Source organism: Erigeron canadensis, chromosome 8, assembly GCF_010389155.1.
Source record: "Erigeron canadensis isolate Cc75 chromosome 8, C_canadensis_v1, whole genome shotgun sequence".
Lineage (NCBI taxonomy): Eukaryota > Viridiplantae > Streptophyta > Magnoliopsida > Asterales > Asteraceae > Erigeron > Erigeron canadensis.
The window spans coordinates 39,255,216-39,327,304 of NC_057768.1; the positions used below are offsets into that span (position 1 = coordinate 39,255,216).

Genomic DNA, 72,089 nt, shown 5'->3' on the forward strand with positions numbered 1-72,089 from the left:
GATATATTCTGCAACACAAATCAAATTTCAGTTTACATGGCAATGGTGCCTACAATTTGAAGAAGGGGGAGATAGGGGTATCTTTTCTTTGCTATTTCAAGACAAAAAATAAAAAGAAAGATGACAGACTGGTAGCAGTAGTGAAGGGACGTATTGCTGGAATTAAAGTTTAGTGAAGAAAAAGTAGACTTGACAATGCTCCTGTTGCTGTTCCCACTCTGATCCTGAAGTCTACATAGCATATATATGCACACTGACCTAAATTGATTTACTCTCTCTCTCTCTCGGTTTTATGTGTGCAAATTTATCCTTGTGGCGACCGAATTGGACCCGCGACAACCATGGACTACCCGAAAAGCAAGTGGTCATCTTGGATTGTTAGCACGTAAAAGGGATGAGATACCTATGTTAACGAAGATAATAAAAACATTGCAACTTAATATATCTTCGGGTTTAAATTATGGTAATGACTAGTTATGTTCTCATATTTAACCAAGTAACGTGTTAGTAATTGTAAGAACCAAGTTAGCCGTTGCTGAATAATTTTTACATAATCAATGCATACGATAATAAACCCATTATAACTTGTAACATTCAACCTACATATTTTTTTTTCAACTTCGTTCGTCACTATGTTCTTTCAAAAGGCAGCAAGCAAGCGAGAAGGAATCTTTCAAAGGCAAAGCATGCTTCAATGAGCACTAAGACAACCGCTCATGTTTACTTCTAATGTGTACGGTACCCAATTCTGTTGCTCTCGGGAGTCTATTTGGGATTTTTAGCTGTATAGCATAAATTAAGGAGGTGTTTGGTTCACATAATGTTTTTGAACGAATTGGAATCTGTCAAAGGAATTATAATTTGCATTTGTTTGGTTGGCCGGAATCAAATGAAATGGAATTCATAGTATAAATAATAATAATATAATTAATAAATATATTTTATAATAATTTTTTTAAAAAGTTATAAATGTGTATAAAATATTATTAATTTTTATATAATAATAAAAAATATTATAATATAATAATTAAAATATAAAATTTTTAGAATCTAACATTATTATTTTATAAAATAAATAACTATTTATTAATTAATTATTTTATATAAAATAAAAATAAACTTTTATAAAATAGATGTAAATTTATAAAAAATATTGACTTATTGCTGAATAATAATAAATATTAATTTTATAATATTAATAAATAATAATAATACTATTGTATATTAATTATTTTAATAACATTATACTAATTAATACTATTAAAAATAATAATAAGTATTATCATTGTTATTAAATTATTGTATTATTTAAATCAATAATTATTATTGTTATAACAATACTTATGATAATTATAACTAATAACTAATTATTATTATTTTTATTATATTATTATATTAATTGTATTAATAATTGTTATTTATATTAATAGTAATTATTTTTTTGTGATAATATTAATTATTATAAATATTAGTAGTAACTGCTATTTAATTATTTAAATTAATATAATAATAATAATAGTAATAATAACTAATAATAATTATTTAAATTAATATAACAATAATAGTAATAATAATTAGTATTATTTAATTATTTAAAAGAATAATAATATTAATTGATATTTTTATATTATTATATAATATAAATAATAATAATAACTATTACTATAATTTAATACTTCGTACAATAATAATAATAACTAATTATTACTATTATTATTTATTATTATTATAAATAATAGTAATAGAAATATATAATATCTATTAAATAAAACATAATAATAATTTTAGAAGTGTTAAATTGTGAATTCTATTGGAATTTAAAACTTTCCGCCCAATTTGCCAAATGAATCTTGAATTCCTTAATTTGATGGAATTTAAAGGATTCCAATTCCAATTACTTACGAACCAAACAAGTCATGGAATGAAATTCGAATTCTATTCTGTCAACCAAACAGGATATGGAATGGAATTCAGATTCCAATTCCTTCGAATTCTTACGAATTCTACGAACCAAACACCCCCTAAGTATTCAACCTTTACAACGATATAAAAACGGCAATATTCTTTCGGGGAAAAAAAACCACAATACATAAGAACATGATAATCTGGTTACGTTATGGTTCACTGAATGAACTCCATTGGGTTCTTTATTAAAATACAATAAATATAGTTCAAAAAATTAAATTATAATGCTCTTAAACTAAATATCTTTTTCAGAAGTCGTAATTTACAAAGATCCTAAGACAACAAGCATAAATACTTCAAATGTCTAAACCATCCACATAGCCTTAAGGCACTATGATACAACCCAAAACACACGAGCTTCCATAACATATATGAAATCGACACAACACTCATTGCTACCTATAAATAACAGATTCATCATGTCACATAAATGGAAAGAAAATAAATGTAGCCAGGTTATAACAAACAACTTTTCATCACCATAACGCATGATCAGAAATAACTTAAAGGTCAAAACTGAGGTCATGCTTAGGATTCGACTACCATGACTTGGTCTTCATAAAGGATCTACATGTACACTGATCTACGAGCACAGCATAAGCAAAGTGATTCCTCATCCAATCAAGAAGCAGCTTCTCCTTGACTGCCGAATAGCTCCTGCAAAATGGCAACAAAAATATTTTGACCATTTTCTTCTTATTAGATATATATATATTTTAAAGCGGGATTTTGGAAACATGAAAAAACAGCAGTACCCCTCTCTTTGCAAGTACAACCTGCTGAAGCCGTTCTCTCTTCACCCGTTGGCATTCCCCACACCAGCTTGTAAATTCCTTTTGGTGTTTTTTCAACTCTCTAAACACAGAACTGCAAGAAAAAACAAAATATGCAGCGATAATAAGTGGGTTGACAAAATAACAGCCCATATAAAGCATCTTGTTTTATAAAGTAGTTGACTCCATATAACCATAGAGATCCAGTTTAACCACCACTACTGTTTTGTCGTACTCTCCGTATAAAAAGACCTTTATTTGGCTAAGAATACAGAAACTTACAAACTCATTCAGATCAAAATAATAAAAAGTTACGTAAATATAAGTATCAGAAACTGAGAAACGTCTGCCTCCCGCCTTTTGATGGCCAGAGTTATATACTTGTATAATTCTATTGCTGGAAAATATCCAGTGTGAAAATTGAAAGACTGGAAGTTGAAAAGAGGACAACCACTATAAAAGTTCAGAATGGAGTCAGAAATATCATAAAAATAGCTAATGTCCAAGGGAAATTTCATTATAATATTTAAACTTATGGGAACGTAAATAATAGACACGTCACACATGAGCATTTTATTGTTCAGCTCTATTGACATACATTAATTTAATCAATCTAACCATAGCAAAACTGCAAAGTAGAAAGAATAATATACCTTCTGCACCAAAGCAGTAAATTGATTCTCTGGCCAGTTGTAGTAGCTCTCGCACCATGTCGATGGCGACCGCGATGAATAACTGCATGTCCAGGGACATGGGAGTACTCGAAGATTTCCTGTGAATATATGTAGTTTCTGGTAAGGTTGCACCCAAACAACAACTGGTTCAAAAACAATGTTAATCTAGAGTTATAAGCAGGTGTTATTCGCCATGTTTTAGTTGTCTCAAATAGAGTATCTAAGCTTTGATTCACTCAACCCTCAAATTTGGACCCATTTACTTATGACTATAATTTGGGATTATACTCCATAGTAAATAGATTAAATGAGACAAACCAAAGAATAGCGTAAAAGAAACGTGTTGAACAGCTTAGTACTTAGCATTCACCTAAGTGTATTTTTTTTTATGCATAAAAGCTCTCAAATTACATTATCTAATTGAATTAGATATTGAAATAAAACAACCCCAGCAAGCATTTAACACGCTAGCTATTTATATACTATTAGAGTTGTAACCCACACAATGCAAGGAGGAGGATAGTTTCTCAAAATTTTGAGATAAAAAAAAATCAATATTTTCAATGAAGAGATGTGGCTATGGGTGACAGCGCTTGGCTAAGCCAACCGCCGGATTTGGATGGTGGTCGCGGTGGTGTTGTAAGAGAGGTTACCAACTATATGTTTGACTACTTAATAAATTATTGTTATTTTAATGTTGTTTTTGTTGAATATTAATGAAGTTACCATATAAACAATTGTTATGTGAAGGCTATGGAGTTTACTAATAATGTGTTTCACCACCTGCAGTTTGTAGCATTGATTTAAATCCCCTATTTGTTTATTAGCTTAAACTTCAAGGCTACCGAGTTGACTAATATAGCTAGTGCTTATGGCATAATTATCACACACACACAAAAAAAACTATTAATGTTCAACAGGCGCTACAATCATTATCAAAAAAGTTATGCAAAATTTTTTGCCTGAAATTGTAGAAGATAGTCATATAAACACATATCCCATACCTCAGGATGTGATTCCGTATTCATGTGTTTATCACATCGCACGCCTCTAAAATACAACTCCCCACCAGAAAAATGCTTGCCCAAACAAACATTCAAGGTCACCTCTGAATCATCTACATGGAACCCTATAAATGCAGAGGTATCAGATTTATAAACCAGCTACAATGTTTTTATACAAAGCTGAGAGTAACTGTACAGCTACTACTTAATATATACATAATATAATTAGTTGCAACTTGCAAGCATATGAAAGAAATTGTAAGGCACCCTAATTATACATTATTTGAACAAAGAATGACAAATAAACAAAAGTAAAACAAAATAGTTAGGATGACACTCCTTAAATGACCAGGCAGAAGCAGTGTTGTTAAAGGCGAGCGCCTCTTGCGCCTAGGCGCAAAAGGCGGGCGAGGCGCACCTCCAGCGCCTGAAACCCTAGGCCCAAGTCGACCATGAAAAAGGCGGTCAACAACGGTCAACTGTGGTGGTCAACGACGGTCAAAATGGTTTAATGGGTCAAGATTCATTCAAGATCCGGCCGAATCGTGGCTAGATCTAATGAGTGACCATAGTCGTTTAAGAAGATAAAAGAGGATAGTGAAAATATAAAATGGGGGGAAGAAAAAATTATGGTTTTTTTTATATATGTTTATAATAGTCTAATAATTTGAAGTTTTTGGTGGAAAAGTTATTTTTTGAATGATATTTGGTTTTATAACTGATATCTGATTTTTTTTTACTATTATTTTTCACTATATATAAATATTTACTTAGTGCGCTTTTTTTTTCCCGGGCGTGCGCTTTTTTTGCGCCTCTCGCCTTCACCCTATTTGGGGTCTTTGCGCTTTGAGGTCGCCTTCGCTTTTGACAACTATGGGCAGAAGTAGAGTATTAATTTAAAATGATAAAGAGGAAAATAGGCATTACATATGGATAGCACAACTAATTTTCATGAACACTGCTGGGGGAAGTAAGATAGCTAGACATTCTCACCGCACAAAAAAGAATTAACAGCTTTTGTGAATGTTGTGAATAGAATCAAGCAAGAATCCTACTTAGAATAATTCTACCGCAGTAAAGAACTCTGATGAGGCCATGTATACAAGAACTCTGAGAAATATTATAAAATAAGACGAAACTAGAAAAATAAAACATATAACAACCCCTACAAATCAGTCAAATTTGTTTATTATTGTTCCATGACCTGCTCTTTTATATATAAAAAAAAGTGTAGGTTCACGACAGAGAGTAAGTAAAATAAGCAACATGATGACATCATTACATGAATCATTGTCGTTTTCTATACTGTGAAATGCTTGCATTACATGTCCAAGTTACCATTGATTCCAACACAACTCGGGAAATAAACTAGCATGATAGCATTGGCATCAATAAAAGGGGGCATCTACACACCAAGGGCACCAAGCATACTAATGATTTGTTTCATACAGCTACTGAAATAAATTTTGTACCCCCATGTTACTTTTGCCTCTAAGCATATAATAGCTACAACCTTTATAATACCTCCATCTCAATATTATTGTCCAGCATACTATTTTTCGTCTCAAAATAAATTTCTACTACTGAAAATAGAAAGAAACATTAACAAAGATTCCAGTATTAAATTTAAATAAATTAGTATTACAAAAATCAAAGAAACATTATATAAATGACAAAAGGGTTAAACTGGCATTTTAGTATAACAATAAGCTACATTAGTTACATTTTTCTTAGTCTGTGTATTTATGTTTAGTGGACAATAACTTTGAAACAAAGTACTATTTAGTCATACAAAAAAGACCATAGATGGATCACATACAAGATTACAATACACAAATAGCCAGCTACATGTACAAACAATGCCAAAGAGTATGTGGCAGGAAAAAGGCATAAATATAAATAACTGGCATACCCAATTCAATGTCTCTATTAAATGCATACTCAACAACAAATCCATGATGTGAATCAAGTGCATACCCTCCAACATCAGCAAAGAAAACTGCACAATCAAAATGTAGCGACTGATAATAATTTGATAGCATCATTCAGTCTTCAGAACAAACTTTTATCAGCATTTCGTAGATAATGCTTTGTAAAACTTACTTTTTGAGATGTGCCGTATAAATTCATCCATTAACTTTTCCAGCATGGTTTCCATTCCAAAGTCATCAAGAACAGCACCGTACTTGTTCATTGTATTTGGCCGCATAACTCTGAATTTTGTTTCTTGAATCCACTTCTCAAAATTGTCTACCTAAGCAATCAGAACCTGATAAGAAAATATAAAAGCTAAACTACAAGAAAACTAGATTTAGCATGCCAGATACCATGTAACAATAACAGAGTTGAATGATACCTCAGCAAGCAACATTTCACAAAAACGAGGCTGCAGCATATTGAATGTATAAATTCCTGGAGCAGGTTCAGACATGATACTTCTGATACTTGCTTCTCTGGTGTTATCGGAGGCCATGAACGCTTTTAAGAAGGATGGCACAAAGAAGGTTGTGGCATTCAATTGATATAAATCTCTATATAGGGGCTGAAAGCAAGAAATTGTATAGGCGCAAAGAAAATGAGTGACCAGTAATGTATAAAAACACAATAGTAAGAAAAGGTATACAGATAAAAGTAACTAACTAACTGATCTCTTATGATAAAATACATCTCCTGATAGAATGCTAAAAAAAAGAGCATACTCTTCTCTAATGCATCATAAGCATTCAACATTATACACAAGCCTTTATCTCTAAGAGAGAGCGGTAGACATTTATAAAGACTCAGAAACCACGGGGATCCCTTTTTAGATTTTAATGAATATAATTGCCTATAGAGTATAGACTGACATGTCTAACAATCATATCTTCAGATTAAGAAGCACATTTGGCCTTTTTTTAGTTTCGTCTATGAGACACGCATCAATCATACAAGATGTTATGAAAATCTGAAGGAAAATAGATCCTTCATCCTTTGCAAATTAAGCCTATCGATCTCATCAAACTAATATATCTTCTCTTAACGCAGAATACTTATCCAACAAAACTACCAGTCACAAGAATCAAGCGGACCAGGGACGAGATATATACTCGTACAAAAGGACACCTCAAATTTACCTGATAATTAGATACAATTCTCTGCCTGTATTCTCTGTGCTTTTGGATCTGTTAAAATGAAGTGATGAATAGACAATTAGCTATCACAACAGATTTAATTGTGAAGTCTTTAAGAGACAAACTTAATATTTAAAAGAAAAAAGGTATTGTGCAAGCATACAGTATGTTTGAGAGCAGACACACAATGATATGAACCTAAAATCATATATTTTGTAAATAATTGTACTGGAATAATTTATATATATTTTCAGAAATTAAACACACATATTAACTACATAATAGGAAATGTGGAAAATACAGAGTAAGGTAAGTAGATAGCTGAAGTTGTACCTTCAAAAAATCACTTCAATAACAAAAAAGAATTCCTTGATTAGATTATAGTAGTTTTTGCAATGAAGACAATTACATCAAGTTTCTAAATTTTCGTGAACACTAGAAAACTGGCCAAAACACACTGTGATCTGAATTTAAGACAATGTGTTTCTAATTTTTAAGAGAAGGCCAACATCGCTCGGACCAGAAGAGAGTAGTCGAGCCATTCCTCCACTCTCTCTTGGCAATAGTTTACCTTTCTAATGTTCAGCCTTGATGAATGGGAGAGGTAGCCGAATTAGGATATCACTACAGGCACGAACTGCGCAGGAAGTTATGATCCTAAAATGAACTAGAAAAATGAACCGCCCATTACCAAATTAGACCCTTAGTTTAATTAACGTCGGCTTATCTGTCGGTCATGTTGGGTTTACCGCTCAGTTGAAAACTATGAAACAAGTCTGCAGTAGTTTAAAACTGGAATTGGCACAATATCGTTTATTAGAATTGGACAATTGAGTGGTTGTACCAGCCAAAAGTCATCGTTTATTAGGCAATCCCCTTTTGTAATCGACTCAAGGAGGGATTTTCTTTATCTCTAAGCAAAAATGCAAATCATAAAAAATGAACTTCTTAATGTCATGGAACCCGGATGGCAAGAGGACTTCAGCAAGAATGGAGAGTAGAGTGTAGTGCAATGAAGGGAAGTGTACCGTCACCAGAAATTGAATAAGAGAAGAAAGATTGTAGCGTAGCTGTATAGTAGAAAAGTAGCGAAGCATCAATTCTCGTAGAAAAGATAAGAGAAAAGTTTGCTCTCTAAGGGGGTCGCAGAAAGAATTGGGTTCAAGTCCGATAGCCCCTGATGTGAACCAAGGCGAAGCCTGCCTTGGTAAAATTAAGAAAAACAAAAAAATATGAAATGAATATCGTTACTATTGCTAAAAGTTTTGCAGCGGATAGTTCACTAGATTATCTAGACCGCCTCTTCCTAATGATTGTTCCCACCGAATTGCCCGAATTACATCATGATCAAAAATGTGTCATTCTTTCTTTGATCTTTTCCGCGACTCTGGCTTTCTTGAGAAGGCGATCTTTATTTTGGGTTTACTCCGGCTATAGCTTCGTGCTTTTTGTCTCTATATTGATAATAGCCGGAGGCGTTTGACGCGCGGGACCCCTCCCCCCCCCCCACTTAGTCCACCAGGGTGGCCTCTTCCTCTTCACGAGGCACCGCCTCCCCCGGGACCCGAGCCCATGGGAGTCCCCGAATTAGCACACCCTCTACTCCCGGATGCGGAGAGAGATAGAATCCTTACCCAGGGGGACTTCTCTCTAATCTCTAATGAAAAAAGAAGGGATCCTTCGGACCTTGTCAACAATTTCGGCGGGGACGACAACCTCCGGCGTATGGTCTTCCACTATCAACGCTCAATTGACAGTGGAGTGCCTCTGTAAAGGCTGCCTTGGTGCAGGATCAAATACAGCCCGGCATTATCCACGAGTACCAGGAAATCCGGGACACCCTGCATTATCCGCGGGGACGTCTTATGGGTGTGCGGACATATCAATCATACGTCACGCAAATTATGGAACGTGGTACCCGGGAGAGTGTGCCGTATCGGCGTGTTCTAAGGGCAATCCGTAGCCTATAGCTATACTTAGTTAGACATCACGATTGATGCTCGGAGTGAAGGTACGGTTTGGGGAAGGGCAACGAGCTTTGGTAATCTTGAGGGTAGTCTTTTTTCTTTTGGTTTCATACGTACGGGAGTTCTAACATTTGAATTTCTCTTACATTCTACGTTCCCGAAACGGATCTTATCAAATATTTCACATTTTCTATGATCATCTCTATTTCAGGTATTCGGGGAATCCTCCTTAATAGACGAAATATTCCTATTATATCGATGCCAATTGAATCAATGTTATTAGCTGTGGATTCGAACTTTTTGGTAATTTCCGTTTCTTCGGATGATATGATGGGTCAATCATTTGCTTCATTAGTTCCAACGGTGGCAGCTGTGAAATCTACTATTGGGTTAGCCATTTTCGTTATTACTTTCCAAGTCCGAGGGACTATTGCTGTAGAATCTATTAATGGCATTCAAGGTTAAACATGACTCCTTGAGAGTTACCAAAATACGAAGTTCTCTTTTCGTTCTCTTCATTCTTTTTTATTTTTGACTTGGTTGGCAGGGTCAGGGCCTTTCTCGCTGGGCGAGCGCATCCTATTCTAAAGTCCTTTCCTAAACCATCTCCCATTCGGTTGCTGAAAGATAGAGAGAAGGATTTCTAAATGAGATTGAGTTCCACGAATATGCAAGCTAGAAGGATGCTATTTTCTGTTATTCTATTTATTTGTGCATTAAGTTCGAAGATCTTTATCTATAATGAATAAATGATAGTAGCTTGTTTTATAGGCTTTATTATATTCAGTCGGAAGAGTTTAGGTAAGAGTTTCAAAGTGACTCTCGACGGGAGAATCCTGGCTATTCAGGAAGAATTACAGCAATTCCTCAATTCTAACGAAGTAGTTCTTTTGGAATCCAATGAACAACGATTACTTAGGATCAACTTGCGAATTTGTGGCACCGTAGTAGAATCATTACCAATGACACACAGTGCGCCTAAGTGCGAAAAGACTATTCAAGCTTTGTTATGCCGAAACCTAAATGTTAAGTTAGCAACACTTCCAAATGCCACTTCTTCCTGTCGCATCCGTCTTCAGGACGATCTAGTCACAGATTTTCACTTCTCAATGAGTAAAAGATTTGTCCCTGGGTCTACATTGAAAGCTTCTATAGTCGAACTCATTCGGGAGGGCTTGGTGGTCTTAAGAATGGTTCGGGTGGGGGCCGAATAAAGAAGACGAATAGAATAGAATTCATGTTCATGCTAAAAGAAGAGCGGATCCAATACCAAGACGACTTCTTTCCCAAGAAGTGCAGCAAGTACTTTAGTAATTTGGGGATTTGGCAATTATTGATGGAATTCCTTCCTTCTTTCGTGAAGTGACAGAATTCTTTATTTATTCAGGAAATTTTTTCATATATGACGGAATTGATATCGCCGTGAAATCTTTCTTTTTTTTATTGCTTGCTTTCTTCTGACTCCTTACGTATACTTCACTCCTTAGGTTCGGCTGTGAGTTTCAAATCTTGAACCATAATTGATCGATAGAAGTGCTTAAGCTGGGGGGTGGAAGCATGAGTTCAGAATTAGCATCGAAGGATGAAAAAAGACCCCCGGTTGAAGTGCCATCAAATCCAAAGGGCACATGTAACCATGCCATGAAATACAAAGGGCTAGCCAAAAAATGATAAGAAGGGCACGCACGTGAAGCAAGGGGATGGAGGGCAGCCGGCCGGCGATTGAGGACCGCACATATCAAAGATAAAGAATATGAAAACCGAGACTATTTATAAAAAAACACAATTAAAACACATTGTGTTATATTTAGACCACAATGTATTTTGTTCAGTTTATAAGTTTTCACATAAATTTTAGTTTTCAAATCAACATTTCACATATACAGATATATATTATTACAGTATATACACAAACACACACACAATATATATATATATCAATTACAAAATGGAAAATAATTACTCAATTACGTACACTGTCACTTAAGACAAAAACGCTAACAAGCAAAATTATACAAATCTAGATATACATTTATATATATATAAATATATACACAGAGAGAAAATATATAAAAATACTCACTCGATTACGTTCACCTTCGGAAGTATAGCGACGCAGAATCTCACTCATATACCTAAGCTTAATTTCACGATGGACATTCAACATATTAGGAGGCAAATAGCGTTCAAGTGAGCTATAAAGCAAAGGAGTAAACTCAATTTGATTAAGATCTTCATAACTGTCAGGTCTATGACTATTATTAGGGTTTAATCGAAGCCGGTATAGCGAGTTCGTCGGAACAGTTCGAAATCCGTTAGTTGGCGCCGGAAGAGGCGATGAAGATGATGTGTCGATTCTCCGATCGGCGGTTCCGTCAGCTGGCATGATGATTGTTTGGTGAAATGAGTGGATATTTCTGTTTAGGGTTTGGATGTTGAGGAAGGAGACATAGTGTGTGTGAGTGCGCGCGCGTGTGTGTGTTAACGGATGTATGTGTTTGTTTGTTGATGGATTGATGAATCGGACCGGTTTTGGATTTCCCAAGTGTTCAAGTATTGCCCTCCATGTCTTTCCGTTTATCAACTTTCGGTCCTTGTTCAATTGCCAATTGGTTGAGAACAAAAACTCAAATCTCTTCTCTTATTCTCTTATTCTCTTACATCTATACTTCTATACTACTTATTAAAGAAAATACTCTCATGTTGAAAGTTACATGGGGGAAAATATCTAAAATGCCCTTCCATATAATATTTTAATATATTACTCTTAAAACAGTTATACTATCTCTTAACATTAATGATTACGTTACATTATCAATCCTTTATCTTTTAAAATATTTCCATTAACCCTTTATACCAATAATCTACACCAATCGACGCCTCATTTGTCACCAACCGTCGCACCTGCCACCACATCATCGCCGCCACGATTACCGCCGTATTGCGCGGGTAACGTGCCGGTATAAATAAAAGAGAATTGTATTTAGAAGATTTTTGTAAAAAATTTCATATATAGCAAACTCACAATCTTTCCTACAATTGATTTTAGAAATTATGACATTATATTTAAAATTATAATTTTAGCAACATTTTTGTTTTTTAAAAAAATTAATCCATCTTAACACTATCTTAGTTACTTTATTAATTTTCCATATAATTTTATAATTTACATTTAAGTCTTGATGAAACTTTAATAAATTTAGACATTTTTCTATTTATTTCCAAGTAAAAAGAATATTTTGAAGTTTAAAATATATAACTACATATTGCTTTTTTACATGTTAGGTATCTTATATAAAAAGAAAGAAAAAAAAATATCATCAAATATATTAATGGTTGTTGTTTAAGTACATCAAATATATTTGATACACAAAAGCTTAAAGGTAGCTATATGCATTTTGTTTATCAAAACTAAAAATTATTGTAGTAAATAATCACATTTCAGAATAGATTCAATCCGTTTCGTCGCAATTTTAACAGTAATGATCATACGTTTTTAAGAAACTTTCATTAATACGCCCGGCTTGAACCCGGGTTAATTAGCTAGTAAATAAGTAAACAAATATTACACATACACTCACTTCGTTAAAAAACTATCGCATGACACGGATATTAGCCACATACACTAACTAAATATGTATAAATACTTGTTATATTAAGAGTTAAAATAGATTATGTAAATTATATTCATTAAATATATTATAGCCGTAATACTTTTAATTATTCGTGGTCTACTTGGACGGCTAGTCCAAGTCTCTTGATGTAATCTTTCGGTGCCTTGCCGAAAGTTTCATTTTCATTAATAAAACTATTGTTCAAAAAATAATAATAAAAAAAAATACATAAAATTATTATTGTCGTAATGTTGTAGAACTCATGGATCGGGATCGGATCGGCAAGGTGGAGAGACAGGAGATTTTAAATAGTCGGGGAGATATGAGGGAAACATCGGATTGACTAATTTATATATAAAAATAATAATTTATAAAATTATATGTAATATAAAAATATATAAGAAACTTCTTACTTAACTACTTAAGCATAGTTATAATTGTCATTTCATACTTAAACAGAAATCATAAATGTCACTTCATACTTAAACATAATTGTCTAAAACAATAACATAATTCTTCAAAAGCTTGAAAATTAAACATAATATTAGATTATTAGTTGATACTTAATAGAATCATTATTCATCATCATTTTGGCCATCATCTTTTTGTCCATATTGTTCAAGGATTTGAACACTATCATCTTCATATTCAACTTCATATTCATCTTCATCTTTATCTTCATCTTCCACTCCTTCATCCTCACTTCATACAAAATCATCCTCAAAAAATTATCTCGATACTCTTTCACTTCTTCAAAGTCTTAGAATTTCATTTGTACCCATGGATTGATTAACCACATTCCAAGGTTGTCCCGGTTCAACCTCATCAACGTGCTCATCAACAATCCCATCAACAATCCACTCTTGAGCCGTACTTGCATTTGCATCAGGTGCTAGAAGTACTTCATGACCTTTAGCCTTTATCTTAATGTTTCTCTCCATCAAATTGGCATTGAATTGAACAAAAACAAGATTGTTTAATATAGCTAGCATATTTCTCTTTTTTGTATGGACCTAAAAATTAGAATTATGCAACAAAAATTTTAAGTGCATTGTACATGTTATATACTTATATAATTATATTACATATCGTACATCTTACTCAAGATTTAAAGTCACTTACCCCTTCTTTTTTGTATGGATCTAAAAATTAGAATTATGCAACAAGAATTTTAAGTGCATTGTACATGTTATATACTTATATAATTATATTACATATCGTACATCTTACTCAAGATTCAAAGTCACTTACCCCTTCAAACGTGCTCCAATTTCTTTCACATCCCAACGAACTAGTGGTTAAAGATAGTATCCTTGTAGCAATCTCTCTCAAACAAGGAGCCGAACCACCAAAAGTTGACCACCAATTTGCTAAAAATATAAAACATGCAATTATCGAGAAGAGAAACGAACCATAAGAGAATAAAAAAGAAACAAAACAGAATGGGAAAGAACAAGAGACAAATGCATTACTATAATAGGAAAAATTGTTGACTTTGACCCGATCCAACCGATATTTGACCGATATTCTGATATTTGACACGACTCAGCGAGTTTTCCAACGTCGATCATCGTTGACCCGAGATATGACCCGATCCTAGCCATCCCGTCTCCTGGACTGCCCGATCCCGATACGCGATCCGATATCTCGGCCGATATGACCGAGATTTACAGCATTGATTATAGGTATTTCAAGTAGATATAATAAGTATTCCAAGTGAAAATTTTTAAAATTAATAAATAATAAAAATATAATTTTGAGTTATCGAAAACTTAGTTGGAAAATATTGGGATAACCAAATGCTTTATAATATACAAACATATATTTCGTATTTGCCTACGGGTTACAATTTTGATAATGAAATATAAATAACAAAATTATAATGTATAAATTGTTAAACGATGAAACAAGCAAGATAAGAAAAATAAATACGAAGAAACCACGCAAGATGATCATGAATCATCACGTATATATTCCAGTAACTTTGTAAAGGAATTGACTAGTTATGATATATGTGTATAAAGTAAAACATGGTCATCAAAATATATCAAGATTTGAAACAGTTACACGTGACATTAGTTGCGATGTCATGTATCCCGTTCATGAAAGATGTCATCAACAAGATCTGCAAATTATGTGTATATACAAATTTTTACTTTAATTTTGTCATAACTTCACACAAACGATAATATAGTGTATATATTTTTAACTTATCTATAATCACAAAAACATACCAACAACTTTTATTTAAGGGTTTTCGAATCATGCCCGTAATATCGTAACGGTTTTAAAATCATGCCCACAAAACATATTACTTCGTAAACAACATGGACCAATTTTGATTTTACTTTTTTAACGGCGACCATTTTTGCAATTAACATTTTACAATATCTTAATCTTAATCTTAATATATACTATAAGACAGTTGAAATAATAACTTATTGACCAATCAAATCGCTTAATTTCATCAAATTGATTATCGCTTATGTCATCATTTAGTGTAACATCCTATAACTTTAGAACCAATGAAAATATATCTTTATTATAGTTTCGACATTAAATAGTTTCCTAGTATTTTATTTTTGAATACGGGATTAATTTAGTTGGAACTTTAGTGGATAACGGTTATTATACCCACTTAATTTAGTTAAAAACATGGCATGTAGAAAGGATTTCCAGCCATCCCTTTTCTTATGACTCATCCTTCACACTCATTCCTTCATCTCAATCCATAATCTCATTTTCTTCTTCTATCTAAAAGATTCATTCAAGAATTTATATCATTTAGGTAAATTAATCAAATCTTCTAAGTGAATAATAATAATAACTTTAGCTTTCAATTGAAGAATTCATTTGGAAATATTGTGAGTGTTTATGTCTGTGGGTCGAGACATTCAAGAAGGAGGAGAAGAAACTTGTGACTCTTTCATCTTAATTGTTATCCTTCGACGTAAGATTTCCTTAAACCTAGTTTTGATTTCCTTTTGAAGAATTAGGGTTCTTAAGTGGTTCAAATTGGGGGTTTTGTGTAAATGAGTATTTTTGCTTTGAAACCCTATGTTGTTGGCTAAATTAGAACCAAGGAAGACTGTTTGTAATTTCCCATTTTAAATTTAATGATTTTGATTAGTGTTTGCAGGACATAATTTTGGACAAATTATGTCCCTGATTTTGTGACAAGTAAAACACCGTTGTGACAGATGATTCACTTGTTGAGTCCTAACAAGAAAATATAGGTGTACGTGTTAGCTCAAAGTGGCTACTGGAATGAGTCTAAAAGGTGGAGTAGGATTTGAGTTATGAAATTTTGAAGTCAGTGTGGTCATTCTGAATTTTCAGCAAAAAAATGATTATGTATTAGTTTTTAAAACGAGTGTAATACACTTATACGGGTCAAATCTTGTGTTGGTTTCTGAAGATAAAATGTAGTTATATGTGTTAGATTGAAGTGTCCATTGGAATGAGGTCAAAATACGGTGTAGAACTCAAGTTATGGTCATTTGAAGTCAGTAAAGTCAAATTTTTTTTTTTTTTGACAACAACAACAGTGTTGGTTTTTAAAACGACCAGAAGTCACCTTTGAATGATAATTCACATATTGGTCATTAAATGTAAAATGTAGGTATACGTGTCATCTAAATTTGGCCACTAGAATCAAGTAAAAAGAGTGAGTAAAACTTGAGTTATGCTTGTTTGAAGTCTGCTTGGTCAAATATGAAAATGATGATTTTGGTACGAAAGTAAGTTTTGGTTAAATGAAATTGATATAAGAGATACATGTTTGATAAGTCAACCCAAGAATAATATAAGATTGTAAATGATGGGTTGAGTGTTGAAATGCAAGTGATTATGGACAGTGGCGGAACTTGACCAATTGTTTCGAGGGGGTCAATTTGTACTGGCAAAAGATCAGGAGGGGTCAACTTGTAACATTATTATTTTTTTAAAACCTCTTGTATAAAATTTACAGTTACAACTCAAACTTTTGGAGGGGCACAAACCCCCCCTGCCCTATGGAAGTTCCGCCTTTGATTATGGATAGATGGTCTAGTATGTGATTGATGATCCTATATGCGTTTGTGATTTGTTGCTAGGTTATAGCATTCATATTTTGTGTTCTTGCGGTCATCTTGAATTATGATTTTGGTTGTCGCGGAAGAGGTGAGTATTCTTGCATACATTTATATACGCGTCGTGTCGATTACCATATGATGATGAATTTCATGTGTGGTACTTGATTTGGCGTTCTATCCTCGTTCCTTGCAAGGCCGGAGGTCATTTTCTATCTTTAGATAGAACCTGGAAGCAACATCTCTACACTGTCGTGGTAGGGGTAAGTCTGTCTACATCTTAACCTTCCTCATACACCGTCGAGGTATTGGGACCCAAAATCCGTGGAAGACGACATTGGACGTTACTTTTTTGTACTCGATTTGGCGTTAAAGCCCAATTTGGGGTTGTGTGATTATGAGGCCTAAGAACCTCCGAGGCCTAAGAACCTCTTGAGATATGATGTATGAGGCCTAAGAACCTCTTGTGAATGGGGCCTAAGAATCCTGAGATTATTGATATTGATTGTGTTGATATAGCTTATATGGATCCATGTAATGCGTTAAAGTACAAAGGTGAGCATGTAGATATGGTATGACGGTGCCATATGCTACATGTAATAGTCATTTGTGCGTTGCCCTCCTTCGTGTGTATAAACGTATGCAAGATTATTCACTAAGTTTTGCTTACCTTTTAGTTGTTTAGCCTTTTTATAAGTTCAACTGCAAAGTTAATTAATATAAAGATTGAAGTTTGAAGTTGCTTTATGGATATTGATTGCTTTAGCTAAATGCGGTAAATGGTAATGTTGATAGCACCCGAAGAAAACCCTTTGAACTATTGGCTCATGATACATTGATTGTTTTGGTATGATTATTGTTATGTCAAGTATTCAAGGAGTTTTTGGTTATATGTAATAGGTCATTTTGTAAAAGTAATGTATAGATCATGATCAATTGTATTTTAAAAACTCATTATCCGTAACAGTTTTTGGATATAGATTTTACAAAAAGGTCATGCAAAAATTTCTAATTTTTGTACGTTGTCTTTTGTAATGAGTTCTGATAAATGTATTTGATTGAATTCATAAATGTTGTGGTCTAAAGCTTATAATTGAATTTGAAAAGATTGTAAGTTGAGTCAATTGTCAAAACTTGGTTTTGGATCTGTCAGGTGAACATATGTGGCACATATATTATGTATGCGGCGCATATTTGATAAACATGGGTTTGTGCGGCGTATTTTCAAACGCATTAAAAGATTATGATCTTTTTGGCATTGCGATATGCGGCGCATATTTAAGGTATGCGGCGCATATCTTTAGAAAAAAAATCCTTATTTTTCTATTAAATGGAGTTGTGTCGTTTCATTTAAATTAACTACAAATTAAAAATCCTAATAATCATTATCCTAATATATTATTATATCAATATTTATATTAATTTGTAAAAAAATTCTCATTAATTTACACTTTTCAATCAATAATTTACACGTTTAGCCCTGAATATGTAATTTATATTTATTTTTACACATCAACTTGAGAGGATTTTTCTCAAGTTTTTAAAAAAAGTTACAAAAAGTATTTATATTTAATTTTTTTAAAGTTATAATTGTCACCCAAATCAAGAGTCCTAAATGTTATCAAAGAATACGAAAACAATCATAATTGTTATCTACTTATCATAATAAAAATGATTAAAAATAAACCTATTCGTGTTATAGACTCAATCACTCAAATTATGATCTAGTATATATACTTGAATGTTAAGTACAAGATCACAAGTATGTTTATATTGTAATTCTTAATTATCTTTTATAATAGTATCACATTACGAGTACAATTGGTTTCAAAAAAATTTATAAAGAGAAATTATCATAGCATGTGCCTTCTGGAATGAGTACAACAAACAATTTTATAAATATGTCCCAGCTATTGACAATGACGAACCTGTGAATATTGTACTACAATCTGCAAAGTATAATACTTAGAACCATGTATTTTCAAAATTAAATGTTTTTATAAATTAAATGTATGAAGATATAATGTAAATTACTAACACTAAAAATCTAGTTTTATTTACTACTCGTATTATTTATACGGATTGACTGCAGTAGCGGGTAAAATTATTGAAATGCACATATCTGTAGTAAAAGACGGTGCGTGCGGATAACACCACCAAACAACTGTGGCATAGTATGGAGGTCGGTTCTCTTAATATCACCACCGTCTTCTCATGCCACCAATCCTTACCTAAAACCTCCTCATCTCGACGCCTCAGCAAACTCCGGCCATCGCATTCTTCCTCCGGCAGCTTCCGGTACCCTCTTCCGACTCTCCGCCTTCGTTCCTCCATCAATTCAGTTGCCAATATATCCCCTGCTTCCCCATCTGTTGTTGAAAATGATCATAATTGTGAGTTCCAGCTTCCTCCCAATCCAGTGAGTTCTGTTCAACCCTCATTTATTAATTAATTGTTCTTCAACTTATTTTATAACATTATTGACATTATTATTGTTATTAATTATTATGCTATATCTTTGCGTGGGTGTATGTGTATGAATTCGAGGATATGGAAAATTATTATAAAGTTATAACGAACTTATAAAATACGTGGTAATGTTGTGATAAACTGAGCAAATGTAACTCAAGTTAAGAAATTAACATAATGTAATCCTTTTTTTTGGGTAAAGAAACTAATTTGATGTAACTAAAGCTAGATAGTTTGTAAGTAATGCTCAATGCCGTCTTTCTCGGGTTTTGGGTCTCAATACCGTCTTCGACGGTGCATGGGGGAGGTTAAGATGTAGACAACCTTATGTTAGGATTCATGCACATAAACCATATAAACAATCACGAGTACGCAGCGGAAAAAAACGTATATGCAATATAATAATTAACAAAGTAAAGAATCGGATGTGTGTCTTTTAGCTTAGCTTCCAATAAAATTAATAATAAGTTATTATTATTAGTTAGGGTTTAAAGTAAAACCCCTCTACGATCGCACACTTGACATCCCTATGAATGTATGCTAGTACAGTAGTACCCGATCACGAACTCACAAACCCGGTTGTGTTTAATCCCTAAATATCGAAAGCTACAAAACCGAAAACCCTTTGAGGGTTTCGGCCGAACCAAAGAGAGGGAGAGAAGAGAAGGGTTTTTTCCACAACTAATTGTTATGAATGAGTGAATAAAACCTTAAGCCTTAACCCCTATTTATAGGGATTTAATTGTAGGGTTTTATGACTTGGTGACCAAGTTTGAGGGTAATAAGGAAACTCTCAAATTTTCGGCCCCCATATACAATTAGGTAACAACACACTTTCGTAATTTCACTTATATCCTTCATTCCTTCTCTTATAATTAATAAACATTATTTTAACATTAAACTTATGTTTATAATCATTTCGTGAACGTATTAATCAATATATTACATTTAATATATTAATTAATTACATAGAGTATATGTGTCATTTTGTGTGACCCCATAGGCCTAAATAATATCCCGACATACGTTTATTTAACATGATCATATTCCAACACCTTACCCTTACGCCAACTAGGAAGTAGGAATAAGGATCGAACCCTTGACCTCTGTCTCCAGAGGCAAGGGCTCCAACCACTTGATCCAACACAGTTGGTTTAAATGCAAATACTCGATCAAACCTTTATTATTTAAAGCTAGATACAAGTAATAAATTATACTTGGTGATTGATAAGGATGAACATATAAATTTTTAGAATTAAGGGATCTAAATGAATATAGTTTAAATGCAAATACTCGATCAAACCTTTATTATTTAAAAAATAATAAAGGCAATGCGGACATTCCGATTGAATGTCATGTGGCATTCTTCTCCATTCTTGCTACTGTAATAAGTATAGATAAATAGATAGAATTATAGATAACCAATCCATTATTGGTCCCTCACTAATTGATCCAACGACCAACATGAGAGAAGATAAATTGTGCAACACTAGGCTTAAAGAGACGTGGGGCTGGGAATTGAGCCCTTGAACTCCTTTTTTGTGTTTGAATGTCCCTCCCCTCTGGGAGAGACGTAGTCACATAATTATTAGATGATACACATATATATACTAGTCACATGCCCGCGCGATGCAGCGGTGTGGTGGTGGTGGTAGCAATGTAGTTATTAATGTAAAAGTTATTGATGTTAAAGGAGGTAGTGTAGTTATTTTAAGATTTGAAGGATGTATAAGGGCATTATAGGTAAATTAGGTGGAGATATACAAATTAGTGAATATAGGAGATGGGTAGTTTGGGTTGATAAAGTTCTTTTTTGAGATAATGGGAAGGGGTCAAATGCTTTATAATGTAGCATATATATAAATATATAGATACATCTACTATTCTGTAATGTTACTTTGTGTATACAACAAAACTAGGTTTTTGTTGCTCTTTACATTACTTAAGTCAGCATAATGCACATCAATTATGTAGATACATTATGTGTTATTATCTTATTTATTATAACTGGATGTATATTTTTAGGGTACTTGCTCATCCGATAACATAGATTCTTGGAAATGGAGGTTAACAACATTACTGCATGACAAGGATAAACAAGAGCTGGTGTCGAGGGAAAAACAAGACAGACGTGATTTTGAGCAAATAGCAGCTCTAGCAAATGAATTAGGTTTGCATAGGTATTGCCGTATTGCCATCAACATTTGTTGCATGCTTTATAAATTTACTCTGAAGGGTTTTTTTAGTTTTTACTGTAATCTTTTGCAGCCGTTTGTATTTCAAAGTAGTTGTTGTCAGCAAAATCCCGCTGCCAAATTACAGGTTTGATCTGGATGACAAGCGGCCGCAGAGGGAGGTACAGTTTTCTCTATCATGATTTTTGTGATGGAATTGAACTTTATGTCGTTGAGTACTTCACACATTGCTAATTCATTAAGCTTGTAACCAAATTTGTGCTCCTAATAAAGGATAGGGATCTTCTCAAGTTCCCCCAACTTGAGGGGTCAAGTTGGAGGCATCTCAACCCTTGGATTAAAATCAAGGGTCATGATTCAAAGATATCCTAATCTTCTAATAAATGTGATATTTTCATGTGTACAAGCAGGTGACCTTGCCTCTGGGGTTGCAAACGAGAGTTCATGCTCATCTTGAAAAATATCTTTCTCGCAAACCTAAGAGCATGGATGGCTTTAGAGATAATTTGTTTTCAACCACGATTACTAATGGCAGTATTGCTACTAATGAAGAATTATTTGGGAAAAGAGAATTGTCCTCACAAAGTAAGGCTGCAGAGGACAAAGTTCTCTGGCGAAAAAGTATGCAGTTACATGTGGAGCAACAAGCTTGGCAGGTTAGGTTACTCTAAATGATTTTGTATGATGATAATTTTTTTATGATGAAAAACTGTTTTGTAATGTTGTTGCTAAGTGCATTTGAGAAATGTTTTAGTAAGATTACTCAAATTAGTTAAAGATAGCTTTTAGATTGAGCTGGCCGGTCTGCTAAAATCAGTCTTGCCTATCCATCTAAATATTATAGGGTTAAGCGAAATGCCATCATATGTACTTATGTATTTTTGGCTACATAGGTGTAACTGAAGCTGTGCATGAACTTTCAGGCTAATTTGATACTTATTCTCTGAATTTGAGCTTTTATATATGTATGACGAATTCACCCTTTCATGCATTGTCCCTCTAAACCTTTGCATATGGTTAAGTTTTAGTCTTAAATATTTGTTAATCTAATCATAATATATGATAGAGTTCATGTACATAATATAATTTTTTCTTGCATACAAAGAATATGGTACTCTTCGAATAACGTTTTGCTTCTTATAGAAATCTTCAGAAGGTCAGAAAATGCTTGAGTTCCGTAGGAGTCTCCCTGCTTATAAAGAGAAGGATGCAATACTGAGTTCTATTACAAAGAACCAGGTATTTCTGAGCTCAACATTTAGTGTTATTTGGTTGGCTACTTCTCATATGTGGTCAACTTTTTCAAATTTTCGAAAGAAGTCTATTGCATGTATTGTTGCTAGTTGACCTTTCTCGATTGTCTCTGTGTTGTCTCCAGCTTGATGTAGTTTGTTTATTTTACATGTTCGGTATTTTATTATTTTCTTTTCCTATAGTGTCATTCTCCTTGTGTTCTCTTTTTATTTTGTTTTGTCTTATGACTATTACTTCTTTTGAAAGTTACTCTCTGCATCAATTTGAAAGTATATTCTCAGCCAGGTCTTCATTTATTTATTGTAAGAAGCATTTGTACATCTTTGTCCTAGACGTAGCTACGTTTTACATTGGTTTGAATATTGGCTTCTTGTCACTCTTTACCCTTTTGAAAAGGGAATTGATCAAGGTACCACAACTTTTGATAAATTAACCACTATTGTGCACTATATACTTGTATTGTGTGCTATAACAAATGTAAATTGTGGTACATTAATAAAAAAATGTGATACATGTATGGGCTCCCTTTTGAATATAGACTACATTTTTTCTACTAAGAATACAAGAACAATTAGTATCACAATTTTTGACACTTAGCTACTATCGTATATTATCAACACAGTTTTGATGCAATTCTACAATGAGATATTGCACTTGTTACAGGTTGTTATCATCTCAGGTGAAACTGGCTGTGGAAAGACGACACAGATTCCGCAATATATTTTACAGTCTGAGATTAGTTCTCTCCGTGGGGCGACATGTAACATCATATGTACTCAGCCTCGACGAATATCTGCTATGTCTGTCTCTGAAAGAATTGCTACCGAGAGAGGGGAGAACTTGGGTGAAACAGTAAGTGCTTATATAATATTGTGTTTTAATATATTTTTTTAATTTTTTTATTTACGAAAAAAGGACTTTATCATGATCTTGTAAAATCTTCTTCCTCTTGAAGGTTGGATATAAAGTTAGGTTTGAGGGCATGAAAGGAAAGAACACCCGCCTAGTGTTTTATACCACGGGAATCTTATTGAGAAGATTGTTGGTTGATAGAGATCTAAAAGGCGTGACTCATATTATCATGGATGAGATTCATGAGCGTGGAATTGATGAAGGTAAACTTATAAAAAAGTTTATACTTGTAAAAGTTATATGAAGTGCATTTTCTAACATGTCGGGATTATTGACAGATTTTTTGCTTACTGTTCTGAAAGAATTACTTCCTCGCCGGCCTGAATTAAGGCTTGTTTTGATGAGTGCAACTCTGAATGCAGAGATTTTCTCATCTTACTTTGGTGGTGCTCCAATGGTTCATATACCGGTAATTTTCAAGCTCTTTGTGACTGGTTTGTAATATTATGTATGTATGTATGTATCGTAACATGATCAAGTAAGACCTGAACATTGGTAAGAACTATTTATTACACATGATTTTGAGCCATTCAAGTTGAGAATTCACTTTATGAATCTCAGTTGAAGTGTTTGGTTGGGTTTATAATCAATCATTCAATATCCATTGAAGAAGGTCGAGAAATTCATAGATGTATCTATGCATAAGTTAAAATTTGAGAATTCGTCTACTTTTATGTCTCGGAATATTATCAATGGATTCAGTGGATATATACATTGTCAGATAAAGCGAATTTACCAACTTCTATGGCTCGAAATCATGTCTAATGAGTAGTTTTTACAGTTCTTACCAATACTTGAGCTGTTATTGGAACCCTCCCATACACATGCAGACATATTTCATGAAGTATTATATCAAGCTAAATAATTGATACAGAAATTTTTTTTCTCCTTGCTGTAGGGTTCAATGCATCCTGTGCGCACCTATTTTCTGGAAAATATTCTGGAATCAACCGGATACAGATTGACAGCAGACAATCAAATTGATGATTATGGTCAAGTATGGAAAATAAATAAACAGACTTCAAATCGAAGGAAGAGCCAAATTGCATCAGTTGTTGAGGTATATATTTTGTATTCTAAAAGAATTTGTTTTCCTTTATTTATGTTTTTGAAGTATGTTTTGGAAACTGAAAGCAGGAAGCACTTGGATCTGCCGACTTCAGCGAATACAGTCAACAGACACAAGATTCTTTGCTGTGCTGGAACCCCAATTCTCTAAATTTCAACCTCATAGAATGCCTACTATGTAGCATATGTGAGAATGAAGAGCCTGGGGGTATATTAGTCTTTATGACTGGATGGGATGATATTAGTTCTCTGAAGGAGAAGTTACAATCTAATTCAGTTTTGGGCGACTCAAGTCGAGTTTTATTGCTGACATGTCATGGTTCTATGGCTAGCTCAGAGCAGGTAGTCCGTTTATGCATAATCAGTCTTTTTCTATCCCTTGAGATTCTTACTTGACAGCTTTTTCACATTCATTATCTGGCATGCATTCAGAGGTTAATATTTGAAAAAGCAGATAGTGGAGTGAGGAAGATAGTGTTGGCTACGAATATTGCTGAGACCAGTATCACAATAGATGACTTGGTTTTTGTAATTGATTGTGGCAAGGCCAAAGAGGCATCGTATGATGCACTTAACAATACTCCTTGCCTTCTTCCTTCTTGGATATCCAAGGTTTCTGCTAAACAAGTGAGTTTCTTTTGGTTTCATTTCTTGATCATCTGCTTAAGAAGGAATCAGATAGGAAGTATGAAATTTCAGTTTTAGTTTACCCCATCTTTATTTTCATAAAGCAGAAAGTGCCATTTTTTAGGTTTCCCTTTATCACATGGCAGTTGGGGTAATTTTCCTGCTACCAAGTTTTATGATTTATGATTTTTATTGGTCAATGCTTATGTAGGTATTAGTGTATTACATATTTAATTGTTTTCTTTTTTTTTGGTATTGGGTATCAAGAGAAGAGGAAGAGCTGGTCGTGTTCAACCTGGAGAATGTTACCATCTATATCCCAGATGCGTGTGTGATTCTTTTACTGATTATCAATTGCCAAAGATATTGAGAATGCCTTTGCAATCCCTTTGTCTGCAAATTAAAAGTTTGAATCTTGGAAGCATTTCTGGATTCTTATCCAGGTCTTTGCAGTCACCTGATCCGCTAGCGGTATAACTTTATTCTAGATAGTTTTATCATGTATTACAGTTTAGAAAGGACGTTATCATGTTCTTATTCTGTTTGCTAATCTTATTATATTATAATTGATGCAAATTTACTTTTTATCTTATCAGTGAATATCTGATTTATTTGTTTGTAGGTTCAACATGCTATTGAATATCTCAAGATAATTGGTGCTTTGGATGAGTATGAAAATCTGACCATATTGGGTATGTTGAATTTTGAGAGGTGGCAATCTTAACCCATTCAATAGTTCAATAAATATGGGTAGATTTGGTTCGCGCAATATTTCAAATAAATCAACTTAAAGGTTAAGCAAAAAGGTCAAATGTGCTGGAAGTTGCCCATAGTTTCTTTTCAATGCATATAGCCTCATAAATTTTTATATTCACTTATTCTTATTGTCATGGAATTGTTTTGGTAATTATGGTAAACACATTAATTTTTTTGATTATGATTAAAACTGGACAAAAAAGTTTCTGTTGGTCAACCCTGACGCCGACCAATTTTAATATATTACCATCCCTCTTGTCCTGACCATCTTGCTGCCTTTGGATATGTACTATACTAATGTTAAGAGGGTTTATTTTGCATAAGAGTTTTCTGTTTCCGAGTCCTTGCAGGCCATTACTTGACTATGCTTCCAATGGAACCCAAACTTGGAAAAATGCTTGTATTGGGTGCAGTTTTGAATTGCCTTGATCCTATGTTGACTATTGTTGCTGGTCTAAGCGTTAGAGATCCCTTCCTTGCACCTTTGGAAAAAAGGGAGGTGAGCTAGCATTCCTGTTTGATTAAATAGATTCATGATTATTGATTAACTAAGTTGACTGAGCCTACTAGCATAGATATTATTTTATGTACTCCAAAAATAAGTTGACGATAATCTTGTGATATGCATTCAATTTCATGTAAATTTTTTGTTTTCTACAGTTGGCAGAGGCTGCTAAAGCACAATTTTCCCATGATTTTAGTGACCATCTTGCCCTTTTACGGGCATACAATGGCTGGAAAATGGCTGAACAAAAACAATCTGGATATAAATACTGTTGGAGGAACTTTCTCTCTGTACAATCAATGAAAGCTATCGATTCCATGCGAATAGAATTTCAGTCCGTACTTAAAGATATACGTCTTATTAGCAATAAAACAACCTTTTACAACACTTATAGCTATGATGAGCATCTCATTCGTGCAGTTATCTGTTATGGCTTATATCCAGGAGTTTGCTCTATTGTGGTAAACCACTGTACACAAAATTTCGAATTATATTTATCATTTATTGATGTTATGTCTACTAACAAGAACACATTTCCAGCACAAAGAAACCTCTTTATCACTGAAAACAATGGAGGATGGTCAGGTGTTCTTAAATTCAGTAAGTACATTGTTTCCCAACCTGAACCTTTATGTAATCAAGGATGTTCGTCGTCGTGTATAAAATTTATTTATACTATTGCTTCAGAATTCAGTTAATGCACGTGATTCCAAAATACGATACCCATGGCTGGTCTTCTACGAAAAGATGAAAGTAAACTCTGTGTATCTTCGAGATTCAACAGCTGTATCTGATTCAATACTGCTCCTATTTGGTGGAAGCATTTCAATGGGTGATGTTGTAAGTCTATTTAACCTTCCTTTATGCTTTCTGGACATAGCTGTAGGGGTGGCAAATTAGGTTGGTCTGGGTTGGGACGGTCTTGAATTTATCAACCTATTTGTATGCGAACGGGCCAAAAGTGCCAGTTTGCCATCTCTAGTTTATTCTATTAATTCATACTTTGCTATAATTTTAAGCAGGAGGGCCATTTGAAAATGATGAGAGGATACTTAGAGTTTTTCATGGAACCAGAAGTAGCAAGAATGTATCAAATCTTGAGGCGCGAGCTTGATGAGTTATTTCAGTGTAAAGTACGTGCTCCAAGCTTTCTTCAAAGTAATTATAATTAATCACATCCTTAAAGCTGAAGATAGTCCCTGGTGTTCCACACTTGTTCTTATCATAGGTGTTTTGAATATTAACACTTTGTTTCTTTCTATTCTGTTTCAGTTAATGAATCCACGAATGAACTTACCTGCTCAGCACGAACTTTTATCTGCTATACAGTTGGTACTCTCTGGGGATCAATGTAGCGGTCGGTTTGTATTTGACCATCAGGTGATACCTTCTCTTTTATCACAAGTACCGGCATCGCTACCACCAACACAACCTCTAGGTTCTGAGATAGAGAGTGGACCAGGAGGTGACAATTCTAAAAGTCAACTCCAAACACTACTGGCTAGAGCAGGTTATAGTGCCCCAGTCTACAAAACTGATTTCACCAACAACCAGTTTAGTGCCGTTTGTGAGTTCAATGGCATGCAGATCATGGGTAGTCCTTGCAAAAACAAGAAGCAAGCCGAAAAAGATGCTGCCTCTAAGGCTTTGGATTGGCTTTTGGGTGGCAATCGTGGGGCTCGTGAATTTATTGACTGCATGTCAATGATGATGAAGAGCAATAAGAACCGCAAATAAGCTTGGTGAGGGTATTGTTATTGGCTAAGGATGCTTAAAGAAGCCCAGACAATTGCATATGTCTTGCTACTCTGCGAAGCATTCGATGCTGTTGCTGGGCTCACCTTTTTAATAAGAAGTATGTGACATGCACTACAGTGGTATTGTATGAATCCATTTTGCGCGGTTGACCCACCATCTATCTGGGATTGAGCTAATTTCGAAACTCTTGGAGAAAGTGCAGTACATCACTAAAAGAACAAAGAACAACAGACAAAAAGCAGACACTACAGACAGGCAAGTTTTTATTTCTTTAGCTTGGAACGGCATTTCTAGTGTATAGTTCAGCTAGTGAAATGCTGGAAAAATCTAAATCTTGCTAGAAACCTTTCTAGGATTACTATCTTCACAATTGTGGAAAAAGGATCTGATTAGGGAACCAATGACCCTTCGCTTCTCGGAATATAATGATGACGTTATTCTTGAAAGACTGGCTTCTTCCATGACTATAGATATCTATCTTTATACTTTAAGTTTGGTGCTGCAAGATAGTAATGGGCAATTCCTTTTCCTTTTAATATTATGCTATTCGCTCAGTGAGTCAGTGTCTCAATGTTACCACCACAAACATGATATTCAATATGACATTCATTATTCGGCATAATAATATTATTTTCAATAATAATATCAAGTGTATTGGCGGAATTATCTTTGGTATCTGATAAAATATGGTTATGACTTGATCATCACTAGATGGTCTAGTGGCAAAGAGGTTTGTTTCCTCATAGAAAGATTTAGGTTGGAGTATTTGGAGGTGGCTACAGATGTTTATTATCCACATATGATGGGCATGAGTGAGATTTCCCCTCCAGATCTCTGAGTGATATTGGTCCCTCACCGGGGTTTAAATTGAAGATTTATTTTGTAAGGAGCACTTACCCGGTTAAAGCAACATCTATTATACTTCCCGATATTCGCATGTAATTTGCACATTTAAAAAAAATAACTTACGAGGACAAAGTATGTGGATTAGCTCACATTGTCGCATGTTTATTTAAAGTTACGACATATTTAGTAAACTTGATGGTAAAAGTATATTATTTGAAAAGCTATTTCGATGATTTTACCTAGTTTTATGCCGATATATAATCTACAAAAGATGTCGAAAGTAAGTATAGATATTGGATGCAATAGCAGTTCATGTCATCTCGTGCTACATCCATGTCCTAGATATATCTGGTGCTACCTTTCAAAAAAAGAAAAGATTTATCTGGTGCTCATGATGGTCATTTGAACATATTCAGTTAGCTTATTTTTCTCATTTATTATCTCAGTAAATTGAAAGGAGCCTGATTCTTTCACGGAGACTAATGATGCATACAGGGAAATTTAATGTGCATAGACTATTATGTCCCTAGACCATTTTTTTTTTTAAATTTTAATTTTAATTTTATTTTTGAACAATATTTACTTTCTTTTTTTTTAGAGGCAAATTTCTTTGACTTCTGACCTACCAAACAAGATCCAAATTTCTTTCCCTATGATCCACTGGTTTCTTTAGTCGAATCCATCTCCCTTTCTCTTTATATATATAGATAAATAAATCCAAAACATAAATCAAACATATTTGTTTATATCTTTGAAGATATGTCACCTGCTTCCTCTTCCTCTTCTCCGGTCTGCAAAAGCCTTCGATGTACTTCCGCTTCGTCGGTCCTGCGACCGACCGTTAATCACCACTGTTTCTTTATTTTTTTTAGTATTGTATATATATTGATTGATATTGATGCTTTTGGCCCAGCAATAAATGCAAATACTAGGGGTCTGGTATCTATACTTTACTCGAAAGAATCATATAGTAACAAAAATATAGTATAGTGGGGGAACAAAATAGAGTGGTGCTTCTTTTATAGTCACTGGATTAAGGACAGTTATATCCAGGGTAAAATCAAATGTAGTGGTCTTTTGACCATTTGTCTACAGGCCTCAAAATGAGGCCCATATGTATTTACCCATAGTCCCATACTTACCTGTGGTCCTCTTTACTATTTGACCATAAAAAACATCACTTTCGAGTTTCGATATAAGAATTATTTTTATTTGAATGATTTGATTTGATATGTAGTATAGTAAAGCTAGTGGTTGTTTATTATGTTTTCTTTTGATAGAAAACAAGAGGTAAATAAATGATCTGAAACAGCGAAATGCTTTTAATATTAAAAGTAGGGGATAACATAGATGGAGCAAACTGCATAAATGGTCTATACAGTTACAAGGAATTTTTAAAATGTATATGACTGCTCCCTCCATAACAACTGAACTGCAGGGATAACTTTCCCTAAAAGTATATACAATTAGGTGAATTGTAAAGAAAGGAAGAATAATAGCAAATGGGTAGTGATATGTACATGATTATTTATTAATCGTACATTATAGAACATGGTTGAGTATATCATTTTAAAACATGTTTAATGATAAACAGTTAAAAGTTGATAGAATACCTAAATATCATAAAATAAATGTAGCTTTTAGTTGCAAATGAAGCTAGCTCAACTGGCAGATGCATCTCTGGGTTTTCTATAGGTTTGGGGTTCGACTCTCATGAGTGACAAGTTTGTGGATTTTTCTCTGAATCACATGTAACGGCTTATGGTCCACATCTCGTATCCTAGAGTACGTGCAGAGCTTTATTATTAAACGGTAAGTTATTCTCTGATGTCAAATACCGACTAACTGTTTAAAATATATATATATATATATAGCTCTTAGTTGTAGGACATCTATAAATATAAATATATCTCTATCTCTATATTTAAAAGAAAAAAATATATCTTTTTATATCTTAATTCTTTTCTAGAAAAATGGCATCTTTAATTAGTATTTTAAAACAAAGTTTGATATCTTCTATATGGTTTATGTTTTTTTTGGTTTTACTGGATATCACAAGCCACACGTATGTTCAAGTTTCAAGACTCTCCAAATATGTAAAGGGTTTGTACGAAAAAATCTATTGCAAAAGAAAACAGGTTGTAATTTTCTTAAAAGAATGAAATGACTAGTCATTTCAAGATACAAAGTTGCGAAAGAGGCTTCGTTCTCTATGCCGAATGACCAGTCCTATTTCATGTGATTGTACTGTATTTACATTTAATTATAATGATTCAACACGTAATTATATTGGTTTAATTATTTATTTTGGGTAATATGCTACTCGTCGATTATAAACTAGATGGAATATGCAATACGGCGGTGTAATGTTGGTGATGGTGATGCGGGTGATGAGTCATGGTGACATGCGACAATGGTGATGGTCAGGCGGTGGCCGACGGTGATGATGGACGGTGGTCGGTGGTGGTGTTAATGCATGAGAAAGAAAGAGGTAATTGTGTTTGATCACTTGATGTGTTTGAAGTGATTAAGGGTATTTTGAGAAAAAAAAGGCAATTGTAAGAGGGAGTGTGTGTGAGAAAGAAAGAGATAATTGTGTGCTTAAAATTTGCTTTTCTTAAATATCAGGTGTTCTTTTATCATTTTCCGAAAATGAGACTAACATGGACAAAATCTTTTATTATATTAAATTAGATTATACCCGTCAGATGCACGGAAACACCACAAATATTACGTAATTACTAATTACCTATGTATATTATTCTATCAAACGATAAATCAAATCATATGAAAGATCAAGTAAATATGATAAAAAGATAACTATAAACTACTTTTATGATGAGGTTTGAATGAAACTAATTGATGAAATTACATGTTTTACATTATTGTATTGTACAACACCTTAATGCATTTTTGGTGGCGTCTAAATGTTTGTGGTGTAAAATAGTCTGGAAAGAATAAAAAAACATATAGTATGCATAAACTAATTAAACAATAATGCATTAAAACAAACTGTATACTTTAAATTAATAAAATAAAACTTAGTTAGAAATAGTATTAAAATAAAACTTAGTTAGAAAATTTTTTTAAAAAATTATGTATATGAAGTTTTAGATATAGGGGTGAGATAAATTGAGTACAGGTCTTAATTTGAGTCCAGATGGTCCATGTAACTTACACATGTGTAAGTTGTATGCGTAAGTCGTGGTGACGGTGGTCGTCGTCGCTGAAAGATCATGGTGATGGTCGGAGATGATGATGGTTGTATAACTTACACATGTGTAAGTCGTGGTGGCGGTGGTCGACGTCGCCAGAGGATCATGATGGTGGTCGGAGATGATGGCGGTGGTGGGAGGAGGTGGTTGGGATTTGAAGAGAGGGAAGAAAATCAAAATCTCTACATAATTGTATAACGGATGATAATCCATGCCTCCACACAATTATAAACTTCAAAATTACACATAAGTTATTCAAAAAACAATTTTCATGTAAGGAATAATCATCGGTTGGGCTTGATTGAAAAATTCTCAAAGGTTCTTACAAAAAAAGGGTTTTCAAATAACTTTTCACTATATATTTATATATATATATATATAAATCATATGTTTAATGATGTATGGTTAAAAGTTAGTGGAATAAAATAAGCTGGAAATAATAAAATAACATATAATATACGTAAACTAATTAAACAATATTGCATTAAAACAAAGATTATAACATTGGATACTTTAATTAAATTAATAAAATAAAGCTTAATTAGAAAATAATATTAAGAAGAACGTGTGAACTTAGTTTTAGATATATATAAATCTCAAACTTAATAATCATAATAAAAATAAAAACAATAACCTACGTACAAAAAGATTTATATGAAGTTTTAGAGATATATTAATCTCAAACTTCAAGATACAACCGACTTCAAGATATATTTCTTACTTTTTATGTTATCACCTTTTATTTTATTTTTATTATTAATTAATGATGATTATGATTAATGATTAGGAATAATTTAAAAGACATAAAATGCTTAAAACTAAGAAATTAATGAAAAAATTACACAACATGACATGCTATCATAATTGTCAACTAAAAGAAAACATATGCTCTCTTAATTATATAGAGAAATGAGAGTTGCTCTAATAGCTTATTTACTAATCATTTCTCTTAATTTCTTTGAATTTTCAATTTTAACTTTTTATTATATAAATAAAAATATAAAAACATATAAATGTTGATCTTGACATTTAAATTGAACATTTAGCTTTTACGTATATCTTCTACTTAGAAATTAAAACCTTTTATGAGTTAAAATCATGCTAAATCAAATTATGCGGGATGAAAAATATCTTGTGTAAACACAAGTTTATAGATTTCATATACATCTAATTTAGAGGTTTTCAAATGTTTTTGTAGTAATTATAGAAAAGTATGTGAATGAAATTCGATCTTGGGTGATGTCACTGATCTGTAATTGCATTTATAAAATTTTTTGTGTTATAACTAGAAATATTTGAGAGATTGCTAACTGAAAAAAATAATGGAAAAAATCCATATAAAGATAACTTATTTACAAAAATTTTCTATTAAAGGTAAGTTATTTTGTTTTCGTCTATTTAAAGGACCTTATTTTCAAAAGGTTCCTAATAAAGGGTATCTCGTTAATTTTTGACAGACGGCGTCTGTTAAGTGCCACGTCATCAGATTTGCTGATGTGGCAGTTGACTTTGACTAACTTATGTTCGTTTGGTGACGTGGCAAATCTGATGACATCAACAAATCTGATGACGTGACATCGGTGACGTGACACTTAACGGGAGTCGTCAGTCAAAAACTAACGACATACCCTTTATTAGAAAACTTTTGAAAATAGGGTCCTTTAAATAGACGAAAACAAAATAAGTTATCTTTAATAGGAAATTTGTGTAAATACGTTACATTTTTATGGATTTTTTCGAAAAATAATATACCATTTATTTATGCACTAATATGTCATTAGCAATAATAGCTTTAACTTTCTTTCAAGTTTATCTTCTCATTATATGGACGTTATGGGCAAATAATGCGAAACAAATCAAAATATAACAATAACATATAAAAATGAAAAATTGATCTGCACGACAGACTTTACATAGGCTTAGGTACTGTTACATTAAAAAAAGTTACAAATTAAATATTTGAATTTGATAAACATACATAGCCCCCTGAATTTTACATAATTCCCCCCTGCTTTACCTAAGATAAGTATTGCATGTTTTACCTAACCTTTTCCCTATAAAAATCCGTTATTATTTATAATGTCATATTAATATAACCATAGGGGTGCGTTATTATAAGAACTCACAAATAAAAAAGAACGCGGGAATAATTTTGGATCACACATTTCCCCACCTTTCTCTTTCTTCAATTATATAAGAAAATCCATCCAAATCATTCAAAATGTTTTATCTCACAAACCGTAAATCGTTAGATGAAAATAAAGTTTATGGGTAGTTTTAAAATTTTGCCATCTTTCATTAGAGATGCAATTCGATATACTTTTGACTACTTTTTTTTAAAAAAATTTCTTTTTGATACTTACACAGTTACACATAACCTACACATGTGTAAATTGAACGAAAATTGTGATTCCAGAACGGGCTTCACCCTTAACGATATTTATAAAGGGTAGCTGGTGGGGTGATAAGTCATATGGGTGCTAGATCATAGAGAGTGATAGGTCATAGGGGGTGATCGGTAATGGGTGATCTACCTAACGGGCTCCGCCCTTAGCCGCTATGACTTCACCATGGACTAACGGGCTCAGCCCTTGGCCACAATGGCTCCGCCATGGATTGACGGGCTCCACCTTTAACCTTCATTGTTGTGTACAGATAGTTATTTACTAATTTAAATGTGAAAATAAAGATCCTACAAATGTGTAGGTACACATGTACAAGGGGAAAAAACAAAAATTAAAAAGTCGTCAAAAGTATATCGAATTGCATCTCTAATGAAAGAGGACGAAATTTTAAGACTACCCATATTTTTTTCATCTAACAATTTATGGTTTGTGAGATAAAACATTTTGAATTATTTGGATGAATTTTCTTATTTAATTGAAGAGAGAGAAAGGTGGGAAAAATATGTAGTCCAAAATTGTTTTCGCTTTCTTTTTTATTTGTGAGTTCTTAAATAACCCTTCCTCTATAATGATAATTATGACGTTAATAACATAAGTGCGATAGACGAATACAAATAATAACTAAACAACTATATAAAATAATGGTGTATAAAGATAAATGTCACTATTTAATCCGTGATATTGAATGAAAATGACCATAATTACAGGACTATCATCATGAATCTATATCTATATCTATAGTCCCTTATAAAAAGTATTGAATTTCTTAAAATTAAGCATTTTTTTCCTCAAAATACCATACTTATACATAAAACCCTTATATACCCCTTTCTCACATCCTCTATAATCATTACACACTCTCACCGACCCTCAATCACCCTCCGTCGCCGCCCTCCTTTTCCACCGCCTCCCTTTTATATTTTCATCACCTTATAGCCGCTGCAACGCACGAACACTATGCCCGTATTAAAAAACGAACAAAACACTGACCCTAATTATAGGACTATCATCATGAATATTATTAAATGAACTAAACATTGACCCGAAAGAAATGCTTTTTTTCAAGTCACGGTTACGGTTTTAAAAGAAATTTAGAGGAAATACTTTGAAATCTAAGTTCTATGTAAAATAAAACAATTATTAAAGTAAAATAGACAAAACAATAGATTTTTTCCACTAAAAATCATTCTGCATCATGAAAATCATCGTGAATCAATATATATACTTGTGCTTCATGAATCTCCGTACATCAATTTTATCATAGTCTAAAAGTCAAAATTTTATTCTATTTATTTTACTTTATTACTTGTTTTACAATAACGAATCTTTTTAAAATGTATCCAAATATGACAAAAACTTATAATATATAATGTTAGATGAGTCTACTTTATGTATTCCATTTTGAAAAAACTACTATTTTGTTCATCTAGTATACATGTGGTGTAACATCAAATCCACTTAGGGATGTGCATGGTTTGGTCGAAACCAATAAAACCAGTTAAACCAAACCAATTGTACGGTTTGACATCAAAAATTTAAACCGACGATTTTTCTCCCAAGAAATCGTTCTTACGGTTTGGTTTGCGGTTTTAAAGATTAAACCTACCATTTAAATCAAACCGGACCATTAGATTAAAATATGTAGTTATAAACATAAGTTTATATTTCTACTCAAGTAATTATATCATCTTATTAATTATATCATGGTATTGTTTTATATCTTACAAGTATACATATCAAATACTTAATAATTGTGACATGTGAATAAAATATAATTTCACTATATCTTAGTATGTTAGCTATAATCACATGATTTTATTTATATATTTATAAAAGATAAACCGGCTAAAACAAACCGGTTTAATTGGTTTTGGTTGGTTTGATTTAAGACACTAATCTGGACGGTTTGGTTTGAAAAAACATTAAACCGTTATTATTGGTTTGAACGAAATTTTTAGTTAATACTGTCTAATCCGGACCATGCACATCCCTAAATCCACTGCATCAATTACTGATTGGATGCATAAAAGTTTGATACACAATGAACTCATATAAAATTTGATACCCATTAGGGGCAAGGATGTGGTGCCAAAACTTTGGCAAACTGGTAAGTTTGGCAACTGTAAGCCAATTAGAAAAAGCCATGTGTCCAAGTTAAAATTTGCCAAAAACTAGCCAAATCTTGTCAAAATACATGTCATAGTGCCAATTCTTGTCAATTTTTGCCAATTTGTCAATTGGATAAATTAACAAAACAAACCCTAAACTTTTATCAAACTTAAAAAACACAATACAACTAGATAAACATTACATTTATTTAAAACATAAAACACACAAATACTTAAAAATAGAAAACAAGATTATATATACGGGCATTTCGTCGTCAGACATTTTGCCTTATGAAATTTGATAGTATGTGATAGTATGTTTGGTGTTTAATTGTATGTGATTATGGTTGTTTGATAAATATGTGTATGTATACATAGAAGTTGGAAAAAAGAAGTCACAGTCGCTCCCAACGTTCGAATTTCACAAAAAACGGTTACTACATACGCTCACAACGTTCAGTAGCATCGGTCAAAACTAGCTGATGTAACTTGCCAAAACTTGTCGATTAAATTTGCCAAAACAAGCCGATGCATGTGTTATAGGGTTGCCAATCAGCCGATTTAGCCAATGTTTTTTGCCGACAACACCCTTTATATACTATACATTTCGAATCACCTACTCCTAGTCCACGTAACTGGTAATAATAACCAACTTTATTTGCAATTCCGAAGATATGGCGTTTACATAAAAATTTATTGAAAAGGTCGATCGAATGGAGAAAGATTCTTGATCGGCGATGACAGCTCTTAATTTAACAAAAAAAAAAAAAATACTAGTTAAATAAATAAAGAAAAGAACATGTCAGAATGAGTACAGTACAGTCTGTGTGATGTTTGTTTGTAGGTCGTGTAAGGTTGACCCTAATTTTGGTTGACTGGATTGGACCACCTTCTACTGTTCCTTTTTATTACTAGAGTTAAATGCAACCATGCAAGTATGTAGTTTTGATTGTTTATCTCAGCTTTTGGCTGATTTTAATGAAATTTGTCGTCCAAAAGTAGAATTATTTTTTTTTCAAATACGGGATAGTTTTAGAAGTACGAGGTGATATTAATACATAAATATTAAATTTTTATCATATAAAATACCTATATAAATTATATAATTAATTGTTGCCATATAAATATATCCTTCTATCCTTTTAGATTGAAGTTCAAATTCAAATATTGATATAACTAATATATGGTGTAGTTTGAGAACTAGAAGTATATTTAGCATCCATCATCCCTAAAGCCCAAATTTTGTTACACCCTCGGTCTTGTTTAACCAATCAAGTTTATTATTATCCTTAAACGACTCATGTAGTCATGTACCCCTTACATGATGGATACAAAAAATAGTCCTTTGACACCAACCTTGGATCATATTTGCCATTAACTACATTTATTACATTTAACTTTATTAGTAACTTTTTTTTTAATTAAAGGCTAAATTATTTGCGAATATCAGAAGATCTAGCACACGTTGTCTTAACGTGTACGTATTAGAAAGTCATCTCGATGAGTAGATCCTCGTTTAAACCCTCGAGAATAAAAACCAACTTTTATATCCTTTTGGTCAACGTCTGTCTCAAATAGGAACCCCGTGCATGTTGGCCTGCTCGCATTAGGGGATTGCGATACTCCCCATGCTTAAGCGAATCTGTTGGTCACTTGGTTGGCACCTTGGCTACACCATGGTTCATCCGAGGCCATATTATGATATTATATATTATTTTGTTTGTTATCATTTGAACCATTTGAGTTTAATTTATTGAACTAGAGACCTAATAAGTTCATTGTATTAATGCGAGTGTTATGTTGAGCAAAATAAAAATACCATTAAGGACAACCTTACAACAATTACTATAAACTTGTAGCTAAAGAATCAAAATTAAATATATGTTATATACATCTATCTTATCTTAATTACCTTGTAAAATATTTGACCATCTCATTTTCTCAATAAAGAACTTATATCTATCCAAAAACCATCTTATTTATTTATTAATTTAAATATCTCTTTTTAATATACATGTAATACCCTTAATAAAATTATTTATAATATACATCTCTTTAATCCTTAAAATAACTACAATACCTTATTTTATATCAATTAATTTTATATTAATAACTATTTCATTACCGTTGCACCACCGCCACCCGCTGCTTCCGCCTTCACTAACACCGCACCGCTACATCGCGTGGACATAGAGGGTGAGAGGTTTATGTTGCCAGCAAATAATTCATACTTTTTTATTGAAAAAAAAAAGAAAAACCTAAATGAAGTTGATGCATGTCCCTTTGACCGTTCGTACTCTGACGCATCAATACATACATATACATACAAATTCTTTCATATATACACAAATTTATCAAGAATCTTTTCACTCACTCTCACACACACACACACACACACTCATTGATTTTATAAAAACAAAAAACAAACGTCCCCGAAATCTCACATCACTCAACTATATTTCCCTTCAATTCAGATCAGAAACCTACGGATCCCTGTCTCTCCTTCAATCTTTCTGAGGTTTCTCTCTTTCCTAATCATCTGATTTCTCTGTTATACGTATATATGCTTTTCTGTACATGTTTCACCATTTGCATGCATCCTCTGTTTCCTAATATATATCATAAATGTGATATGGGTTTGTTAGTACCATGTTGCATTTTGTCAGGATTTGATTGCCAAATGATTGTTTGATTGCATTTTTTATGTCAAAATTTGATTGCCATATCATTATTAGTCAATGTTAATGTTAACGAGGTGAGAGATTAATGATTTGTATATAATCATGTCACTTTAGAAGATTTGTTTTTCAAGGTGATTAATAAATAATGTTAAATATGATTACTTTGTAAAATCTTTATGGCATTGAGTATGAACAAGGATGTGATTATGGGCTCAATGTTATTGAACAAGTATGATTGGATCAAGTTAGTAATTAATGGAAGTTATGCACTAGAATTTTTTATTTTTATTTTTTTGATGTAAGTGATTAACCGAAGTTTATGAAACAAATTAATGAAGTGGCCGGTTGTAAGTGAATGAAGAATTGACAATATATCAATTGAGCTAAAAATGTGCAATGTGCATTGTTTATTACTGTTTTTGGTTAGTGGAATTAATATATGTATCATTTGCAGAGATTGAGCTAAGTTGATAAAATAAAAATATTTGAATGGAGTGTAATGAACGTAAGAGAGGAAGGAGAAAAGACTATGTAGCTCAGCAGAGTTATGATGATGAATTGGACCCATGGACCGCTTGGGCTTACAAACCTCGTACCATTACGTTGTTATTTATAGGCTCATGCTTTTTGATGTAAGTGTGACTTGTTGGATTCTTGGATTAACCCGTTAGTTCCTAAGTTTCAGATGCAAGTTTCTTTTCATTTGTATCTGTTTTTTATATTCGAGCCGATTAATATAAATTTGCTTCTCAGTTGGGCAAGTGGAGCTCTTGATCCCAAAAGCAATTCATCAGATGATATAGTAACATCTGTCAAAAGGTGAATGCTTTTTATTATACAAGGATGATAGCATCTCTCTCTTTTTTTTTTTTTTTTGCATGATTGGTATCCTTGAAGAAACTAATATTCAAATGTTTGTTGCACATTAAAGGGGCATATGGGCAATGATTGCAGTTTTTTTTAGTTACTGCTTGCTTCAAGCTCCATCAACGTAAGTTAGCTGATTTTTATGAACATAACCGTCGACCCATTTCTAAACCAAAAGGGAAGAATGAATTAAGCTTTGACTCTTGATTTTCTATTAGTTCAATGATTGTGCTAAGCTTTTAAGGTTGTACAATGACATTTACGGTCTTATGTGTACGATTTTAAGGTTACTAGTTAGGCCACATCCTGCAATCTGGCGCCTAGTTCATGGCATGGCCGTTATCTACCTTGTTGCTTTGACATTTTTGCTATTTCAGGTCAGTATTTTTTCTTTCTAATTTTGTACATCCGGTTAATATCGTTTATGATGGTCATTATATGTGGCAATATTGACCCATTTTACATTGGATGGGTTGATTTGGGCTATATGTCTTATGCTTCAGGTAAATATAATGATATAGCTAAAAAGGAAACAGTTCTAATGGGTCAAATGGTTGAAAATTGCCCAAAGTGTATTCTTAAAGTAGATAGTTGTATTTGTAGACTATCATTGTGAAAATTATTTTTTTATTTATATTTATATATGTATTTAACTGGTAATAGAATTTAGTTTGCATTATACAAAAATTTTACATATCGGCAGACCGACGTGTAACAGCATTTTTGGACAAAAAGTGTTTTGGGTCAACTCAACTCTACCAAAAATGGCCCATTTTGACTTTAAGTGATTTATAAACGTTACACAACTCGTTTGACCCACCCATTTTTTCACCTATAATGGTCATTTGTGGTGGTTATGAGTGGGAGTAAGGGTGTGAGTTTGAGCCAATGATTGTTAACCCTTGCATAGTTCTCTTTTTGTTTCAGAATCGTGATGATGCTAGGCAGTTTATGAAGTATCTCCATCCTAATCTTGGTGTTGGTAACTCATTCAAGCTATTTAAAGTTCTTATCTTTTATGCAACCCTCTGTGACTCCGTCCCATGAAAATTTCTCCAGTTTTCTGTTTTTGTAAGTTTTCAAGTCATGACTACCTTTAATATGGTCAAAGACATTTTCAAATGATTTACGAAGTCAAAAAGTGCAAATCTCATAGGATGGAGGTCACATTAGTTAAGTGATGTGCTGACTTTATCGTTATAACGGCTTTTCAGAACTTCCTGAAAGATCATATGGTGCTGATTGCCGAATCTATGTACCCGACAATCCCAGTAACAGGTTTATAAATGTTTATGTATGATTTCTTCTTTCACAATCTTCAAACTATTAATTTCTTCCGTTTTACTACTACACTCTTTCTTCTTGTCATGTAATATTCTTTTTCTTTACATCCTGCTAAAATCGTTTTTATTTCAGGAAACACTTTTTGATGAATTTGTTCCGGCTCATTTGTTTGGGTGGTGGGGAAAGGCAATCATGATTCGCAATCAACCCCTTTTGTGGGTGTTGTCGATAGGATTTGAGTTAATGGAGGTCTGATTTTGGCTAGTCCTGTTTCTATTTTTCCTTTCTCTAAAAGTCTAAAATAGAGAATTGTTTTGGGTACAAGTGGGTCATTTCTAGTAGATGTCTAACAACCCGCAAACGCTTTTTTCTCCATATTTTGACTCAAAAGACTTAGGAAGTTGTATACTTGAATAAATAGAGTTTGGGTGACTTTCTTTTGATCAGCCCGGCCCATATTACCTGTACCTTTTTTACTTGATTGTTAAATTGAGGAAAAAAAGATATAATATGCTAGATTATGAATTCATGTATAAGTGTGTCAGAGAGAAAGAGAGAAAATGGGAAAATATGGAATGTTTTATGAAAAAGCTCACCATACAAAGTTGGTGGTGGAGGGGTATTTATACCCAAAGTTAATTACAATGAGGTCCTTCCTTAATTACACTAAAACCCCTCCACACTTGATTAATAGGACTAAACTATTACAAAACTACAAAACAAGCACTAACTAAAGATAAAGCTAACAAAAAGCATGACCCAATTAGAAATGTTCATAAGTAAACAAGTCAAAACTTCCACATCTACTCCAGATATCATTTTTTCTATGCATAATGCTTTACATCATTCTTTTCAGCTCTCTTTTCGCCATATGTTGCCGAACTTTAATGAGTGCTGGTGGGACAGCATTATTCTTGATATTTTAATCTGCAATTGGTTAGGTGAGAAATTTGAGAACCTTGAATATTGCATCATTTCACAAACAGTTCAAGTTTTTCCAAAAAGGCCATGATAAATGCGTTAAGATGGTTTCATACTTCCAGCTCCATTGAGAGTATCGACTAAGTTGAGAGTGATCCATGTCTATAATGGTCAGATTTTCCCTCTGCAGGTATCAAGGGAGGAATGCTTACTGTTCGTTATTTTGATGGCAAAACGTATGAGTGGGTTGGAATAAGCCGTCAACCAAACATTTTGAGTAAAGTATGTCTCTGTTTCTTGTATCTTTTACTTTTTTTTAGAGGTGGAAATTTTAACCAATGTACTTATGAATTGGTTAATTCGGATTCTGTTTTCATCTCTATGTGTCAAATCATACAAAGTAGCCTGTACATGAAATAGGTCAAATGGGTCGAAAGTTTCCTAAAGTCTAGCTTTAATGAATGAACCTACTAAATGCTAGATTGTTATTTACTTATTTAATAACTTGTAATCATATTTGACACACTAATTATCTATAGATACAATGAACGTTAAATTTCATTGGAGAAAAAGTTTTACTGGTCAACCCAACTTGATTCATTTCCTGTAAAAAATGTAGCTTTGATTGGTTCCTTCCCTTTGTCACCGCATCTCTACTACTTTCAGCGTCTAATAATTGCAATAATTCATTTAACATATAAACTTCTGAGATCATATGTGTTAATGACTACAAAGGAAGCAATTTGTACACCATACAATAAACTTCATGCATTTTCGGATACTATATCAACATCAGATGTACATCAATTCATGACGGTGCATGTGGGGTACAAAGTTCTTTGTGTGGTGTGCAAATCACCTCTTTGAATATCTTAAATAATTTGAACAGTGAAATTATGATATGTTTACCAGGTAAAACGAACATTAAGTCAATTTACTCCAGCTCATTGGGACAAAGATGAATGGCACCCATTCCTTGGCCCATGGCGGTTCATCCAAGTCCTATTTCTTTGTATTGTATTCTTAACCGTTGAGCTCAATACCTTTTTTCTTAAATTTTGCCTCTGGATTCCTTCACGAAACCCAGTAATTGTTTATCGATTGATACTATGGTGGCTTATTGCCATTCCTACAGTTCGGGAGTACAATTCTTACCTACAAGACCGGTAATATTTTTTATTCGTTTATGAATTTTTTTCTTACTTGTATCTGAAACTATGTTTATGAACATAAAGATGACTTTCGTTTTCTTACTCTTGATTATAACTTTCCAGAAAACCCGTGAAAAAGGTTGGAGCTTTTTGTTGGCTTTCTGTTGCAATCTGCATCATCGAACTCCTTATTTGCATCAAATTTGGGCATGGTGAGTTTTAGATATCGTGATCACAATTTTACACATTAACTTTTGAGATCAAACTTATCTTTCATGCTCTAAAGTTATTTGTATGCCATGAATCCAACAACCAGCATTTAGACTCTAGTCTCTAGTTTGGTTTTGATTTCTATCTCTTCACAAGTATTATTTAGCTATAAAGTTTGATAATTCAAATTCCTTTCTACTCTTCAAACTCCTTTATATTACCAAAGTCAAACTGTCTTATAGTAAAAGTTCTGAATCAAGATTTTACTGTTTCAGGTCTGTTTCCAACTCCGATGCCCAGATGGCTAGTAATTTTGTGGTCATCCGTTGGTGTCAGCCTTCTTGCATTCTTGATCTTGTGGACATGGCAATTTCAAAGAACTTTAAGCAGAAAGCGCCTATGATATTTTTCCAAGATTCAGAATTGAGTCAACTTAGCGATAGCCTCCAGTTTTTTTTTTGTGGATTTACAAGCGAGAAACAAATCGTATTTTCTTTTGGTAAGATTTCTCCCACCATTGCTGTAAATTTTAGGGTATTAATTAAGGTGTTAAACTATAAAGCTAAGTTTAAAAAGCAGTTAATGACTAAGGTTATTCTTATTGATGGTCATAGGGGTTGAAAACTTGTCATTAGCAAATCTCTAAATTTTATTCATTTAAACTGTAAATTCTTTGCTACAGCCTAGATTTACATTATATTCAAGAAGAAGATTAGAGAATGATCATTAGTTACTTATTACTATTAAAGGAAAGGTTTCTACTTTAGCTTTATATTTTGTTCAATTAGATACTATCAATATAACATGGAAATAGTCCTAATGCAAATTTTGTTGTTTCTATCGACCCTTATGATCATTATTCTTGTTAATTACGAACGCAAGTGATCACATATAGCTCTTTCACCGTTTATCGGATTTTGAATATGCCTTTTGAATCTGGTTATTTAATCAATTATAATTTGATTTGCACTAATTAGTTTTTAATGTTCGAGGGAACCTATTACGACTATATAAGCTAAAATATAGCCATGTACTTGCACATTCTTCTTATCTAATTTGACATCTTAACTTTTCAATAATAGCAAATTGTTTTACTCCCTAATGTCATTGTCTCCCAACAATATAAATTGTGATTTAAGACAATAAAAATGACAAGGAAAATGCATTATACAACTGATTATGATTATTTAATATCACATAATCACTTTCAAACTACACATCCAAACAACTCTTTATTTCATGATATATATTCAATTTATCAAAAACCCATGAATCAAAAACCATTCAAAAAATAAAAATGGAAGTTTTGGTCAGCCAGAAAATGAATGGAGATTGATCCTTTTCTTCCATGTTGTTTTTCCTCTAATAATTTCTTGACATGTTCCCTCCTCTTTCACAAGGTGTGTAAACCTAATGGTTCCTTCATTCATCAAGCAATTTAATAGACCCTCAACTCCATTTGAACACCTATCCATCACATTTCTATTTTCATTGTCTTGAACTCCATCCTTGATGATCCCGACTTCTTCGGGTTCACAAAGAGATTGAACCACGTCCGAGCTCCCACATTCTCTACGATACTCCAGTATGATGTTTGATAAATGATAGTTCTCTAAGTATTCCTCTGGGATTGTCTAAAAAGGAGAAAAAAAGACGATTTTAATTACTTGTTCTCTCTCATTAAAGATTGAACTAGTAAAAACAGTTTGTTACCTCAAGCATCCAACCAATGTACTTCACGTTGTTTACATGTTTGTTCATATCCAAATCGCTCCTTTTTGGCTACAAACACGGCGAATGTTCAGTTCCCCAAGATAAAAAGGTTAATATTTTGATCTACTAGACTTTTTGACTGTTCCTTGCGTGTAAGATTATAGGAGTATTTAAGGGATCATGAAATTGAAATGAGAGATATATGTATCGTTTACCTGCAGGCCTGAGGTAGCGTATTTTGCATTGTCATCCAACTTGTCTATTTTTTCAGGGGATTCTTCTTTGATGGCTTGTTTTTCAATGAACCATGGTGAAATTTCACCCCTGACTACATCTGGCATTTTTGATAGCTTTCGCGTTTTCTGGTTCATCATCACCCACGTGCTGCATTGGTTACCAAACAAAAATAATTTGAGATACTCTAGCCGAAAATAGACCTTGGAACAAGCACCGCATTTTTGTCCGGTTCAACATTAGCAACGCGTTAGAAATAAGTATGCCATTTTTTTTTTACCTTGTTGCTCTGGCGAAAACAATGCCAGTGGTATGACTTCTGATTTCCCAATCTCGTCTCATTCCATTTTTCCCTGACGCTCCAACCCATGTGTCGATTTCCAGTATCTCACCCCTACAATTAAGCAGAAACCGTTTGGCCAAACATTCATTATCAAAAACAAGATGTCTCAATAATAAAAGAGGGTATGTTTTAAGATAGATCGATTTACCAGATTGGATACTGATCAATTTGAGCTTGCATTCTTGAAACCACCCATATGAGATCATTCTTCATCATACCATGAGTCGCCCCAAACCCATCTCCAAGAAGTCCAGACATCCAAACATGATTCAAAGCGGTTTCCTGCATCATCATTTACCAAATTAAAAAAAAGAAAAAAAAAGTTATAATTTCCATCGTCATTACTTGATCTAATCCCCTTGGAAACACAAGTTAATTGAACCTGTAGAAGGTTAAAAATGCTTTGAGGAGTTGCTGTTTTATCCGTTCCAACTTCATATGACCGAATCACGACTGTCTGTCTATATCCAACACCATCCAAGATGATAACCCCTTGTCGAAAAGGGTCAACAAATTGCTTTTTAGTTGGGATCATCGTCCTTTCCACTAATGCCTTTCCATTTACACCTGCCACCCGGGTGACTGTCATTGTGATTCGGCCAACCTTTGTGGTGGCGGACGCTCCACAAATCTTGATTGAACGCCACCCCCACCAACTGTCATTGCCATCACCACCGCCACCACCCAATGTACTTGTTTTGAGACAGGGTACATAGGACATAAAAGAAGTGGTCATGTCAATATAATGAGTAGTAGTACAGGAAATGTGGTTCGAGTTAAGTTGGAATCATACACTATATATTAATTAAGTAGTGGCCAACTTGGAAAGTAGAAAATGATGTTGGATGGTTTTTATAGGAATTGTTGATACGATTTAAACAAGGAAGGAGTTTGATGTTTGACATGAAAAGGAGAGAAAACATGGAAATTGTTAAAATCAATGGAGTGTTTTTGGTGGTTTGAATAATGGGAGATGATATTCAAAGTTTTCTTTTTAGCAAGTATCGACACTATTTAGAATACAAACAGTTTTTTGTTCCTAATTGTTCCCAAGTCTTTCGATTCTCTTGGAGTAACACCAATGTTATTAGTGTTATTTTAATTAAGTATATTTGTAGGATTAGATTATATATCTTATGCTAATGAGAAATCTCTCCTGCATCATGATGTAAGCTATATTATTTTTATTATATAACTTTAACCAAATTAGTAAAAGACGTTATTAGTAATAAACGAGATGAAAATGTCACCACATTGTCGTGAACTTTTGCAAAATGTTATATATTTGTTGTATTCGTTTTAATTTTTTTTTTTAACAGCAGTGATGATTGGACGCAGCGGCATGACTCTTTATCGTCCGATAGAGATCGACCACGTCACTAGCAATGCCAATCCGAGGGCATGACATGCAGTGGAAGTCCCACTACCGTTTTGGAGGAAACTAGCTAATGCTAGAGAAAACCCCCATGCTCCACCTCATTGGCAAAGACTTCCCAATATGTCTTTCAAAGGTTTTGAACCTGTGACCAACATATGACTGAAAGACATAAGGAACATTAAATTTTAATAAAAATAAAAGTGTTACGTAAAGGTTAGCGCAATCAACATGCGAGGTTCAATCTTTGAGATAAACGACTTTTACCAATAATTTGTTGTTGTGTCCGCACGCAGATTTTTGGGGTTTCTCATAATCTGTAGTAACATGGGGCGCCTAAGGGCTCCGCACGACTAGATTGGTCTGATAGTTAAGTAGTGACTATTCGTCAATTGATCACTCTATACGGAAATTGGTCGTTGATAAGAAAATACAAACACTATTTTGATTGATAATTTAAAACCATGATGAACAAAATAGATTTCAATCAATGAACATGATGAAACAATATAGATTCACTAAGAAATTTACAACGAATTGAAGTAAGTATTAATTAAAGAAATTAATTAAGTTTAAACGTGAATATAAATAACCCTTTGTATCAAATCTTCATACATACTCTTAACGATAATTATTAAGATAACTAATATTTAAAGTTTTCGTAAACTCATATTTTCTAATTTATCATTATAACAGTCAAAGTCAAAATTAAAAGTAAAAATTAATTTGAGAAAATCGATAATTGTGACTGATCGATAAGTTATTGTCAAAATTGAAAGGAAAAGTTAATTTAATATAAAAATTGAAAATAGTAAATTACTAGATTTTAGACCCGTGTCCAACACTGGACACGAGATTTACGATATTATCAATATTGAATCTTTATACATTTAAGTCATAAACTATAATTTTGTAGAAATACGGTTTAAGTGTTATATTTTGCAAGTTGTAGTACAATAATTATAGGTTCGTCGTTGTCATTATTAGCCTAGACATATTGATTGATATGTTTGTCGTAGTCATTCCACAAGGCACATGTTATATATAATAATTTCTCTATTATAGAATATTTTGAAACCAGTTGTACTCATAATGTGATATTATTATGAAAATTATTTAAGAATTAAAATATAAACATACTTGTGATTCTGTATTTGATATTCAATTATATGTATTTGATCATGATGCGGACCCAAAACACGCATAAGATTATTTTCAATCACATGTCCTATAATAATTTGATTACAATTAGAATTGTTTCTATATTCTTTGATAACATTTAGTACTCTTGATTTGAAATTCCTATTGAGTTTAAAATGATAATGTTATATATCGTCATCTGTTATTATGTTTAGGATATGCATCTAGAGTTTAATTTATGTTTATATTAAATATTAAACTAAATATTAATATTTATAATTTATAAAAATCTAATCTAATATTTATTAATAAGTTATTAGGTTTTGAAATAAATTTTTGTAGACAATATTTCATATGTTGAACTTTTTTTTAATTAATTAAATGATTGCAAATTTTAAATGGCTAAAAATATATATAGATTAAGCATTCAGGGCTAAAAAGTGTAAATTATTGATAGAAAACAAAAAAGTGTAAATTAATGAGATTTTTTTTACAAATTCATATAAATATCAATATAATAATATATTTGGATAATGATCATCAAGATTTTTAATTTGTAGTTTATCTAAATGATGACATCATCAAAAGTCAATTTGATGAAATAGAGTGATGTGATTGGTTAATAAGTCATTAGTTCAACTGTCTTATAGCATATACCAGATTTTAGACCCGTGTCTAACACTGTACACGGGGTTTACAATATAATCAATATTAAATCGTTATACATTTAGTTCATAATAGCTTATAATTTTGAGATATAAGGTTCTAAGTGTTATACTTTGTAAATTGTAATACAATAATCACAGTTAAAATGTAAATATACTTGTGATCCTGTACTTAACATTCAAGTATATGTATTTGATCATGATGCATGACATAACACGAATAGGTCTATTTTCAATCACATGTCCTATGATAATTAGATAACAATTAGGATTGTTTTCATATTCTTTGATAACAATTAGTTATCTTGATTTGAGTGACAATTATAACTTTAAGAAACTAAGTATATAAATATTTTTGTTCTAAAAAAAAATTATCATGTTGATGATCAAAAATAAATATATATATAAAAAAACTTCTCAAGTTGGTGGTTAAAAATATATATAAATTGAATTTTCAGGGCTCAAAAGTATAAATTATTGATGGAAAACAAAAAAGTGTAAATTAATGAGACTTTTTCTACAAATTAATATAAATATTAATATAATAATATATTTGGATAATGATTATTGAGATTTTTAATTTGCAGTTTATATAAACGATGACATCATCAAAAGTCAATTTGATGAAATCGAACGATGTGATTGGTTAATTAGTCATTAATTCAACTATCTTATAGTATATATTAAGATTAAGATTAAAACAACTGTTTTTTAGTATATAAGGAAAAAATAATTGTTGTAAATATAAATATAACTTAGTGATTTTAGATAATTAACCTTAGTTTATTTTTATGATGAAGAGATGCTGACATACGATCCTTTTGTCTTGCTGTTGCCTAGGAGTCAAACTGAGGTCAAACATATGCTATCAAATCGTACCTAAAAGTTAGGCAAACGATTTTTCAATATAAATGATACAAACATATATCTTCACAAATAAAAAGTAAAAACCACCACCCTAGCTAACGGCTGACAATAAGAATTAAAACGCATGTCTTTTTCACTAACACTAACATGCATGTAGCTAAAAATTAACAGTTTGTCCATTGTAGAAAGCCATAATCCGAAAATATGTTTTATTGTAGTTTGATACCAAAAGTGTCCTTAATACAAGTGAACCGATCAAAAGCATACATCGATCAAGAAACATGGTAACCGTCATTTTTTATTTTTTATTTATCATATAATCCGTCCACTACAAGATTCTGAAACATAGTTTTTCACTGAAACACAATTAGAATTTAATCGCCGCTTTGCCTTTCTACTCCAAACAGTTCTTGTGTTATATATGACGAGGTCGACGTGTAGCAAATAACATGTAGTAAACTGTTCTTACATACAAATAATGTCTTTAAAAAAATTTAACCACCATATGCAATGTTTTATAACAACTTAACCATAGCTAAGCGCTATGGTTCGCGAACCTCATTATGTAAATTAAAATGCAATTTAATAGATTATAAACAATTAACTCATTTGTCATTTGATTTTGCATACTCGATATTTTTACATAAACGAGCTAAATGTTCTTAATTTCTGCATTCACATCAAAACCTCTATGTTTTCTCTACTCGCCATACATTTTGTTTAATTTTCTCGACTATTTTAATTTCTTACCACCGTATTTCAAATGTAAAAGTATTTAATTTTGCTGCATGCATTGTTGGACTTTGTAATTGGGTTTAAGACTTGGGGGTTCAAATGAAACTTAGTTACTGTGTGGGGATTGGAATTGTAATTAAGAAGAAGTTGATTAAGGTTGAAAGAAAAGAAACGGGTGGAGGTTTCTTTTCACCACACAAGCAAAGGACACGATGGTTTAAGGAGATACAACGTTTGTGAAGCATCACAATGTTTCAGAAGTAACCGCAAGGAAGAACTTAATTGTATAAATAGGATCACTACAACAAATATCCATTTATTAACATTTATTTCTTTGCATTTTTTAAAAATGTTTAAAAAATTATTAATTTGTTCACACTTATAAATGTGTGAAATGAACTCACATTTAAAAGTGTGAATAATGTTAAATAATCAAAATCTTTTAACAATTATATATGTAGAAACAAAAAGTTTACATTTTCAAGTGTGTAAAACTATATAATTGTTCACACTTAAAAGTGTGAAAGTAATTTGTGACACCAAATTTTCTCACACAAGAGGAAGTGCGAAGAATTTGAGTGTGACAAATTAGCTCTCACACTTTTAAGTGTTAATATGGTTGACATTTTTTCACACTTTTAAATATGAACATTTTGTTTATACATTTATACTTGTGAAAAAAGTATGACTTTTTAAATTTTTTTCACACTTTTAAGTGTGAACTTTTTTTATACAATTTTAAATGTGAACAAATCAACATATTTTTTCACACTTATAAGAAATGCGAGAAAAAAATAAATGTGAGAAATTGACATTTTTATCGTAGTGGATGTTTTATTTCAGTTTTATATATGTAACCCCGATTGTACAAACGATAGTGATTATTGTTTGGCCTTAATGGAACCAATTCTTGTAAATTCTTGGGTTTAATTCGATCTTGGTTGTTAATACCTGATCTCAACATGCATACCCTGTATTTTTCGTGAGTTGCTTATGACAAAATTTGAAGAAATACTATATATATATATATATATATATATATATACCGATCTGTTAACTAGTTTATATCATATTTATCTATACTATACTATAAAAAAAATCCATGCCGAGTTCAATTCTTTGTTAGTCAACTCGTCCGACCGTCGCAAGTGCTGGTAGACTAAAAATCATGTCGTCAGGTTGAATTCGAGCCGTCGTGGATTCAATGGCTGATGTTCAGATTGCGTTTGAATGTCAGCCGTATGACGAATTGCTTGGCTGCGCATTCTGCCTCGTGTTGATTGCGATTGTACGATAGGACGGATTGGTTGATCGTGTGTTCTTCCTCATCCAAAGTTCAGTGCTTGACTGCTTGAGTTGTGTGTGTGTTTTCTGAAAATTGAGTATTGTGTTATAGGAATGAGAGAATGAAGGTATTGAAGATGATATACTGGTTAATTTTTGTACTCGGATGTTCTAAAAATCTTGCAAAAAAATCTTATATTTTTATTACTAAAATTGCAAGAAATCTTATCTATTTAAGGACAAATTGCAAAAAAAAGAGTCAAAATCGTGGCGATTTGCGAGTTACGTTTTGCCATTTCTTGTTACGATTTGCCGTTTTTGGTTGCGATTTTGATTCCTTGTTACGATTTTGTTGGTAATTTTATGATAATCCAAAAAACTTCGCTATTTTGGTACGATCGCAATGAAAATTGATAATTTTTGTGATTTCGTAATTTCCTAGACTCATGCATGCTTGTCATGACATGCATGGCTAAGAATGTTTGTAAATTTTGTCAGATGATATTTGATATGTCCAAGGTTAATCTTCACACTAGACTCGTGGATATTATATATTTTACAAGTTTTAATATAATGCATCATAAGGAAATTTATTTCTATATATGTATATTTATTTGAACATTTCTTGATTACCAAATTGTATGGGATGTTTTTAAGGTTTATACATTTTCTTCGAGTTTTGTCTTTATCATTCTTGGTTCATTGTTGGCAAATACAAATATACAACATATATATCAATGATATACTATATGTTATGAATTAGCAATTAATCAGTAATTGCAATTTATGACCATTGTTATGTTTGTTTACATATATTTTGAATATCGTATGTCGATAACTTACATTGATACATCAACTAATTACTTTCTTTTGTATATGGCTTCTAAGATATTTATTACATTGATACATCAACTAATTTTTATGACATCTTGAAAAATATGTGTAATATTGGTTCATTTGTTTTTATTTTTTTTTGTTTTCTTGTCTATTTATATAAACAAGAATGTTATACACATTGTGATTTTTAAAAGAAAAAAAAAGTAATATTTTGTATTGTATCGTTCAACGGACGGGTACAATTTAATTAGTATTATAACAAAGATATAAAAAATATTAAATATTAAAAAAAAACCTTTTAAAAATCAGATATAGAGTCTTTTGGACGGGAAATATATGTACAAAGGTAATCTATACTACTATATAAAGCAAACTGCCCTTCCCCTTTAAGTAATTAAGAACCTGAAATGACCATATACCCTTTTTATTTATTCACTAATTTAAACATCTTTATCTATATACCTATAATACCCTTAATAAAATAAACTACAACATAGATTCTCCAATCCTTAAATAACCATATTAACCCTTACCGCCGCACATCATCGCCACAATTGCCGCAACCACACCTTTGTCGTTACCACCATCACCGTTGCATCGCGCGGGCACCCCGTCTCGTACTTAATAACTAATACGAGTATCAAACAAGTGCTTTCCTCGAAAGACCCATATATTTTGGAGTGTTATGCTTATCCAATAATAAGTTTAAATTGATAGTTAAGAAGCAGACAAACTGACTTGTTATTTATGGCCGGAAAGCTGTAATTGGAAACAAAAATGAGTTTGTTATTAATTATGGGAACTTATAATTATGAGTCGATTTGGGAACAGCTTGACGGATTTATGCGTAGAACAAGTTCATGTAAATATCGAACTTGAAGCTTCTGAAGCTTCTTAAGAGGGTGCCCAATAGGCTCGTTCCCTTACTCGTCCGGCCGCGTGCTAGGGACGAGTCTATACCATTGGGTGAGGCTCGTCCCACGTTCATTCGCTTGCCTCGTCTGGTTCCGTTGTTCTTGTAGGGATGAGATGGGTGTTCGTATATTTTTTCTTTTATCTTTTTTCAAATATAGAGGTAGTATACAAGAGTTAAAACTTTGGAAAGTTGGCAAAACATGCCTCTTCAAGTGTTTGGAAGATTATTTGTTTTTTTTTAACAATCAAACACTTTTTATTATCGAAACACATTACAATAAAAAAGTAAACACATAACTAAAAAAGACAATTAACATCATTAAAACACGAAATACATAATAACGATTAGATTACTCGTCATCATCTTTGATTGACATTTTCCCTAAGCCACAATGAGCGTTTTCGTCGAGCCACCACTTGTCGTGTTGTGGGCATTTGACTTCCCACATACTTTTGTCTTCTCCGCAATTGTCGTGATACGATTCGGCCTAAGTGCATTGGTCACCCAACGTGTGACCGGCCTTAAAAACGTCATCAACCACCCTCTTGACCCTCTTACTCTCATCCTGCAGAAACAACGAATATGTCTCTTCGTGTTTCGAGTCTTTGCAGTCTGGTGCTTGTATTACCTCAACCTGTTGTTCGCATTGTCGCCTTTTCTGCCGTAGGTAACCCAGGACCCCGGAGAGTTCAGTTTGAAGGAGGGTGTCCTCTTTGATATCGGTCATGATTCGTATTTTCATCTCATCTTCGGCCAGACGAGGTTGGTGAACATTAATCTTCTTTGATGATGATGATGACGCCATTTGGTTAAAAAAGTGAGTGAGTTTGTAGAAAAATCAAATTTGGAATGGTGATGATACTGAATTGTGCTCTAGGTTGGTATTTATAGAGTGACAAACTAGCTAGCCGTTAAGGGACTAGAAATGTAATTGTTTTTAAATTTTTGACCGTTTGAGGGACTGTAATTTTAAATATAATGAATTCAAACGTTGGAGGGACTAATTGTGTAAATATTTTGAATTTTGTACGTTGGATGAACGTCTTTTAGATCAGCCATAAATATTGACTTCTTATCTGATATTTCATTTCAAAACTCAAACTTTTATACATCTACAATGGCTTCTTCATCAAATGTCCCTAACCAAAAACCACCAATGACTTTCGGTCAAGTGGATGACAGTATCATGACTGATATCCTCGACCACCAGATGTTCAAAGAGGAACTTGTTGCAGTTGGTCGAAAATTAAATGCGAAGAAGAAATGGTGTCAAGAACAAAGCAATTATATTCAAATCGGACATTGTACTGATCTTGAGTGTCAATACTTTACTTATTTGCAGGGGAAGATCGACAAAATTCAAATTCTTGTAGAAGAACTTGCTTGTGTGGTCATCACCTTGGACCATATGATCATAACTGCCAAAGCAGTTTATGCGATAAATAAATAAGTTTAATAAATTGTGTAATGTTTTATTGCTTTATTTCAAGTACCGTAATGTTTTTTTTAAAGAAATCGGTGGTTGTTTTTATTTTTAATGAAGTGTTTTTTATTTGTGTATGTTATAGTTTGTTATAATTTTTAGGGTTAAAAGTGTAAAGTTTAGATAAAAGGGTAAAATTAAATAATTGGTGGGTCCAAGACTACTCCTTGAGGGATGAGTGCATTAGGTGTGTTTTGGAGGGATTAGTCCTTGGAGTGTTTTTTGCTGATGTGACGCTCACAGAGACTAGTACTCGAAGGATGAGTCCCTGACATTGGGTAGCATCTAAGTCTTAACGTACCCTTATGGTTAATATACACTTTATAAGATTAAGGGCAACTGATTCTTTCATGGAAGCATTGAAGTTATGCCCTCATATATATTTTTTCTACACCAGCTTTTAAGTTTGACCTCTTAATATCAATACAAATTTTATTGATGACTGTAATTTATGTGCAGTTTTTAATACAGACGGTATAAGTTTTTTATAAATAAAATTTTCACAAACTATCATTAATTTCTACTGCGAGAGAGCTCTCTAACGCGGACCCGATTAAGACAACGAATGCTAGTCCTCTCGCTGTTGGATTGCGACACGAAGTTTCAAGCGAAATTCATCTTTAAAAAAAATAAATACCCAAAATAACTTTTGCCTACTCCCCATCAACCTGTCTCAAATATAAAACCTGTAGACCATGTAGATTATGTCCCTCATCTTTGTTTTAACCTTATTATTAACGGAGTTAGCAAGCAAAAATAAATGTATGCTTGTGTATGTACCGCACAAAACAAAAGTAACAATGCGTAAATATCCATTCCAAACAGAACCCAATATCCATTCATACCACTAAACAACACGTACATACACTTCGGAGGGTTTTACTTTCATCAAGTTTTAGATGCTTATATATAGGGTCACCCGCAACCTTCCCACTAACATCTAAAACCCTTTGAAAGCATAACCGACTTCTATGTAGGCACAACTATCCTAAATAAATCATAATATCACGATCATGCGCAAAATCAACCAAACAATCAATAAGCCGTCAATTAAATCAATCAAACAAGTAGTTGTACACTTTCCAGTCTGAATCTCAAGAAAGTAGGGAGCTACGAAACTTACCTTGATCGGCAATAAGAAGTTAATATCGAGACAAGTTGAGATTATAAGCGTTCGTTAGGCTCTACGTGTTCAAAACCTATAAGTATATATAATATACTTGTTATAAATCAAGACGAAACCCTATTTAGGTTTTTAAGTATGTCTTATGACTTTCAGAGGTTCTCAAGACTCCACCAATCGTTAGAGGGGTTGAGTTATTGATGAGCGTCCATTTTGTGATAAAAACCCCTAAGGAAAGGCTTCATTTTTATGCTTAAATGCGTTATTATTCCGGAACTATTGGTACTTAATGAATAATGTGTTTATGAAGGTTCACGGAAGATTCGAGAGAGGGTAAATGACATTAAGTGACTCAAAAGGAAGCCTATGAAGTTACAAGACACAAGAAAGTGATTCGAGAGCCAAACGGGGACGCTAGAACAAGAACAACAATCACCAGCGCCACTCCCTTAGTTACCAGCGCTGCTAGCCCAGCGCCGCTGGTCGGCCCACCAGCGCCGCTGGTCAGCCTAAATCAGAAACCGACTTTTACCTCTATTTAAGTCGAACTAACCCTCAAAACCCTAGGAGAGAGCCGATTCAGCAGCCCTAGCCGCCAAACAACAACCCTAGATCGACTTTGCAGATTCCAAGGAGGTGTTGGAGCTTCTAACACCTTCCGATCTTCATTCTTGGTCTAGATCTTTCATCTTTATTTACTTTATATTATTGAACAATGTTTTTAATCTTTTCAGACTTTGTTATTCCTTTCATAATGTTAGGCTAGTAGGCTGAATACTTGTTTGGATCGATGTGATCATGTAGACGCTTATTGTTTTACTGTGTTTGTTTAGATTTTGTTGGAATGTGCTTTACTGTTTATCGTAGATCCATGTTTATTAGATATTCATGTTGCTATTGGTTTTATATCTGAACATATTAGTTTAATTCAGATGGTTGTCTATGATCATACACTTTGACTAATATGCTAGGACATAAAACGAATAGTCGGTCTATAATTAGAAGTAAAAACTGATTCACTTGTAGCCGAGGGATCCAGAACCATAATAACTAGGATGAATTGAACATGAAGCTTAACTGTCAGACGCGATCCTTTGACTTGTAACCGAGCACTGTGGTCACCGAAGGGAATTATATCTGGTCAAGGCTTAAGAGCCAGATAATTAAAAGATGAATTAGTAACACAAACTTTAGGTCATTAATACTTAAAACAATGAATCTAGCGAGAATTTGTTTTAAAGGGTAGTGTGAGTCTAGCGACAGAACTACTAACTAGGCAAAGTGAATCTAACGAGAATCTGAACCTTGATTAAGTTTCCAACAGACTAGCAAACCAGTAGGATAATAATTGGTCGCATCATGAGATCGGATATCCCAAACAAGTATTTTAATTTTAATACTGTTATTTTGCTTTTCCTCATTTTAATCTGATTTACGTTGTGTCTTCCGACATAGTCTGCCCCGATAACACCGGATAGATACTATTAGGTAATAGTTTATTAGGAGTTAGTGACAAACCCCCAAACAAACTAGAATTACACGTACTACTAGATTAGGTAACGCAACGCGTCCCTGCGAACGATACTGTAACTTACCACTAGGCTATATTACACTGACTGGGTTCTCTGCTTGTTACGTGTGTTTAGGTTAGATAGTTACTTGTACAACATAAATTTAAAGACAAGAATAAAAACAACACATCAATTATACTTTAGAACGAACCAAAGTTGTTTAAAAGGTCGTCGAAGTTCATCATCCATGATTATATATATACATACATGTTATTAACTTGTCTTGGCCCTAAATGAGTCTTAGAAAACAACCACAACTTTGCTCGACCCTTTTGACTTGCTCACGACACACTAGGGACTGAAAAAAGGTTTATTTGAAAGATCCATTCGACCCAAGGAAAAAGATAACAAAGTTGGAAAACAATTCAGAAAACTGGAAATTCTAAGCCACCGTCTTGGACGGTGGCCCAGAAATGGCTTACGATGGGAAACGGTAGGCACACCGTGCAAATTTCTGTTTTACGCTGCCTCCAGACTCAAACAGTGGAAAATACAAATACAGAAGGACTGTTTGGGACGGTAGAAGAGTACAGAACGCAGCAGCAGCAGGTAGAAGCAACAAAACTAACCCATTTGAACCCAAGATTACACTTTATACTTGCCAATCGTTTTATATCAACCCAAAACCCATTGTTATCAGTTGGCAAACATATTTACACATAATTAAACTCAACACACTTCAAAACAACAACTTAAACATCAAAATTCTCGTTGGGATTTCGTTTTGACCCATTTAGACTCATAAAACCCTAGTTTTACCTCAAAACCCTAAATTCCAACCCATTTTGGTTTTGACCCGACTTTGTTCACTCATTTTATTCATAATCCAACTTGTTTTGACAAACCAATTTCGAAATCTTGTTAGTAACATCAATTTTTGCATTTAACTTCGGTTTTGGCATATTTAGGTCAAATAAAACTCTAATTTGAGTTTGACCCATTTTTGGCCCATAATTCCAAGGGTTTGACTTACAAACATGATTATAGACATGAGATGGTATATTTGAGTTAAGAATTACCTTTCAAAACCTCCACAAGATGAACAATTCCGAAAATGGCTACAAAAGGAAAGTTCTTACACCTTAACCACCAAATTTTTATATGAAGCATTAATGATGATGATGATAATAATTCTACCACAATTCTAACCCAAGAACATTAAATGATACAAGAATTAAATGAGAGAAGGGGGGAGAGGGAGAAGTGTGTGTGTTTGAGTGTGTGTCTTGTAAGAGAGTTAGAGAGATAGGATAATGAATGAATGGGTGGATAGGTATAGAAGCTGGGAGGGGATAGGGTCAAGTCTTGGTTCATGGGTTGTGGTTGACCCATGGGTTGACCCACTCTCTTAACTAGTTAAATTAAGCTTTCGTCAAGTATCGAGTTACATAATAAGTCAGTCAATCGACCCGTCAAGCATATTAATTAGTCATTTAGTCACAAAATGAAATCAATCATATTACTAAATGAGGATGTTAGTCAAATTATACACAAAGTCAAACGGGTCAAAATAGCGTATGTTACACTTAACTATAGTAAAGTTTGTGTTTTTTACTTTTTGGCCACATATATTTTTGTTTTTTGATTTTGGCCACATACTTAAGTAAACCTTACATTTTTATCACAAACTTTTATTTTTTTACATTTTATCACCTATTCGTTTGTTTTTTTTCTATTTATTTTACCTTAACTTTATAGGTCTTTTGTTTTTGTATAACTATTCAACGGCCTTACGAAAATAATGCACCAAATAGTTTGTACTAACAACCCTAGGTTGTCATTAACAAAACCCTATTTGTTATCACAGTTAACGTTCAGGTAATCCTTGGCTTACGACCATAGCTACCTATAAGAATGTCTGTTTAATTTTTTAATTTTTACTTTTTTTTTCCTTTTTGTGTAATACTTTTCCACAACGTTTACCTTTCGTTTGTTCTTTATTCAATTATTAGTATTTAATTTGTACGCATCATATAAGGTTTTTATATAAGAAAGCGGTTGATATATGCATATCCACAACCGGATAATTACATAACACTATAATGTAGTATTTTCTTTAAAATTATCTTTTGTGCCACTTTTTAATAACCAGCTAAGGTTTCAGGGGTCTCACCGCCAGACAACGTTGCAGGGTAGCTAGCTTGAGAGGAAAAATTCCTTTATGGGACTAAGGGGTTACTAGGCATTTACCATTTTCCCCTTAATACGTTTCAAGTTTTACGTTTTGTTATGTTTTCTGGGGCAAAGCCCAAGTTAAAAAACTAGTTTATATATACATATATGTCTCATTTTAAAGACATAATTACATATATGTTTTTAGTGCAACTTTTTAATACATAAATGAGATATATGTTATTATGTCTTTAAAATGGAACATATATGTACATTTTCCTAGGATAATTAATTAAGATTTAGTGACTCCTTTTCGACTCTTCCTTATTAGATGGATAAGGATGTTAAAATACTATATATAGTCCACGTGAAATTAAAATTACATTAACTTGTCATTTATTTTAGATATACATTAGGTCAACCTTTATAAAATTGTATATATAAAAAAATAAATTTTAGATTTTTATCTACCCTTTTATCTCCATTTTTTTCATATGTAAATTAAGACATATAGGTCTCATCCATTTGTACTATATAATTTGTTAATATTATAAACCTTGAAAAAAGAAATGTTACCACTAACAAATTAAATGTATCATTTATACAATGCGGGAAAGCTTCTATATATATATTATAATATGTTACTATTTTATATGATACATTTCTCATTTTCCTTTTTTTTTTTTTTTTATCATCTCCATCGCCGATAACCCAACAATTAATATTACAAAGTTGAGACTATATATATAAGACGCTACGAGCATGTGAAGACTTTTGCAGGATGCTTAAATAGTGGACTGCCTCCATGAATCATGATAACGCGGGGAATCCATCGCAGATAAAAGTATAAAACGCACAAAATGTGACTATTCACGTATGTGATAATGTTTGTATAAATATGGCAAGTTATTGACGTCGTGTGGCGGGACGCATAATTTGATTCCCTAGCCTCCATCCTTTTTAATTAGTTCCACGAAAGTTCTCCGCTTTGGAGATAAATGAAAAGATCTATATTTGTTCTAAGGATTTGTTGTCCATGTTATCAGATCGACGTTATATATTGAAGAACTTAATTATATATGAATAATGATATACTAGATAAATGTCTACACCATGCTTCGCGATAATGATGCATTAGTCATAAGTGGATAATGTAGTACTTTAGAAGTTAATGATAAATGTTTTAAAGTAATTCATTACGGGTTGTTTTGATAGTTCATGTTTGATGGTTGTTAGATTTATTGATTGTATAGTTTTATATTAAGAAAAATGGTTCATGATTTGAAAGTGAAGAGAGATGAAATGCTTTATTTATAAAAAAAATTAGTTAGCAAAGTAAATACTATTATGACTTGAGAAGAATGCGATTTAAACAGTTTTTTAATGTAATTCCGGCTTTGTTAGACTTTAAGGCATCAAATATATCAGACTATAAGAGAGTATAACACTAGAAAAACATAGATTGGGTATATAAATGTTTATTTAAATATGAAACGAAATGTCATTACAAATATTATCCACGTGAGCAATATATGTCCATGTCATAGAGCCACATGAGCGTGAGAGCGTCCACATAAAAATGATTACCGACGATTTGGCTATTCGGGTTTTTTTCTTTTTCTTTAACAACAATATTATATATATTAGCAAAAACTTCAGCAAGATACCGAAGGTAAAAAATATTACATCAAATGTTTAGGACTAATGTGTCATAATGACCACGATAACTTAATCTTATTAAAATGAAAGGACAACCATAAAACGTCTTTACTAGTCTCCACCTGTTTTTTAAGTACAACGTTGTTTCGATGCTTCCACAAAGTCCACCACCAAATAAAAAAGATCGCCCCAATTAGGCCTCTCCTTATAGCCACTACTTCTTTCCTACTTCTTACCCACTTCTTCCACTATTCATCAGTTTTCTCTCTCCAAGAACACCCCAAGAACACCCCCTCCTTATAATACTCACTTCTTCCCCACTTCTTCCACTATTCATTTATTATTTTATTACTCCTTTTTCATTTTTCACAAAATTAAAAAAACACATTTTATTAATAAAACAAACACAATACATTTAATATAAAAATAAACATTAAAACTAAAAAACAACATACGAAAGTAAATAAATTATGAAATACGACATTATTAGGAAATTAAAAACTAAACATCAACGTTGACGGCTGTGTTCCGGGAGGTTCCAAACATGTTCAATCAGAGCATTGCGGAGTTTATGGTGAGCCCTTCTATCACGCAGCTCCCTGTACATACAAAGCTGCGTCGAACACCTTTCAGTCCACGTACGGGTTGGGAGTCTAGTATTAGCTATCAACTTCTCTTCAAACTCTGTTATTGCGCCCGTTATCTTCAACGATCATGTTGTGGAGAATCACACAACATAACATTCAAATTTTTGAAAAAAAATTAAATAAACATCACACTAGCCGTTACATTCAAATTTTTGAATAAAAAATGTTTTTTTTTAAATTTAGCAACGGCTCCAAGGAATCGGGACCCACAAGAACACCAAGCTGCACGTCTACAAATGGGAGAAACGTTTGGGACGCAGGAATGAACACGCCGGTGCTTATAGCGTCCGTCGGCCGCCGCGCGTCCGACGCCGGGGGACGACCCTATAAGCACCGACCTTACCATCTTGAACTTGGAAGTTGCATGGAATGAAGATAGCTATTCTAGCATCTCAAAAGGACCAACCAAGGGGATATCAAGTTGTAACCATGCCTTCATACGACCCCATAATACTCTAGCAAAACTCACATGAACTAAACTAGTGCGAAGTAAAATCCAAACTCGAAGGGCATAGCACGCAACATCTATACCACGTTCAAAGAGATTCATCCTTGTAGGAATAACATCTCTTAGAAGTCGCCAAACAAAAACATTAATCTTCTTGGGGACATATTCCATTTATGTTATATGTAAAATGATAAATCCAATCTTTTGATTAAAAAATTATAGTCTTTATATCAAAAATTCATTTATAAATTTTATGTTTAACATATAACTATTTAATTTACATTAACTACAGGTTGTGTTTAGAAAATTGTTAGAAATTTTTTCTAAGACAAACAAATGTTACGAACAAAATATTTTAGTTATCTCTTGTTATAATATGTCCAAAAGAAATAAACTGAGAAAAAGTTTCCCCTATATTTGCCCTTTCTTTTTTGGTAAACTTCTCAAATATTTTAGTTACCAAATTTAATATTTTAGTTACCAAATTTAATATTTGGAACAAAGTATATCCTTTTTTTTTTTTCGAGCACTAACATAACAAAATATATTTAGCAAATTACTCGTATATATTTGGAAACAAAATTTGTTAATGACGATTTAAGACTTGAAAACGACGTCATTAAATATTCTCCTCCAAAAACGCGTCTCACGCGGTCTTCTATACTTTTATAAATACTCCTTTCTCTTTCCCCAATTTTTTTTTATCAAAAAATATATACTATTTTTCTTCTCTTTCTCTGTCACTCAATAACCGTTTTTTTTAACAACAATGGCGACGGAAGCTAGCAACAAATCGTCATCAGTGTGCTTAACAAACAGCGACGAAATCAAAAAGGTATTCAACAAGTTCGACAAAAACGGCGACGGAAAGATCTCGACGTCGGAGCTAGTCCACATCATGAAATCACTCGGATCAGAAACATCAGAAGAAGAAGTGAAGCAAATGATGAAAACTATCGACACAGATAGCGACGGATACATAAGTCTAGAAGAGTTCACCGGATTCTGCAAATCAACATCCAGCAACGGCGGCGATGAAAACGACGTCGTGGCGATGAAGGAATTGAAGGATGCTTTTGATCATTATGATTTGAATAAGAATGGATTGATATCGAGCAGTGAGTTGCATCAGATATTGAGTAAGTTAGGTGAGAAGTGTACGGAGGATGATTGTGTTAAGATGATTAAGTCTGTTGATGCTGATGGTGATGGATTTGTTGATTTTGTTGAGTTTCAAAAGATGATGTCCAGATCTAACGGCGGCGGTGGTGAAGGTGAAGGTGCAGCTTAGTTAGTGTGTGGTGGCGGTGCAGACTAGTCTAACTTCCTATGGATGGTAGGTAGGTAGTTATGGTTATGGTGACTTTTTTTTACTAAACAAATATGTTTAGGTTATAAATAATTAGAATAATGTGTTGCCAGATCTCTCTCTGATTAAGCTGTGGAATTGGTGGTGAATGAATGGATTATGTTTTCGTGATTCTATTTTAGTTAATGGATTAATATTTGGTTATTTTGACTGTTTATTTTGATGTTGATTGGGCAAAACTTTCTGCTGTTTTATTTTATACTCTGCATTTTTTTTAAGTGTGCTAATCTACACTCTTTTATTTATTTTGTTTTTTTCTTGCACAAAGAGTTTCTCAAATTAGGTGGTAGTAAATGTAAAAAGATTTACTCAAATTATAAAACAGCTTAAAATACACGACCATAGTGTCCGCCCATTGTATGCTTTAAGTAAAACAACTTCCTCAAATTTATTTAAACTATAACAAATGGTAATGATCATGATTTAAGTAAAGAATGTGTAAAAAATTGTTTGATCATATAAAATGAAAAAGAAAATCAAAGTATGCTTAATATATGAAAACATACATTAAAACATCAAAAGCAAGTCTATGGACGATAGTATTTGGGGGCTTAAGTCTACGTCGGGCGATCAACTGAGTATGTGATCTCAATGACAATGAACATCTCTTATGAGATCATTTCAACATTGTTTTTTGAGTAAATTACACTTTTCGTCCCTGAAGTTGTCACGTTTTTTACTTTTTCTCTCTTAAGTGAATAAATTACAATTTGATCTTAAAGTTGACATATTTTTTCAATCATCGTCCCTCGTCAAATGTCGTTAAGTTTCAGTCGTTAAGTCGAAAACGTGCAACACACGTGAGGGATTAAAACTGCAAAAAATGGCAAGTTCAAGGACGAAAACTGAAATTTACTTTTCTGTTGTCATCGTCTTCATCTTCTCTGGCTGACTTTCGTCTGAAAGTTCGCCGAAAAACTTAAAATGCCGATATCTCATTCGTTTCTTCGAATTAGACCACGAAACCACCACCAAACTTCTCAAAATTAATTTCCGCATGAATCCTAAAACAAAAATCTTAAAATGCCGATATTTCATGAAATGTAAATGAAAAGCATCGTAAATAAAATTGTAACCAAGACCCAATTGACCAAAAAAATCAACAAACTAGCATGGAACTTGTACGAATTGGCAACTTTGAGTGCGAATAACTTATAACCGAAACGAGATCCAATGAATCGTTGTCACACCCGAATTCTTTGTACCTCAATCTACTAATCTAACTATTGTAACAACTTAATAACCTTAACGATTGACCAGTAAACTATATCGAAAACCTTATGATGAAACTAACATCTAACTAAATCGCCAAAAATGAAAGCTAACGAATCGCTATGAAACTTAACACAATACTGGATGAATAAATAGTAAACTTGTAACAATTTTAAGAATGAGATTTCGACGTGAGAATTTCACGAACAACGGATTTAAAGTTTCTATACAAAATATAAAACAAGAGCTATAATCAACCAAATGACGAATTGTAAATTGCTTTGAACTTCTATTACATAAACTAAGAATCAGGTGATGATGATCGGAATTTTTGATCAGAAATATTTGAGTTGCAGGGGCTTGTCAGGCCTCCTGGTCCTTTCGTCCCTCTTTGCTTCCTCTTTATATATATTTCTAATTTTTTGATTTTATGTCTTTGCCTCATTGACAAAAACCGAACCCACAGGAAGGTCTCTCCCTATTTTGTAATTTTCTTTTTGGTGCAGAGCTTATGGAATAATAAATGAGGCACACCATTGGTGTCTTAGTGAGGAGTATGTACACCTAATCCAACATGGACTTATTTGCGAAAACAGAAATATTGCATTCTTGGAACAATCTAAATTATACAGAAATATTTCTCAAAATCCATGTTATGGGTATTTTGAGTTTTCCGGCAAGTGTTGAATCTGAAATCTTTTGGTTAGGATTCGTGCGGAAATTAATTTTGAGAAGTTTGGTGGTGGTTTCGTGGTCTAATTCGAAGAAATGAGTGAGATATCGGCATTTTAAGTTTTCCGACGAAAGTCAGCCGAAGAAGAAGATGATGACAACAAAAAAGTAAATTTCAATTTTCGTCCTTGAACTTGTCATTTTTTTGCAGTTTCAGTCCTCACGTGTGTTGCACGTGTCCGACTTAACGGCTGAAACTTAATGACGTTTGGCGTGGGACGATGATTGAAAAAATCTGCCAACTTTAAAGTCAAAATTGTAATTTTTTCACTTAAGGGAAAAATAAAATGAAAAACACGCTAACTTCAGGGACAAAAAGTGTAATTTACTCTTGTTTTTTTTAAGTGTGTATGTTGAAACTTGAAAGCATATTATATGCAAAAGCAAAAAAGGTTTCATTTTTCTTGAAAGCATATTATATGCAAAAGCAAAAAAGGTTTCATTTTTCTTTAAGTGAGAATTTTTTAAAAAAAAGCCCACGGGCGTAACATGTGAGTCGAAACTAAACCCAAAAACAGGATACAAGTATCAACCATCAAGTCACGCTGTCACGACTCACGAGCCTTGGAATAACCGAATAAGCTCACAACGTTTTATAAAATATTAGTCCTAATATCCGTACAATGTACATTTAACTATATATATTGTAGCTTTTATATTTTCTTTTCTTTCTCTTTTAGCTCAAAAATACATTTACTTATCTACTTTTTTTTTTTTTGATTTTTTATTAAACTCAAGAATATCTTTATACATGTAAATATTTTTTCTTTTCTTATCAAATCCATTCTTACCCTATCTTTTTTTTATCATTTAAACTCAAGAATACAGTGTAAAAGATCTATGGCAACATTTGAGAATAATGAGTATGTGACTGTTATGTATCTAAACATATAAAACCTCTCATATATTAATTTTTTAATGTTTATAGTATAATGAATAAATTATTGGGCACTCATGTTTTTTATGAATTAAAAAATAAAAATGTGAGAGGTTCTACATATAAACTTAGATACATAACAATAACATATTAGCATCCCTCTATATATATATATATATAATATACACATAGAAAACAATGTTTGATCTTGATAATGTATGAAAGACCAAAAACCAATCTGGACAGAAAGGATCAATCAAACTCACTCATGTATTTCATCAGCCACATTCTAATAGGTCACTGTGTTATACTAGTATCAAAAATGTTATAATGATAAACAATGTAAAAAAAATTTGAGCGATCAATTGTATCTGAATTCTGAAGTGATAGTGATTCCTCCAAGTACTAATGAAAATCGGCAATATGGTTTATAAAGGTAAATTGATAAAACTTTCACTGTTCAGGTTATATGTGGAACGTGAGTTTTTGACTTCAAATGTATATGGTCTAGATTGTGATTGTTTTTGAGTTCTTTTTCTGATGATCTCAAAGATGTGTATTAAGAAAAGTTTAAATCTAAAATCTTTTATGATATTTTAACGCTTGGCCACTAGCCCACTTTAGTTGTCTTTGATGGTATACGTATACTATACACAATTACACACAAAGAAATATTTATCCGTATAAGTTTATGAAAAAAAAAGAGAACATATACAGAAGAGAAATATATAAAGTGCACGATTAGAATATAGAGGGATATTTGGCTAAACTACACCACATGCTTTCCTTACCTCCAAATTTATATGGGTCACCCAAAATCAAAAAGATGTCCAATTAAGGACCAGTCATTACAATATTACACTACATCAGAAAATCATTTCATTTTACTTGAACAAGATACAAACCCAAAATTCAGTAAAACCCCATTAAATAAATATCCAAAATTTCATTGAAAATACCAATAATAAAAAATAATAATGGGAAGTACAAACACCCTCATCCACAATCTTAATCTAAACACAAATAGGTGCTTCAACTGTGTGAATTCAAGAACAAATCATATAACTTCTTTGCAAATCAATAGAAGAAAACCCCCTTTTAATCTCTCAGTTAAAAAGCAAAGAAAGATTAGTAAAGTTGTTTGCTTTGCTCTCGAAGATGTAAAGGATACGCAAAACAGGCTTGGAATTAGTGGTTCAGGTCCAGCTGTTGAAGATAGACCTGGTTTGTTGCATAACCTCAAAATCTTGATTGATTTTTGTAACCACTTAAAATTTTGGTTTTTCCTTTTTATTTCTATATCCTCGTGTAGTATGCTTATGCAATTAAGTATGGTTGTTGTTGCTAAGTTTTGTTTTTTTTCTTTTTTGTTCATATTTGAAAATTCCCTTAGTGAATATATGTACTTATTGTTGTCTTATATAACTTCATTAGCTGAAATTGATAACCTTATAAGCTGGAAGAGATTAGCTTATTGGCCTTTTAAATTCCTGTTAAGTCAATAAGCAAAACGATAAATTGATGCAAACACAGAATTTGATTGATTTTTCTATTTGTGGATTACTATGTTGAACTTTGTTATATATGAGGTCTAAGAATTGCTGACTAATGAGTTTTGAGCTCATAATTACAGGAACAGAATTAGTATAGTTAGTTTGTGATGGTTCTGTTTCCACCCATCTACATTATGTGATCTTTAACTGCATTGGTAGATATAGAAAGATAGAATTATGGACAACAAAGGGAAACAATCAAAGTACCACTGTATTATAATAGCTGTTAGACAACTTACGTTATGAAAAATGTGAAGGAAAACTATAGTGACAGTTACTAACGCATTAGAATCGATGGGATAATACTTTGATAAATGAATTGCGAATCCATTTTGTTCGTGTCTCATTAGTCATTAATAGATCGCCTGTTTTGTTTCGTTTTCTTTTATGAATGACAAAGACTTGCATACATACCTATTTTTATTCCCCTATTTCCTTGACGGGATATGAAGCCCACCTTTTGGTATGTTGAACCAACTGGGTTAAAAAACCGCTTAATTAAAGGGTTGTGGGTATTAGCTCTTTCTGTTGTTGATCGCAGAATGTAAACTATGAGAAACTTAAAATTTTTCAAGAAATATTTTAAGCTTTGAGACCTCAACATGAATGGATACACCTGGTACCATATAAACACGATATCCTAACTGATTATTACATCTCAATGAAGACATGTATGAGAAAATCTAGAGTTCTGTTTACAACACGAGAGCTATTGGATACGAAGCGTCATTAGACATTCAACCAAACTACTTCTTTTTTGTTTTTGTTAATGCTGGTTTTCTGTATGATCCATTTTTGTAAAGGTTCAAAATGAGCACACTTGTTAAGGTGAGTCTGGAACCATACCACCTTGTTTAGTTAGGTTCAGCTATACTGGTTGATCAGATGACAAATAGCCTTGTACATCTTCTCTTCAGTGTTCTAAGTTTCTTTGTATAACCTAAAGTGTTTTTATATTATATATAACAGTGACTTGCGTGGTACCCATAATAAGAAAATGGCATCATGCTACCTTATTTTTATTGTTGTCTATTTAGAAGTTACGGATGGCATCCAAGATGATGCATTTGCAAACGGTGATTCAGAAAATGGAAGTGCTATCTATAACTTTCTGTATCCGGATAAAGAGCTTCTCCCTGAAGACAAAGAAATGACCATATTTGATCATCTTGAAGAGCTACGAGAAAGAATTTTTGTGTCAGTTTTGGCGGTTGGGGCTGCCATTGTGGGTTGCTTTGTGTACTCAAAGGATCTCATATTGATTCTTGAAGCTCCGGTTAGAACCCAAGGTGTTCGGTTCCTGCAGTTAGCTCCTGGAGAGTTTTTCTTCACAACTATAAAGGTTAATATCATATTTTCTTATCACACATACACGTCATAGATACTTGTTTTAGAACTGCTTCTCTGCTTATTGTGATTTGAAGTTGCAGTTATCATTTTCTCTATGTTGGAATAACAGATTCTGCTTTTAGTTATCTTATTATTTGGGGGCAAAATATCCAGTTATAGCCAACCGGAACAAAAGCTTACTTACGGCCATACTAAGAAGACCTATATACCCATCGATTTAACTCAAATTTTAGATACATTTACTTGTTATAGGGTGTCTCTCATCTTTCACTTGAATGTCTGCTTAATCTCTTATTTGCTTCAATAATCATAATTGTTCAAACAATAATATCTTAATTTAATTTAGATGGTTATTATGAATTCAGACACCCTCTTAACATTCTCGTATTCCATTTGTTCCATAGGAAATTGCGAACTTGACTTTTAAGTCAAACCATAACTAATAGAACTCATATACGAGCTTGACCTTTAAGTCAAATCATAAGTTATAAAACTTAAATTCAATTTAATTCCTAGAAAAGAAAGTACGATCATAATTCTATTTTTTGGGTCCACAGGTATCAGGGTATTGTGGCCTTCTTTTAGGAAGCCCAGTGATTCTCTATGAGATAATAGCTTTTGTTCTACCTGGATTAACAAGATCAGAAAGGAAGTTCTTGGGACCAATTGTCTTTGGATCTTCGATACTTTTCTACGCGGGGATCATCTTTTCATACATAGTTCTCACTCCAGCTGCCTTGAACTTCTTTGTTACATATGCAGAAGGGGTCGTTGAATCATTGTGGTCAATTGACCAATACTTTGAGTTCATATTGGTACTCATGTTCAGCACAGGATTGTCTTTTCAGGTATTCATTTCTCTCTTTAAGATTTTAATTGACTAGACTTATAAAGTCAAACATTGAATTTGATATATGTTATAGAACCTTGGGAGTCTCTACAGAACCATGTTACATAAAGAATCATATATGCAGAAAATAGGTCGATGCTAGAATGTTAAGAAGATCACACCGAAATTCTGAAAGTGGTGTGTTTGACCTCAAAAATCATTAAAAATAGGCGTAGTTTGGTTTTTTCATCTTCAAAGTCGATATTCCTTTGGTAAATCTTTAGAGTTCTTTTAGAACAACGTTAATTTTAGAAGATATGCCGAACTAGTAAAAGCAGAAAAAGTTGATGTTATGTAATACTTATCTGTTATAAGTTTGACCGTGGAAGTCAAAATGTATATAAACATTGGTTATATTTTTCTTCATTACTCTGCTTTCATGTAGGTACCGGTGATACAACTTCTACTTGGTCAAGCTGGATTAGTGTCTGGTGATAAAATGTTATCAGTATGGAGATATGTAGTAGTTGGGGCTGTGGTTGCAGCCGCTATTGTGACTCCATCAACAGATCCCCTAACACAAATGCTTCTTGCTGGACCCCTTTT

The 72,089-nt window shown here is 32.8% G+C and overlaps 6 protein-coding genes and 1 pseudogene across 9 annotated transcripts in view; 5 read left to right on the top strand and 2 right to left on the bottom strand.

Moving 5' to 3' along the window:
- Window positions 1-2,156: 2,156 nt before the first annotated feature.
- Window positions 2,157-11,986, bottom strand: LOC122579702 (2-oxoglutarate and iron-dependent oxygenase domain-containing protein CP2-like). 2 transcript variants are annotated; one of them, XM_043751926.1, is made up of 9 exons: window positions 11,577-11,986; window positions 7,530-7,577; window positions 6,773-6,958; window positions 6,520-6,670; window positions 6,329-6,415; window positions 4,417-4,541; window positions 3,392-3,510; window positions 2,742-2,832; window positions 2,157-2,622 (listed from the first exon to the last, which is right to left on the bottom strand). In XM_043751926.1, exons 1-9 carry the CDS (start codon window positions 11,877-11,879, stop codon window positions 2,587-2,589), a joined length of 1,146 nt encoding a protein of 381 aa, XP_043607861.1. In that variant the 5' UTR covers window positions 11,880-11,986; the 3' UTR covers window positions 2,157-2,586. The 2 variants fall into 2 exon arrangements, with proteins under 2 accessions (XP_043607861.1, XP_043607860.1); XM_043751925.1 differs by having other exon boundaries at window positions 2,721-2,832.
- On the top strand, window positions 10,141-10,747 carry LOC122579703 (annotated as a pseudogene).
- Window positions 11,987-19,309: 7,323 nt separating the features above from the next.
- Window positions 19,310-29,364, top strand: LOC122578123 (DExH-box ATP-dependent RNA helicase DExH5, mitochondrial-like). 2 transcript variants are annotated; one of them, XM_043750011.1, is made up of 19 exons: window positions 19,310-19,596; window positions 21,672-21,826; window positions 21,915-22,002; window positions 22,252-22,497; window positions 22,985-23,080; window positions 23,759-23,947; window positions 24,051-24,210; window positions 24,286-24,416; window positions 24,906-25,067; window positions 25,145-25,417; window positions 25,508-25,702; window positions 25,970-26,173; window positions 26,325-26,394; window positions 26,809-26,957; window positions 27,119-27,424; window positions 27,504-27,563; window positions 27,651-27,803; window positions 27,983-28,096; window positions 28,236-29,364. In XM_043750011.1, exons 1-19 carry the CDS (start codon window positions 19,354-19,356, stop codon window positions 28,698-28,700), a joined length of 3,459 nt encoding a protein of 1,152 aa, XP_043605946.1. In that variant the 5' UTR covers window positions 19,310-19,353; the 3' UTR covers window positions 28,701-29,364. The 2 variants fall into 2 exon arrangements, with proteins under 2 accessions (XP_043605946.1, XP_043605947.1); XM_043750012.1 differs by having other exon boundaries at window positions 27,986-28,096.
- Window positions 29,365-39,680: 10,316 nt separating this feature from the next.
- On the top strand, window positions 39,681-45,014 carry LOC122609710 (CDP-diacylglycerol--serine O-phosphatidyltransferase 1-like). Its single transcript, XM_043782658.1, has 13 exons — window positions 39,681-39,813; window positions 40,431-40,608; window positions 40,730-40,795; window positions 40,908-40,967; window positions 41,130-41,220; window positions 41,771-41,825; window positions 42,058-42,137; window positions 42,260-42,376; window positions 42,984-43,068; window positions 43,239-43,330; window positions 43,961-44,214; window positions 44,323-44,411; window positions 44,685-45,014. The coding sequence occupies exons 2-13, from the start codon at window positions 40,466-40,468 to the stop codon at window positions 44,810-44,812; spliced, it is 1,260 nt and encodes a 419-aa protein (XP_043638593.1). The 5' UTR covers window positions 39,681-39,813; window positions 40,431-40,465; the 3' UTR covers window positions 44,813-45,014.
- A 601-nt stretch (window positions 45,015-45,615) lies between these two features.
- On the bottom strand, window positions 45,616-47,438 carry LOC122609711 (palmitoyl-acyl carrier protein thioesterase, chloroplastic-like). Its single transcript, XM_043782659.1, has 6 exons — window positions 47,082-47,438; window positions 46,848-46,981; window positions 46,637-46,750; window positions 46,338-46,506; window positions 46,123-46,191; window positions 45,616-46,043 (listed from the first exon to the last, which is right to left on the bottom strand). The coding sequence occupies exons 1-6, from the start codon at window positions 47,433-47,435 to the stop codon at window positions 45,720-45,722; spliced, it is 1,164 nt and encodes a 387-aa protein (XP_043638594.1). The 5' UTR covers window positions 47,436-47,438; the 3' UTR covers window positions 45,616-45,719.
- Window positions 47,439-64,263: 16,825 nt separating this feature from the next.
- On the top strand, window positions 64,264-65,074 carry LOC122579030 (calcium-binding allergen Ole e 8-like). The gene has a single exon (XM_043751113.1). The coding sequence runs from the start codon at window positions 64,331-64,333 to the stop codon at window positions 64,850-64,852; it is 522 nt and encodes a 173-aa protein (XP_043607048.1). The 5' UTR covers window positions 64,264-64,330; the 3' UTR covers window positions 64,853-65,074.
- Window positions 65,075-68,628: 3,554 nt separating this feature from the next.
- LOC122579407 (sec-independent protein translocase protein TATC, chloroplastic-like) overlaps window positions 68,629-72,089 on the top strand; it is a 3,677-nt gene continuing 216 nt past the window's right edge. The window contains exons 1-4 of one of the 2 annotated variants that reach the window (XM_043751579.1): window positions 68,629-68,975; window positions 70,342-70,646; window positions 71,212-71,502; window positions 71,929-72,089. The exon at window positions 71,929-72,089 is cut by the window's right edge and continues 216 nt beyond it. In XM_043751579.1, the coding sequence (XP_043607514.1) occupies window positions 68,729-68,975; window positions 70,342-70,646; window positions 71,212-71,502; window positions 71,929-72,089 (1,004 nt within the window). In that variant the 5' untranslated portion in view covers window positions 68,629-68,728. The remainder of the gene's footprint in view (window positions 68,976-70,341; window positions 70,647-71,211; window positions 71,503-71,928) is intronic. The other variant, XM_043751580.1, reaches the window with a different exon arrangement.

What these genes read in the sequence shown, in the direction of transcription:
- LOC122609710 (XM_043782658.1), top strand. Translation starts at nt 40,466, where the DNA reads ATGGAGTGTAATGAACGTAAGAGAGGAAGGAGAAAAGACTATGTAGCT. An exon ending in TTTAATCTGCAATTGGTTAG is followed by an intron (nt 43,069 to 43,238) that starts GTGAGAAATTTG and finishes TTCCCTCTGCAG; the next exon opens with GTATCAAGGGAGGAATGCTT. An exon ending in AACCAAACATTTTGAGTAAA is followed by an intron (nt 43,331 to 43,960) that starts GTATGTCTCTGT and finishes TATGTTTACCAG; the next exon opens with GTAAAACGAACATTAAGTCA.
- LOC122578123 (XM_043750011.1), top strand. Translation starts at nt 19,354, where the DNA reads ATGGAGGTCGGTTCTCTTAATATCACCACCGTCTTCTCATGCCACCAA. An exon ending in ACAAGCGGCCGCAGAGGGAG is followed by an intron (nt 22,003 to 22,251) that starts GTACAGTTTTCT and finishes GTGTACAAGCAG; the next exon opens with GTGACCTTGCCTCTGGGGTT. An exon ending in GTCAGGTGTTCTTAAATTCA is followed by an intron (nt 27,564 to 27,650) that starts GTAAGTACATTG and finishes CTATTGCTTCAG; the next exon opens with AATTCAGTTAATGCACGTGA.
- LOC122609711 (XM_043782659.1), bottom strand. Translation starts at nt 47,435, where the DNA reads ATGACCACTTCTTTTATGTCCTATGTACCCTGTCTCAAAACAAGTACA. An exon ending in ACGCTACCTCAGGCCTGCAG is followed by an intron (nt 46,192 to 46,337) that starts GTAAACGATACA and finishes CCGTGTTTGTAG; the next exon opens with CCAAAAAGGAGCGATTTGGA. An exon ending in ACATTGGTTGGATGCTTGAG is followed by an intron (nt 46,044 to 46,122) that starts GTAACAAACTGT and finishes TCTCCTTTTTAG; the next exon opens with ACAATCCCAGAGGAATACTT.
- LOC122579030 (XM_043751113.1), top strand. Translation starts at nt 64,331, where the DNA reads ATGGCGACGGAAGCTAGCAACAAATCGTCATCAGTGTGCTTAACAAAC.
- LOC122579702 (XM_043751925.1), bottom strand. Translation starts at nt 11,879, where the DNA reads ATGCCAGCTGACGGAACCGCCGATCGGAGAATCGACACATCATCTTCA. An exon ending in TAATAGAGACATTGAATTGG is followed by an intron (nt 4,542 to 6,328) that starts GTATGCCAGTTA and finishes CTGCATTTATAG; the next exon opens with GGTTCCATGTAGATGATTCA. An exon ending in ATACGGAATCACATCCTGAG is followed by an intron (nt 3,511 to 4,416) that starts GTATGGGATATG and finishes ATATATTCACAG; the next exon opens with GAAATCTTCGAGTACTCCCA.